The sequence below is a fragment of the Populus nigra genome, chromosome 11 (genome assembly GCF_951802175.1).
Source record: "Populus nigra chromosome 11, ddPopNigr1.1, whole genome shotgun sequence".
Lineage (NCBI taxonomy): Eukaryota > Viridiplantae > Streptophyta > Magnoliopsida > Malpighiales > Salicaceae > Populus > Populus nigra.
In genome coordinates this window covers 11,528,688-11,600,776 of record NC_084862.1, presented here as the reverse complement: position 1 = coordinate 11,600,776, position 72,089 = coordinate 11,528,688, and the positions used below count along the sequence as shown (strand labels likewise).

At 31.6% G+C, this 72,089-nt stretch overlaps 4 protein-coding genes and 1 pseudogene across 5 annotated transcripts; 3 read left to right on the top strand and 2 right to left on the bottom strand.

Moving 5' to 3' along the window:
• Positions 1-1,436: 1,436 nt before the first annotated feature.
• On the top strand, positions 1,437-14,925 carry LOC133668064 (uncharacterized). 2 transcript variants are annotated; one of them, XM_062087808.1, is made up of 17 exons: positions 1,437-1,703; positions 1,943-2,074; positions 2,307-2,444; positions 4,506-4,556; positions 5,033-5,122; positions 5,206-5,352; positions 5,538-5,648; positions 5,885-5,950; positions 6,735-7,475; positions 8,988-9,155; positions 10,973-11,132; positions 11,227-11,372; positions 12,335-12,613; positions 12,708-12,842; positions 12,921-13,099; positions 13,806-13,913; positions 14,639-14,925. In XM_062087808.1, exons 1-16 carry the CDS (start codon positions 1,611-1,613, stop codon positions 13,870-13,872), a joined length of 2,703 nt encoding a protein of 900 aa, XP_061943792.1. In that variant the 5' UTR covers positions 1,437-1,610; the 3' UTR covers positions 13,873-13,913; positions 14,639-14,925. The 2 variants fall into 2 exon arrangements, with proteins under 2 accessions (XP_061943792.1, XP_061943791.1); XM_062087807.1 differs by having other exon boundaries at positions 12,329-12,613.
• Positions 14,926-19,100: 4,175 nt separating this feature from the next.
• Positions 19,101-23,669, top strand: LOC133668098 (uncharacterized). The gene is made up of 7 exons (XM_062087844.1): positions 19,101-20,220; positions 20,372-20,439; positions 20,626-20,856; positions 20,975-21,026; positions 22,172-22,440; positions 22,568-23,101; positions 23,196-23,669. Exons 1-7 carry the CDS (start codon positions 19,101-19,103, stop codon positions 23,667-23,669), a joined length of 2,748 nt encoding a protein of 915 aa, XP_061943828.1.
• Positions 23,670-30,514: 6,845 nt separating this feature from the next.
• LOC133668782 (glucan endo-1,3-beta-glucosidase 8-like) lies at positions 30,515-34,736 on the top strand. The gene is made up of 2 exons (XM_062088780.1): positions 30,515-31,713; positions 33,521-34,736. Exons 1-2 carry the CDS (start codon positions 31,385-31,387, stop codon positions 34,632-34,634), a joined length of 1,443 nt encoding a protein of 480 aa, XP_061944764.1. The 5' UTR covers positions 30,515-31,384; the 3' UTR covers positions 34,635-34,736.
• Positions 34,737-45,408: 10,672 nt separating this feature from the next.
• Positions 45,409-47,512, bottom strand: LOC133668060 (GATA transcription factor 5-like). The gene is made up of 2 exons (XM_062087803.1): positions 46,714-47,512; positions 45,409-46,346 (listed from the first exon to the last, which is right to left on the bottom strand). The coding sequence occupies exons 1-2, from the start codon at positions 46,861-46,863 to the stop codon at positions 45,609-45,611; spliced, it is 888 nt and encodes a 295-aa protein (XP_061943787.1). The 5' UTR covers positions 46,864-47,512; the 3' UTR covers positions 45,409-45,608.
• Positions 47,513-60,047: 12,535 nt separating this feature from the next.
• On the bottom strand, positions 60,048-69,533 carry LOC133668367 (uncharacterized; annotated as a pseudogene).
• Between the last annotated feature and the right edge of the window lie 2,556 nt (positions 69,534-72,089).

The window sequence follows — 72,089 nt, the reverse complement described above, 5'->3', positions numbered from 1 at the left end:
AGAGGGATGGATTTCACGTGAGATATTGTCACAAACCAATTTGATTATATAATTTCTAAAGTTTCAAATTAGATTTCTAAGGTTTAGGATAAAGATATCATGGATTTTAGGAGATATATATCGGGATTGGAGAAAGAGAGAGAGTGTTGAATGTGGGTGATGTGTCTCTTCTTATATATTATATATGAGGGTAATATCATCTTTTGATTATTTTTGAAATTTTTGTTTGAACTTGAATGTAAAGTGTAATTTTTCAAAGTACAACGAGAAAGTGAAATCGCAATCAAACAATAAGAGATTTTTTTTTGTAATTATCCCTTCTGACTAAAAAGCATTTTTATTATACAATAATGTGAAAAAAATTTAAAAAATGATAGGTTGGGCCTTTAAAGGACCAAATTTGCACACCTAGCCTTAAAAAACAGAAGCCAACGCTCATTGGCCTAACATACCGAAACACCATATTTTTTATAAATTAGGCAAGCAACGTATCATTTGCTTGCTTTTTTAAAATGATAGATTTTGTCATTTGGTTTAGGTTCTCATCCACCGTACTTGTCTCCAACAACAACAAAAAATAAAGTCCATTTTGAACCCTAAAAAATAAAATTTAACCATTTTTCACCAAAAATATGGAAAAAAAAATCTTATAAACATCTAAATCCTCGTATCTAACAACAAAAAACCATTTTAATTCATCTAAAAACTCAAAATAAAAGCAAAACTAAAAACTTTTTCACATGACTAATATACTTTTAATGGCATTATTAAATATGTAAACTACCTTTATCGAGTTTTTCATTTAAAGTTAAATTTATAAACACTGAAATCAAAGTTATTGATAACTGAAATCCAATTATTCAAGAACTTTCTCTCCCTTAAACTTTTTCTCGTGACTTTCTTTTTCCTTTCTAAACTTCCAGGGATTAGAACGCGACAATAATGAAGTTTATGACTAAAAAGTAATAATCTAAAATAACAAGGATGAAAAAAAATGTAAAACTTTAGGGGTCAAATATAACATTATTTTTTTTGTCAATTTTTGTCCTCAATCTCTTAATTTATTTTCATAAAAAAACTAAAATTGTATTCTATAAAACTAGATGACAACACAATATTTAAATACAAATTAAGGAAGAGAAATAAATTCGAGCTTATAAAACAACAAACACAATATTAAAGGATGCAGATGAAAAACAATAAAGTGAAGTGATCAAGTTGAAAAACCTCCAAACTTTAGAGACCAAACTGTGAAAAAGGAAAAAATGCATGTTTTTTTTTATTTTTTGGTTAATGTTAATAGTTATAAATGGAATTGTAATTATGATGTAATGTAATATGTAATGATACCGGCTACAACAATCCAAGAAAGCCCAGCCCAAGAAATAGGAAATCGCAGCCCATGGCTAAAATCCATCTTCCTCGTAGCTCTCCATTTTCCAGTCCCCTCCATATTTCAACCCAGCACAGCAGAAGGGAAAAAGAAAAAAAAAACCCTAAAAATCAAGCACGCGAACAGATACTATATTTCTCAATTTCGAAATAAAATTGAATGATAGTAAAAGCAAAGACAGCAGCAACTGACCCGAAAGTGATCAGATTGCAGTAGAATGGGAGCAAGTCGCAAGCTACAAGGCGAGATCGATCGCGTTCTCAAGAAAGTTCAAGAAGGCGTTGACGTTTTTGACAGTATCTGGAACAAGGTCACTAGCTAACTACCCTCCTCTTCCGTCCTTTGTATCTATTTTTACAATTTTTTTATTTTTTATTTTTTTTTGTTTTTTACCTTCTTAGTGTTTTAGTTGCCGAGAAGTGGAAATCAATTTGAGAATTAATTTTTCAGTTTGTTTTGTTTTTTTCCGGGTGTGTTTGTTTGCTGAGAAAAGGAAGGAAAGTGATTGTTGGCGGAATTTCATTTTCTTTTCTTTTCATTTGTTTCCAGGTTTATGATACAGATAATGCGAATCAAAAGGAGAAGTTTGAGGCAGACTTGAAGAAGGAAATCAAGAAACTGCAGAGATATAGGGACCAAATCAAGACATGGATTCAATCCAGTGAGATCAAGGATAAGAAGGTCATTCCTCTTCATTCTTTATTTCTGGTTATTGTGTTTGAATCATTTAGGCTTTGTGTTGCAATCTTATCTATAGTTTTGAGGATATTAAGCCAGCGATGCAGTTATTTTCCATGATAAAATGGTTATTTGTTTCTGTGACATGTGATGGCATCTTCTTCCTTATGATGTATGATTGACAGTGTTGTTGAAGCTGAGGTTGATCTTGCTTTCCTTTTGACTCGTTTTGTAGGTTAGTGCATCGTACGAGCAGGCTCTGGTGGATGCTCGTAAGACTATTGAGAAAGAAATGGAAAGATTTAAGATATGCGAGAAGGAAACAAAGACAAAAGCATTTTCCAAAGAAGGTTTGGGCCAACAACCCAAAACTGTAAGCATTGCATACTTATATTACCTTATTTTATGCTTAATCCTGAATCAAATCAGTCAAATGAGTGGTAAATTTGAGGCTGAATAAACCATAAGATTGATTCCTTGGGAGCAGTTGATGTGATTACATGGAACCACATTACTCCGTGAGGTAATCCCTATGCATGATGATGATGTCATGTGCCTTGACTGCTAGTACCTTTTCAATCCGGTGAAGCCTGTTAGAGGGTTCCTTATTCACCTCTCTTGCCTGGCTTACAAATTTGGTGCTTTTTATTGTATGTTATATGCTTAAATATGTCTTTTTTCCCACTTCAGTTTCTTACACTTACAGACTTGCAGAAGTAGCACAATTTAAAAGTTGTTGAGCTATCAATGGGCATCATTGACAGCATGGTTTTTTCTTTTCTCATTTTTTGCTCTCTGAATTTTTTGGATGAATGCTAATTAGTTGTCACTAGTGTTAAAACCTGTGCTATGCTGTGTTTAGAATTCCAAGTTAATTTTTTACATAATAGAAGAATGTGTTAATGTTACATGTGTTTTATTATATCATGAATTTTTTTTAATTAAAAAACGCAAAGATGCTATTTACGCTTAATGGAATAAATTAAAAAATATATGTGAATCGATAAATTGTGAAAGAGTTGTTAATCTAATTAAATACTTAAATGGAAAGCTAATATTTCCCCTAAAAGCAAAAGAAAGGTGAGTATGCAAATATTTATCTCCAATTTTTTTTTAATTTGTGCGCTTATTTTTTCTTAGTGGTTATTTTTTCTTACCTATGATGTTTATTTTTATAAATACATCATGCAAAAAAAAATTATTTACATCAAATATAAAGGAAAAAAATTAAAGATAAATTATAATAATCTCTTTAAAACCTTTAAAAAATAAAATAATTTTTTTTAAAAAAATAATATTTAAAAAAGATGAATTAAAAAATTTGAAAATTCAGAGAAAGGGTATTAATTGAAATTTAAATAAACAGTTAATGCAAAGTAAAAAATAGGCAGGGTATTAATTAAGTATTTTTTCAAAAAATAATCAAAGTAAAAAGAAGGCTAGGCGCTAAGCCTTAAGAAAAAAGCCCTAGCACGTCTAGGCATGGAAGCTTTGGCCCACATGTGTTGTTTTTTTCTCAGGAGTTGTTTGCTCCTTTTTTATTTTATTTTCTTTTCCTTTTTTTAAGCTGGGCGAGAGGTCACTTGCAGTTGTAGGGCATTTGGTGATTGAAAAAACAGGGTCTAAGTTTTTGGACCTCATAAACCCATTTTCAAGTCGTTTTTAGTTGAAAACACCTTAAAAATACCATGAAAACCTCAATTGAACACTTACCAACCTCAAAGCACCCCAAAATCACTAGAAAAACAAAAATCAACCAAATAAAAAAATATATAAACAGATCGCAGTCTACTTTTTCAGGCATGTTTATAGGAAAAAAAAACCACCACTATTGTACTCCTCTAGTCAAATAGAACTTATTGACACCATGATCGATTATTTTTGTTTGTGTAATATGGCTAACCAACAACTCTTTATCCTCTGGTATTTTCTAACGACTTTACCACTTTTCTCTCAAACCTAGGAATTGAAAAATGAACTTTTAAACCAACATGAAAATTCTTAAAACTTTGATATTGTCCACTTGTGATCCTCAATCTTTTAATTTTGTCTTTCTACTATAATTTAAAACTCTATCTCATTGAATTAGGTCACAAAAGATTAAATGAAAAAACAGTACGAGGATGGAATGAAAAAAAGGACAAAAATGAAAAAAAAGATGGGGAGCTATGAATAGTGAAGCAGCTGGGGAAAATCTCAGTTCTTAGCATGTTTGTTGTTTTGGTTTTAAGGCTTTGTTGTTGTTGTTGTTGTTGTTGTTGTTGTTGTTGTGTGTTTCATTTCTTAAAATTGTCTTTTGGGGTTTTGTTTGTATTCCATATTTTTAATGTTTATAACTTCAAAAAACTGCTTTAAAAATGTAAAATATTTCTTCTTTCCACGATTGCTTAACTTTTTCGATCAGAATTGCTTAGTATGCTGATCTTTTTTGTAGGATCCAAAGGAGAAAGCTAAATCAGAAACAAGGGATTGGTTGAATAATGTGGTATGTGAGTAAGCTGTTTGATTTGCTTTCTTATTATCTACAATGACGTAGAGTGTATGTAAAATAATACAGTCCTGACCTTTCAAATTTCGTTTCGTAGTGCTGGTATTGTAAAATCTTTCACTGTGACTTTTTATTGACCTGTCCTCTTTGGTCCTACTGCATGGGCATTTGCAACTGGTTGGTTTTGTGTGCTAATTAATATCCAAAGCCTTATACTTATCCCAGAAAAAAAATTTCAATGATTTGGAAGAACTATCTAAGTTATAAATGCTTGATGGCTTATAGATTGATCTAATAGCATTTAAAATAGTAAAACTGAAAAAATCAGTTGTTTTCCTTTCAAGACATTCCTAATTTAGTCCTAAAACATTTTTTTGCCAACTGTGTTTGAAAATTGCTGTATTATGTCAGTTTGCTCCTTTATGAATTCTCATTTCATCAGTGTTGTTTTAACTAGCTTTTTCCTTGAGTAGGTTGGGGAACTGGAATCTCAGATTGATGCCTTTGAAGCTGAGATTGAGGGGCTCACTGTCAAGAAAGGAAAGACAAGGCCACCCAGACTGGTAGGACAGAAAAGGAAATGCGGTTTTTAGAATCAATATATCCTTCCTTTTATAATTTTTATTTTATCCCTTTTGTCTGGCAGACACATTTAGAGGCATCCATCACACGGCACAAACTTCATATAAAGAAATTAGAGTTGATCTTGAGGCTACTAGACAATGATGAATTGAGTCCTGAGCAGGTTAATGATGTTAAAGACTTCCTGGATGACTATGTGGAACGTAATCAGGTTTGTGTGTATGTGTGTGTTTTTATCACCCTTATTGTAAGAGGCATCATGCGTTGTCTAAGTGGATTTTCCCATGTTAACCTGTATATTTTCATTTCATTCCAGTATTCTTGATGGGATAGTGTGTTCATATGCTTTGTTTTATGTCACCTCAATTATCAATTTGCTTGTTGTCTTCTTTATAGGAGGATTTTGATGATTTTAGTGATGTTGATGAGCTGTACAACTCGTTACCATTAGACAACTTGGAGTCTCTTGAAGACCTGGTTATAATTGGTCCTCCTGGTCTTGTGAAGGTAAAATTTATTGGCTGCAGACTTTACTACTAATTATTTTGCCATTTAGAGATGGGAATGCAGTCGTCTTTTGTATCTGTGGGTGTGCTTGTTCTCTTCTTTCTAAAATGAGATGGAAAAATAATATCAGCCTTTTAAAGAAAAATGTTTAGTTAATACATATTTTGTCTTTTTTTTTGTGGTGGTGTTTCTTTTGGTCAGTTTTATTGTAAATTTATCGTTTTTTTTCTCTTCAGGGTGCTCCTGTTCAAGTCTTAAAGACTTCTTTGGCAATAACGGCTCCTCAGGCTCCTCAAACACCTGTACGTTTACACACTATCTGGGACTGTTATTCTGATTTAGCTTTTAAAGTCATGACGGATCTTATATATATTAGTGGTGTCATTTAAGCATTCCTTGAGAGCTCTTTTTTTTTTAGAGAGGTTGTGTTCTCCTGTTTGTTGTAGCAAGCTGCAAGACTTGGTTCAGTTGTACCTTGCTGATTCAGTGACCTGCACGGGACATTGTTGATGCATTTTGACTTTGATTAGTTGCCAAGGGAGTTTTTTGCTATATCTTGCTTTAAGATTTAGTAGGACCTATGATGCTAGGGCTTCCTCAAATGACATGTTTGATTTCGATTTTATTTTGAAGTGATGAAAGATATGTGAAAGTTGCACGTAATGTACATTACTTTTCCTTTTGGCTCTTCTAACTCTTTTATTTGACATAATATAGTTAGATGTTTATATTTCTGTTTGGTTTAATAAGTTTTTATATTAGTTTGCTTGGTCAAAGTTGTTATTTACCAAGGGTTATTGCTAAATAGTTATTTTTCTTTCAACATAACTTGTGATTGTTTTTGTCTTCGTATTTTTTTTAATAATTTCTTTTTGGGGTGGGGTTTATATATACCATGTATCTTCAAGAGCTAACAACAAACCTTTTCTCATGTTGTGGACCACTTTTATTGTATTTGCATTCATAAAAAGACCAGGAATTTACCATTTCTAATATCTGCACTTATTAATTCCTTAAATGCTTTTCAGCTATGTGCTTTGTCCTAACATTGTTGCTACACCTACGGAATGATAATTTTCTTTCCAGGCAACTGTTTCTTCTCCACCTCATCAGAGTGTTGTTGGTCAAGAGCAAGCCGATGATACTGCTTCACAAGATAGTAATTCTGATATTGTTGCTAGAACTCCTGCCAAAAGTGGTATGGTTGGTTCTTCAGCTGCATCAACACCAACTGGGAACCATGCACCTATTTCTGTGAATGTTCAGGTTCAGACATTGCCTAGTCTGTTAGCAGTTTCTCCAACTCTTTCTGGTTCATCTTCTGTTCGAGGTGTCTTGGAAAATGCTGCTCCTGCTAATCCTTCTCATGTAACCCTGACCAATGCTGCCAATTCTGCAAAGGATGAAGAAATTGCAGGCTTCCCTAGCCATAGATCATCATCACCTTCTCTTGTTGATACTGGACTAGCAAGGGGCATTGGTAGAGGTGGCCTCTCTACCCAGCCCTCATCTAGTATCTCCCCCAGTCCTGGTGTAATTCCTAGCAATGGAGCTCTTGGTTCAGTACCTTCAGCTTCTGACATTGCAAAGAGAAATGTTTTGGGAACTGACGATAGACTTGGGAGTGGTGGAATGGTGCAGCCCTTGGCTTCTCCACTAAGTAACAGAATGATCTTGCCTCATGCTAGCAAGGCAAGTGATGGAACTGGTGCAGTTGATTCTAGTAATGTTGGTGATGCTGCTACTCTGAGTGGCAGAGTTTTCTCTCCTTTGGTCACTGGCATGCAATGGAGACCTGGAAGTTCCTTTCAAAGTCAGAATGAACCGGTATGCCCCTTGTTTTAACATTTTGTTTGTCTTCCTTGTTGATTTTTGTAACAACATAGGGATGCAAGTGTGTGTTTGTGTGTTCTTTATTTTAGAGGATATCTTGGTTTTTGAAATTTTTTACCGTATAAAGCCCCATTTGTCAATGAGAAGCCCAGACATGAACTACCCATCCACCTTCCCCCCTTTCACCATAACCAAACATCAAGAAACTTTATTTTGTGGAGCATTTGCTCTAATGTCAATGGCTTTTACCTGGGATGGTCATCATCCTCCTAGTCGAATTGTGGCTCAAGTTGTAATTAAACTGTGTTTATTGGGTGGGCCAAAAAATGAGACTTTTGGAAACATGATTGAAAATATTCAACTTCAATTTTTTAGCATACATGGATTGGCATACTAGATCCATTTATTATATCACCTTAGTATGTGACTACAATTAAACTATTAGCGAAAATGCTAAATGGTGTTATCTGGTCTTGATTCTGGTTGCCTCCTTGTTGCAATGAGTGGTCGCCACCCTCCAAGGGTAATGGAGGCTCAAGGTGTTTATTAAGACGTGTTTCACTAATGGGCCCAAAAAAAGGATATTGGAAATGCTATTGAAAATTCAAAATTTCAATTTGCAAAGCATATTTGATACAAGTTTTGGTTTAGCAAGTGATGGAAATGTTTTGTCCACCCATCCTCTTTGGAAGATGAATGTCTTTTTACATTATCACTGGATTATATATCTATCATAGTCTAAATTCATGTTAAATTGAACATCTATGTTAATAACCACCAACATTAATAGTATTGTAATGGGTGATTTTTTATTCATGCAAGCTACAACTAATATAATATGTGGCTAGTCAACTAAAAGAATATGCGCGTGATAAGATAACGATCCAATGGAAAATGCTATAAGATTCACTTCACCTGAAATTCTTCGTACAATGTGGCTTTTTAGTCCTTTCTAGTGAGGGTATTGGTGATGGACCAGTATATAATAGTTGTATATATAAGATGCTTAATCATATGAAGAAAATAAATGCAATAAAACCCCCCTCTTATATAATTTTGTTTCAGTGGTGACTGCACTTTTATGCATTTTGTATATGCTTTATTTTGCTAAACAGCCAAGAGATGAGTTTTTCTTTTTAGAAAAGAAGAGGGTGAAAAGAAACCTCATACCATGCTAACTGGTGGTGGTAAAGGTAAAGAACTGGAAATAAGAGAAAAATTAGAGGGGAAGAGTGAGGGAAGCTGGACGAGTAAACCTTCAATGAGAAATATTTCGATAACTCGCTTACATTTTTTAATATTTGCTGCATGTGGTTTTACTTGATAGGCAATTGACAACAATTGCGTACATCAAATGTTTTAGAATTAGCTTCTTGACGTGAATTGTCCATGTCAGAACATGTTGATTTAATTGTTCCTTAAGTTCACTTAATGGGTTTTTTTATTAAGAAATATTGCCAAAACTTGTTGGCATTTTGTTTTAAAGTAACAATATTTCTTCTGTAGGGCCAATTTCGTGCAAGAACTGAAATAGCTCCTGATCAGAGAGAGAAATTCTTACAGCGTCTTCAGCAAGTCCAGCAACAAGGTCACAGTAACATTCTTGGCATGCCACCTCTTGCCGGTGGGAATCATAAGCAGTTTCCCACCCAACAAAACCCACTTTTGCAGCAGGTGCTTTTACTTCTTTAAGATTCTTCATTCCCTATCCTTTCCTTTGTTTTTTGAACAAGTCAGCTTGGAAAAAAACAAAAGTAAAAGATCTTTTAGGTAATGTTTGGTTGTTGTTCTAAAGCAAAAGAGACATGGATATGAGGGACAAAAACATGTTTACTGATGGCGGAGACAAAATTAGGTTTTTGTCTGTCCCAGGGACAATTTTTAGTTAATTTTTTGTTCCTAAAAAGAGGGACAGTGGCAATGACATGAACCAAGATAAAAAAGTTTCTAGAAATGTCCATTAAAATATTCAGATTTGGACCATTGATTTTAATTAACTTAATTTTCACCATTAGATCTGAAAACTAGAAAATAGAAAAGCAAAAATCGTAATAAATATGAGAAATATAAACAAGAGAGAGAGAGGGAGCAAATTATTTTATACAATCTAATAATATTTAACAATTAAAAAATGAATGAATTAGAGTAAATTACTTTTTTATGTATAATTGAGTAAAATCAATTAACCAAATAGTGATTTATATTAAAAAGTATAAGAAGAATTTTTATCTAATGAATTTCTTAGTATTATGATGAATATCATTATTATAAATTTAATATAATAATTAAAACATACATAATGTAGAGAAATGAAAATCGATTATAATCGATTGTGTTCTCAAAGAAATTAGATTTAATGATGAAGAGGTGGGAGTTGAATAATAACAAAAAATGTGCATTTGTGATGAAATTATTATCTTGCATTTCCAACTATGTTAGATTTTAAATTTGTGTCGGTGCCAATATTTTAATTGACATATAATTTGTTTAATGATTTATTTTATTATTAAAATACTTGATAAAATGATTTAATGAAACTATCATAATTTAATTATATTATCTTTTGAACAAAGAATTATCTTTTTTATGATTATTACAATTTTTTTATAACATGATTTTGATGGATGGAGAAATTTTCATTTTTAGTTAGAAACTAAAGTGAAAATGATAATGTCTATTTATTATTTCAAACATTGCAAGTTTGATGGCAATGCATATCAAATGTAAAACAGACTTTTCAACATTTTGTTTTGTCTCATCTCTCATCAACCAAACAGAATACATAGATATTTATTATGTCTTGTACACCACTACCAAACACAACTTTATCTCTTTGTCTCCTGTTGTGTCTTGTCCCTTTTGTCCTAGCTATCTCCGTCTCTTCTATCCAGAGACTATAATTAAATGCCACTTAAGGTGGTTTCATTATTTTAATATCATGTTTGAAGTAAAGTTAGCTTAGTTGTGAATTGGAAGTCTTGCTATTTTGTGGACTTGCATGCTGATTTCATTCATGCTAAGTGTCTTATAGAATTGTTGGAAGAAAGTTATTAGCAATCGTATTTAACTAATACCAACCTTTTTTTATAGCAGCTGATACCATTTCCACACATTTGTTGCTTGAATACTTGGCATGTCCATTGACCTTCACAGGAGAAATATCCATTTTGCTTGTAGTATCACTCTTTTCTTTCTCTATCTGGTTACTTGATAACAAGGTTTTATGTGTGTCTTTTGGCTTTGAATTTATTTAGATTCTTTAATTTCAATATAACTAGAGGTGTAGTATAAGCTATACATTTGCTTGAAATATTGTTTTGATCATGGCTGTAATCACCATAGTTAATTGCTTATTTTTTCTTCACAGAAGTTTTTTATTGTTTTGCATTCTGTTCATGATCCTATTTCTTCTGCATTTCCAGCTTCCATGAATAAAGACTTAGTTTGACACCTTGTTACTTTTTGGGCATGCCATCTGATTACATTTGCAGTTTAATTCTCAAAGTTCATCCATCTCTCAAGGTAATTTGGGAATTGGAGTTCAGGCAGCAGGTTTCAATACTGTTACATCTGCTGCCTTACAGCAGCCTAATTCCATCCATCAGCAGGCTAGTCAGCAAGTTGTGATGTCTAGCGGTGCGAAAGATGCAGGTATTCTTCATTCTCCAATTAACTTGTCATGATTGGAATTTGCAAATGCTTTCATAAAACTGGCTTACATTAATGACACGAGTAAATGGTGCAGAGGTTGGCCATCCGTCAGTTGAGGAGCAGCAGCTAAAGCAGAATTTACCTGAGGATTCAACCACTGAATCTGCCCCTACATCTGGGCTTGGCAAAAGTCTTGTGAATGAGGACGAACTCACAGCTTCATATGCAATGGATACTTCTGTATGTAGAATAATTCCTCATCTTGCCTGCTGTGTGTGTGTGTGTGTTTTAAGTATTCCACATGCATCGAACCATCCTGCTCTATCAAGGATAGATTTTAAATTTCCTTGGTTGGAAGTGTTGGAATGAATTTTTAACCTAGATATAATTTCAAGTTTGGGGCTGTTGCAGCACCACCTTCCCCACAGGACCCTTCCTGATGTTATCTATTATTATGGTTGGTTATATTTGAATTTGATATCTAGCATTTACAAAGCACAAAGAAAAAACAGTGGCATCATTGTTATCAGCACAGTGAAAGAATGATTCAGCCTGTGAAGCTTTGAAAGCCCCTGTATTTTGATAGTGTATCCTCAGCATGTCGTCGCCAAACTTTATTTTAGAGTGGGGACAGGGATGGGAGGGATTCTCTGTGAAACAATGATTGGGCAGGCTCCCCAATAAATAGGCTTGGTTGCAATTAGCAAGCTGTTATCATAATTTCTTAACTAGCACACCTTTTATTTTTTATTTGTGTGATTCACTAACATGGGAAATGATTTTAGTGACAAGTTTATTTTATCTTGCAAACTGAGATTCTCTTTCTCACGCACATGCATGCACACATACACACAGAAGGCTTATTTGTAACTTTTAATTTTGCTGGCTGTGTTTATTCCATTCAAAGTTTTGCTCTTTCTATACCTTTTTCCAGTAAAGGGGCTCATATGTTGAGATGACTTGTCCCAGATTCAGCTTTTGTGAATTAACGTGTGGATTCTACGTTTATCGTGGATCTGCCTCACTAAAGTCACAATGTGCTGGGCCAGGTCTCTTTCATGAGGCCATTGCATTTTCCTTTTGAAATTCTCTTCCATTAATTTCCTTGTAAGCACTTTATTGTGGTTGACAGTTCGGTAGTTTGTGCAACTTGATGTTGAAGTTAGTGTGATTAAAGTTGGTTTTAAATGTCTTAGCTGCAGGCTGGAGCATCTGGTTCCTTGACAGAGTCTGTACAAGTGCCAAGAGATATAGATCTCTCTCCAGGGCAACCCCTACAATCCAGTCAACCATCTAGCAGCCTAGGTGTTATTGGCCGGAGAAGCGTCTCCGACCTTGGTGCCATTGGTGATAATATCAATGGTTCTGCTATAAATGCTGGGGCAATGCATAATCAGTCGTACAATTTTGAGATGCTTGATGCTGCCTATCACAAGCTTCCTCAACCGAAAGACTCAGAACGAGCTAGGAGCTATATTCCGGTATGGATGTGCAATCATATTCATATTATTGCACCTTTCAAATTATGGGCAAATCTTGTTTATGGAGTAATTTGTCTCTTGTTTGTCTGGACAGAGGCACCCTGCAGCAACACCCCCTAGCTATCCTCAAGTTCAGGCACCAATGGCAAGTAATCCTGCATTCTGGGAACGGTTAAGCATGGATAGTGTTGGCACTGACACCTTGTTCTTTGCTTTTTACTATCAACAGGTGATGTGACATCCTCTGTTGTTGCATTATTATGTAGTTTTGGTTTCTGTCATATGTTAAGCCAATCATTGTGTGCAGAATACATATCAGCAATATCTGGCTGCAAAAGAACTGAAGAAGCAATCTTGGAGATACCACAGAAAATACAACACCTGGTTTCAACGGCATGAGGAGCCAAAAGTTACTACTGATGAGTATGAACAGGGGACGTATGTGTATTTTGATTTCCATGTTGGCAATGAGGACAAACAAGGATGGTATGCTGATTTTGTTTTTAACTATCCGCGTAGTTGCCCTTATTGTGGAACTTTGTGGGAAAACTCTTTACAAACAGAAAATCATACATAAAAATCTTATTAACTGATGTGATGAGTGACATGATATTGTATAAGTGATTTACTGCCATGTAAGTTACTTATAAAATCATTACATTGAATGTTTTGTGTTAGAAAGATTTTTCGGTACAATTTCTCTGTATAGCCTTACTCTTGTACTGTATGTGTGGTCAAATTATATTGTTTGTGTGTAAGTATGAGTTGTTTCATTGTCAAGAGGTGAGGATGAGACAGAAGCATTTCATTATATAAGAGGATGAAAAAGAATTTGCTTCTTCATATAAGATTTTTAGAGTAGGGGTTCATTGGGTTGTGGGCAACATGGGTGAAATGTTGCCCAAACGTGCTTCTACCTTGGCATATAAACTTTTTCTATATTATTTGCCCTTATATATTACAGTGATTTTAATACTTGCATACAAATTTATGTGAAATTATTTCATGTTCTTTTCTAAATCCTCAATAGGGCAATGTAGCTAAGAATTTGTTATCCATTTGATTTTCAATCTAGTCCGATCTGTCATATCCCTTCTATACATGCATCTCATCTTCATCAAAAATTGGGTTCATGTCAACCTAATTTGACTGTTCTTGTGGTTTTTATGATCTCCGTTTTTTGTATGTGCAGGTGCCAAAGAATCAAGACAGAGTTCACTTTTCAGTATAACTATCTTGAAGATGAACTCATTGTCTAGAAAATGAGCAGTACTAGAAAAATATTGCCATTTAACTCCCGGTTTGTGCTACACTGATTTTACTCGTTATGAACACTGTTGTATGTAATGTGGTTTTTTAGTCTTTTAAGAGTTCAAGACTATTGGAATATTGTTGTGTGTGTGTGTGTGTGTGTGTGCAGGTGAGGACAGATACTTAAAGCTTGTGTTCGTTCCCCTTCCGTTATAATTTATGTGGATGAAGTTATAGTTTATGTGGATGAAGTTATAGTTTATTTGGATTTTCATCCATATAAAACCATGTTGATACCGAATCCTGCAGAGGGTTCCCCAGATTCGCGGATCAGTAGCGATTTTCCATACTGATCAAAATTCAATGTGGTTATTGAATTTATTTCAGCTGAATATTGTAATTGGTAAAACCAAATAATCGAACTGTTTCATTTCTATGCCAACAATCAGTCTCCATGTTTAAAATTTCTCCTTAGATGTAGACCTCTTGCAGTTCTGGCATTTGGGCTCCTTTAAGAGCCATATGTAGCAAATGTGTTGTGTCACCTTCGAGAGTAAATTTATGGCACTACATGGTTGCTCTTTTTTGGCTGATCGATCCAGCCTAGTAAATAGCAAAGCATTTCCCTCATGCTGTGTTTCTCGTGTAAAATATAGCAGTTGCACCTGTTTTATGCTCTCTTACACTTACTTTGTATACCTTCTATGAAATTGCTACTTTTGTTAGCTTTTGACATTGTTGAGTTTGTAAAATGTTTGGCCTTTCTCCTTGCAGATGATCGCTGGTAGCTACTAGTTAATACAATTGAGTTTGGCTTCAACAAGAACTCCGACTTCGGGTTGTGCTCCGTTTTCTGAGGTACACTGGTTATTGGTTTCCATGTTTTTCATTTTTCAGGAATTTGTAATTGAAGTTCAAGGAGGCATGATCTTTGCTTCTGAAGCATATTAAACCAAAACCTAGCCTCCCTTCTTTTTCAATTTTTTTTTTTTATCTTTTCAATGTATATTATAAGAATGTATTTGGAGAAATTTATGAAATTGAGCCTATCATTATTGGTATTTTCTTTTTTCTATTCATTTCTTATTAGCTCATACTCAGATTGCACAAATCCTCGCTGCTCATAATATTGTATAGAAAAATATTTTTTATAGGAAGAAGATGTCACTTCATGTTGCTATCAGAATTTTAGTTGACTATTTTTAATCCATTTGCTTCTTGATTCTGCTTTGTCTTCAAAATCTTCTTCCTCATCAATTCCTTTATTTATTTATTTATTTACATTGACTAGAAGACTTGATAGGGGAAAAAAAGTTATTACGTAGACATGTATCATCTTTCAAGTACTAAATTGTTTTGGAACTAATAACCGCAACAAATTAAGAAACTTGATCAAAGATATATTTACTAATTATTCTTGTTAATTTCAAATTAATGGAATCTATTTTTATTAATTTATCTTTAGATTTAAATTAAAATCATATATATCAAATTAATATATATATATACACACACCCACAATACAAAACCCCGGAATAGAAGATCAAAATATATATATATATATAATAATTTTAAATTTTTGCATTGTTAAAAAATTCTTGTCTATAAAAGAATTAAAAAATATACTTTGTCTTCTCAAACTCAGTATAAATTTACAACATTAAAAAACTAGTTTTTTTAGTTTTCTAAATAAAGAAATATTGCATTTGAATGTATTCAATAACAGAAAATTATTTTCTTTTTTCCTTTCCTTTTTTTTATTTTTTCTTTTCCGATAAAAAATTAGAAAACATATTCATTTGTTGAAAACAAAAAAAAAAAAGAATTTTTCCATGAAACAAAAAAAAAATTACATCAAGATTATAATTATGTTGCATAAAAAATCAATATAAATTTAGAAAAACTAGTTTTCTAGTTTTTTGGATAGAGAAATATTGCATTTAAACAGAAATTTCTAGTTTTTCTTTTCCAGAATTTATTTTTTTTCTTAAAAAAGGGTTTTTAAAATTTTAAACAGCCTCATGATCTTTGACTTGGAAAAGGACACTATACATGATCATAGATAAAAAGTCCTACACAAGAACGTGGAAGACTTTAGTTCTACTTCGATGGAGGATATATGCCTATGATCAAGGCTTCATTTGCCCGACATCTAAAGGTGCTTTGATAAGGTGTCCATTGATGCATTAAAAAAAAAACAAAACAAAAAAGAAGAAGAACCCATTGTGTAACAAAAGAGAAAAAAAAAAAAAGTAAAAATTGGAACTCACTATCTAAGAAAATAATTTTACAATCCAAACATTCTCTTGCCATTCATTTTTTTTTAAAGAATAAATTTCATAAATCAAGGAAAAAAGAAGTAGGATTCAATCCTTACCACAGAGCAAAATTAAAGGAAAATCGAGGTAGACTAAAAGTAAGTTTTTTTATATAGAAAAAATTAGTTGCGCTTTTAAAAAAATAGATTTTTTAATAAAAAAATATATATATTTGGTGAAAATTATAGTAAGAATAATTGTTTTTTCATGCAAAATAAATAAAAAACAGGTCTCCATGAATGAAAAATAAGTTATTTTAGCTTCTATAAAATCAAGGTTTGAAATACAATTATATATGAGGTTCAATGCAACAAACAGAAGTTATTTAACTAATTAAATAATCTTTTCTTTAAAATTAGATAAAAAGCAAAAGCTATCACAATATTAAACACGGTTTGTAATTAATAAGTGCAAAATATACATATATTTTTATTCTTTTTATACTATGTTTTTTAATATATTTTGAGCTTATTAAAAGTTATTTTTATGAGTTTAACATGCCTAAAAGACTTTATGAATTAATTATTAACAGATAAGAATTTATGTATTTTATGTTATGAACCTTGCTTCTTATGATAGATTTTTCATTAAATTATAATTTCAAAAAATCAACGTGGACTGAATAAAAATTAAAGTATATATACCAAGCTTTTCAATAAAGTATTATGGATAGAAATCCAAGTTCATTTGTACCTATAATTAGACATATAAAATGGAGTTGAAACCTACTTCGTACACATATCAAGCTTTCCAATAAGTTATAATTTCAGGTTTTTTTTTCTTTTTTGAAGATGCTGCTCACTGCAATCAAACTCCAGGTCCCAGTCATCAACCTGTCAAATGATGTTGCCCTTCTGCAAGATATATAGCTTGCCAAGCTGTTTCAGTAAATCGACATTGTAAAACAATTGATTGCAAACTGTTTTAATTTTGTAAGCATTTTGAGCTTACTTGATTGCTACTGATCGTATTTGCCATCTCTGTCTGCACAGGTTCATGTAAATGTTATTAGATCCGATGTTTGTCGTCTGAGTCTGCTTTTTAGAACAAGGATATGACAACGATCAGTTTCAAGAACCGATCAAAAGCTGAGCCATTGGGTGTATAGTGAGGAGAGTTACATGAATTTGCAAATCACCAAAATGATACAGACAGTGTGCTGATGAAGAAGAAGAAGGTAGGGTTAAATCAGCATCCCCAGCATCGTCTTTCTGATGGAAGCCTGTCCTCCTTGGAGCTAGCGATGTGCTAAATCGGTAGCCTGTAAGATTTCAATTTTGGTGCATTTTTCCAAGGATTCAATTTCTTTTTGGTTCTTTGGTGCACTGCTAAATGGACTTCACTTTTTTGTGTTTTAAAGATTTTTTTTTTTAAAAAAAATTAAATTATTTTTTAGTATTTTCATATTAAAAATAATTTTAAAAAATAAAAAAAATATTATTTTAATATATTTTTAAATAAAAAATATTAATGAATAACGCTATCAAAATAAAAATAAAGGTGCTTTAAAAGCTATCTTGTATGGCAACAATCCTCGCGTATTCTTGGCTACACTGATTATAAGGAATCAAAACAACCTTATATTGCTTCCAAATCTCTTCCTCCATCCAGCCCATCACTGTAGAGCAGTGTTGTTAAATTCAGCCCAGTTTTGCATGTTAATCCAATAATTCCCTAACCCGGCTTGTGGTTCAGGTCAGTTTTTAAGTTAAGTCGGGTGAAAATCAACCCGGTATGATTTGACATATCAACTTTTTATTTGATTGATCTGGTTAAAACCTGATATAATTTATCTAATTTTTTAAAGATAAACTACCCAACTCATAATTCAAGTTTCAAGCTTCGGACTTTGTTATGAACCGAAAAGAGTTTAATAACTTTATAAAGAGTTTAATAACTTTGCTATAGATTACCTAAACAGGCATGATGATTTTTTTGTTTTTTTTTTGAAGATTATCATCTTCCACATTTGGGCTGCTGGAACATTAATATACTGTTTGAAATCTTTGAAATTAAATTAAATTTTAAATGTTAAATTAATTTTTTTAATTTGGAATTCTTTAAAAATATTGATTTGAATCTCATCTGAAATCCAATCGCTAAAAAATGATGAAAAGCAAATCAAAGGAACACCCTCTAATTTACTACCGTAATTCCCTTAGAATTGGTATTAAAAACAATATTATGAAAATACCATTAACAACACAAACCCTATTTTTAACAAAACCTCCACTGCCTCTTTCCTTCTCTTTTTCTAACCCCCACCTTCTCTTCTAACACCTTATTGCATATTATCTTGAAGTGTAGAAGTGCGATTACGGTTGTTTTTTAATCAGAAATGTATCAAAATAATATTTTTTTTATTTTTTAAAAATTATTTTTTACATCAGTGTATCAAAATGATCTAAAACCACCAAAAAAAATATTAATTTGAAACAAAAAAAAATAAAAAAAATTAATTTTTTTAAAAACACTTTTAAAACGCAAAAACAAACAAGGAGATTGCGGTGCCTATCACATAAGCTTACTATTACGGGACATAAATATTCCTACCAATGGAGACACGACGACTAGTCATCCAGCTCTCCCATCACAAGCACAAGATGATAGATAACACGTTTTATTGTATTCTCCTTTTCTGTTACTAGCATTTTTTGGCTTTTAGCATGAGCTGGATAACACTCTCTTTTTCCTTTTCTTTTCATAGTCAGTTATACGATACTAACAGAACATAATATACAATATATATATCACTCCCTTCTGTAAAAGTAACGCAAGTAGTGTGGGAGAAACAAATTCAATACAGGTAGAAAATTTATTCATCTCTTCTATGAGTCGGTTGTTCTTCTTTTCCAGGTTTTGATAATTCTTACATGGTATCAGAGCACGGTTAATTATTTTCTTTCTCCAATCAAACCATGGAAGAACAATTCCCAATTTCACAATCTGCAAACACCCAAAGTCCCAAACCAGTTTCTCCCTATTTCAACTTCACAGATCCAAATAATCCATATCGTATGGAAAATGGGGACCACACAGCTTTGATTCTTGTCACTAAACTGCTCACCACTGAAAATTATGTCACCTGGTCACGAGCAATGTGTCGAGCACTTAGGGCGAAGAACAAGTTTGGCTTCATTTCTGGAATCATTGCTAGGCCGGCAAGTGAGGAGGATCCTCTGTTTGAAATGTGGGAAAGGTGCAATGACATGGTGGTTTCTTGGATACAAAATGCAGTCAGTATTGATATCAAACATACTCTGGCTTTCGTGGATGATGCTCAAATGGTGTGGACAGAGCTTAAGGATCGTTTCACCCAACAAAATGGTCCTCGCATCTTCCAACTTAGAAGAGATTTGGTTGTTCTTCAACAGGACAGGGACTCTGTGAGTACTTATTTTGGTAATCTTAAAACTCTTTGGGATGAAATGATTATTTATAATCCAATGCCATTATGCACATGCGGCCAGTTGAAAATGTTGAATGAGAGGTATCAGAGAGATTATGCTATACAGTTTCTTATGGGTTTGAACGATCAATATACTAATGCTAGAGATCAAATCATGCTAATAGAGCCCCTTCCCAGCATTAACAAGGTGTTCTCAATGATCCAACAACAAGAGCAGCACCACCAACTCGCTAACAACACTCCTTCTTGTGAGTCTATGGCATTGGCCAGTAAGTTTTTCCATGCCCCTTTTAACACAACTAAGAGAAATTTCACAAACCAGAGGAAAAAAAGGCTTTACTGTCCACATTGTCACACACAAGGTCATACACTCGAAAATTGCTATAAGGCTGGAAATGCTGAGCCTCCAGTATGTTCTCACTGCAATATGAGTGGTCACATGGTTGAGAAATGTTACAAGCTTCATGGGTATCCCCCGGGTCACAAGCTTTACAAAGGAAAAGTTACAGGTTCTTTTGCTAATCAAGTTGTTTTGTTGACAAGTCCTTATCAGGAGAAGGTGAGTGAGGAGAAAATGGTTTTCACCAAAGAGCAATATCTTTATCTCATGAGCCTTATTCAGCCCAAAGGTCCTTTAACTACAGCTCCCAGCAAGTCAAACTCCACCCAATTCAAAAACCAGTATCACACCTTCAAAGATGTCTGGTAAAATTATGCTTTGTAATGATATTCCTGCTGATTTTGTAAAGTCAAATAATATTTCCTGGATTATTGATTCAGGGGCTACAGACCATATGATGTGTAGCCCTTCCTTTTTCACTTCTAATATTGCAGAGGTATCCTATAGGGTAAGTTTGCCTAATAAAACTTTTGTATCAGCAACACATCTAGGCAGCATTCAACTTACTGATAAGATTGCCCTTGATGATGTTTTATGCACTCCTTCCTTTTCTTTTAATTTGATCTCTGTTAAAAGACTTATTGAAAATCTGAATTGTGGTATGGTTTTTATAAATAATACATGTTTTATACAGGACCTTTCCACCTGGACCACGATTGGAATTGCTGAAGTGAGAAGTGGCTTGTATCACCTTCTTCCTAGAGTAGTTTCTCTTTCATCATTGGCCGACCTTCTATCATGTTTGTCTCCAAATTTCCCTTCAGTTGCTATTTCTGTTCAAAGTAGTATAAATGTGATTGATCTTTGGTATTGTCGCCTTGGTCATATTTCTGATTCACGAATGAAATTGATAGATGATCCTGCTGTAAGAAACTACTTGCTCATAAATAAAACTTCTCCTTGTTGCATTTGTCCCCTTGCCAAACAACATAGACTCCCTTTTCCTATTAGTACACATAAATCTTCCACTATTTTTGAATTAGTACACTGTGATATTTGGGGGCCATGTTCCACTAATGCTTATGATGGTTCAAGGTATTTTTTTACCTTAGTAGATGATTTGTCTAGAACAACTTGGGTCTATTTACTTCAAACCAAATCTGAAACAAGAAAATGCATTAAATCCTTCTACCACCTTGTAGAAACACAGTTCAACTGTAAAATCAAGAACATACGTAGTGATAATGGTGTTGAGTTCAAGATGACTGACTTTTACAATGAAAAGGAGATTATTCACCAACGAACTTGTGTTGAGACACCCCAACAAAATGGGATAGTTGAGAGAAAACACCAACACTTATTAAATGTAGCTCATGCACTGTTTTTCCAATCTAACCTTCCCCTCTCATTTTGGAATAATTGTATCTTGACTGCGGTCTACCTTATAAATAGAACACCTACCCCTATACTTGCCAATCGAACCCTCTATGAAGTTCTTTTTAATAATAAACCAAATTATTCTCATTTGAAAATTTTTGGGTGTCTTTGTTTTGCCACAACCATTTCACATGGGAGAAAAAAATTTGATCCCAGAGGTAGAAAGTGTATTTTTCTGGGTTACCCCTTTGGATTCAAGGGATATAAGCTGATGGATTTAAATAGTAGGACCATTTTTCTTTCTAGGGATGTCCTTTTTCATGAAACTATTTTTCCTTTCAAGTCACCCTCTGACAGCACTGCAGACCATTCCACTTCCAACTCCACACTAGGACTGCAGAACATTCCTTGTTCAGATCACTCATCTGACTCTCATTGTTTTCCACAAGATGAAGACATCACCCCTACTTCACCAAACACTCTATCTTTTTATAGTAATCCTGCTTCCATACCTAAGGATTTTGAGCTTGAAAACTCCCATGTCTCTTCTAGTCCTATTGCACATGATACTCCCTCATCTTCCCCTCATATTGCACTTCGAAAATCCACTAGAAACAGGACTGCCCCTAAATACTAGCAGGATTTTCACTGTCAACAAGCTGCACTCACTTCAGATTTTCAATCCACGGCACATGTATCATTCCCTCCTATAAACTGTTCTTTTCCTTTATCCAATTACCTTTCATATGATTGTTTTTCACCCAAGTTTCAAGCTTTTTCTTCTCAACTTTCTATCATGGTCGAGCCAACCTCCTATTCTGCAACAGTTAAGGATCTAGGTTGGTGTAAGGCAATGGATGCAGAATTGCAAGCTTTGGAAGAGAATCAGACTTGGATTCTCACTGATCTACCTCCTGGGAAAGACACCGTGGACTGTAAATATGTCTACAAAATAAAGAGGAATTCAGATGGCAGTATAGAGAGATTGAAGGCCAGATTGGTTGCTAAGGGGTGTACTCAACAAGAAGGCATCGATTATCATGAGACTTTCTCTCCCGTAGCCAAGACGGTGACTGTGCGATGTCTTTTATCAGTTGCTGCTGTTCGTGGTTGGCATTTGCATCAATTCGATGTAAAATAATGCTTTCCTACATAGTGACTTAGAAGAAGATATTTACATGAGAAAACCACCTGGGTACAGTAAGGGAACAGCTGGACAGGTGTGCAAGCTCCTCAAAAGCTTATATGGTTTGAAGCAGGCTAGTAGACAATGGAATGCAAAACTCACCTCGTGCTTGTTGGATTTTGGTTTCTCTCAGTCAAAGGCTGATTACAGCCTATTCACCATGTCCACTAGCACTTCTTTCACTGCCCTTCTTGTTTATGTCGATGACATAATCCTTGCCAGTAGCTCCATGGACAACATCACTATAGTCAAGGATTGTTTGCATGATAGGTTTAAGATCAAGGACTTAGGTGCTTTGAGATTTTTTCTTGGAATCGAAGTGGCAAGATCACCTACAGGAATACACATCTGCCAACAAAAGTATGCTCTTGATATTCTAGCTGATTCAGGGATCTTGGGTTGTAAGCCAGTCAAGATTTCTATGGAACAAAATTCCAGGCTATGCAAAGATGAAGGTGACTATTTGGATGATCCCTCTATATATAGAAGACTCATTGGCAGATTGCTTTATCTCACCATCACCAGGCCTGACATTAGTTACCCAATCCAAATTCTGAGTCAGTTTATGGATAAACCTTCCAAAACTCACTTGACAACTACTCACAAAGTTCTGAGGTACATCAAATCTGCACCTGGACAAGGCTTATTGTTGTCCGCTTCTTCGAACTTAGAGTTAAATTGCTTATTGTGATTCTGATTAGGCTTCATGCCCTGATACTCGTCGGTCAGTAACAGGATATTGTGTTCTACTTGGCCAGTCTCTCATTTCCTGGAAATCAAAGAAACAGAGCATAGTATCTCGGTCTTCTGCAGAGGCAGAATACCGTACCATGGCTGCCACAGTCTCTGAGCTCACTTGGCTTTGTTTTCTACTTTCTGATCTGCATATCGAACACTCTCAGGCAGCCACTCTTTACTGTGATAATCAAGCTGCAATCCACATTGTCTCAAACCCAGTTTTCCATGAACGTACGAAGCACATTAAGCTGGATTGTCATCTCAACAGAGACAAAATTTTGGAAGGATCCATTGTCACAATGCATGTCCCTACTCACCTTCAACGAGCTGACCTTCTTACAAAGGCACTTCCCTCTTCCCTTCTGCGCTCTCACTTACTCAAGCTGGGAATTGTCAACCTATATTCTCCATCTTGTGGGGGGTATTACGGGACATAAATATTCCTACCAATGGAGACACGACGACTAGTCATCCAGCTCTCCCATCACAAGCACAAGATGATAGATAACACGCTTTATTGTATTCTCCTTTTCTGTTACTAGTATTTTTTGGCTTTTAGCATGAGCTGGATAACACTCTCTTTTTTCTTTTCTTTTCATAGTCAGTTATACGATATTAACAGAATAGAATATACAATATATATCACTCCCTTTTGTAAAAGTAACGCAAGTAGTGTGAGAGAAACAAATTCAATACAGGTAGAAAATTTATTCATCTCTTCCATGAGTCGGTTGTTCTTTTTTTCCAGGTTTTGATAATTCTTACACTTACGGAGAATTCCGGTAAGAACAAACCTTTTCCTATAAATTACTGCTTTTCTTTTGTACAATATTTTTACCCTTTTTTGGGTTTATTATTTGAATTTTATTTTAGTGATTTGTTCTTGTATCTTGCTTTTTTTCTTTTTCTGGGTATTTTAATTTTCTAGGATGGTTTGACAAGAACTTGAATCAACCTTTTTTCATCCCTTGTTGTAGATGTGTACTGGAATCTAATCCATGGGCTCCTTTCGTTTTGTAGTCATGCTAGATATTAAATTTATTTTTGAATTAAGGTTAAAATAATTAATATTACTAATTCAATTTATTTTTACACATATTCTAAACAATATAATTAAATTCAATTATGTAATTTAATATTTTACTTCAAATATAAAAATTATAATAAATTATTAATTGAATTTAGTTTCATGTGACATGTGATGTAATTCGATTCTAAACGAGGACAAACTAAGCTATGATAAATTTGTTTAGAACACATAAATGAGAAATCTTAAAAACGGAAAGAAAGGAAGGAAGAAGGCAAGCATTTGGGTGGTTTTCTTAACATGCAAAAGATATCACCGCTTGCTTTTGATCGAAACCACCACCCCACCCACCGCCCGATCTCAAGACATTGTTTGTTTTTTTGTATTCTAAAAGTATTATTTTAAAAAAAATTGTTATTTTTATTTTTTTTACTTGAAATTTATTTTTGTGTTTTGATTTAATGTAATGATATCAAAATTGATTTTTTTAAAATAAAAAAAATATTTTGATGTATTTCTGAGTGAAAAGCAACCGCTACCATATTTCTAAATACCCCCACTTGATTTAAGGAGTGTTTCTGTTTTTTCTTTTAGATATTTTTTAAAAGTGCTTTTGACTTGAAAATATCATCATATTGATATTGTTTTTAGTATTATTATTATTATTATTTTGATCTGTTGATGTTAAAAATAAAAAATATCTTTTTAAATATTGATATTATTATTTTGATCTGCTGATGTCAAAAAGTACACTACTTATTTGACATTATAGTCCAACCGTACTTTTAAAATTTTTTGAATTTCTTTTTTAGCTACAAATTATTTTTTTAATGTTATTGGATCGTTTAATTTAATGTGTTAATATCAAAATAAATTTTAAAAAATATATTATTTTAATATATTTTCAAAAAAAAACTTTAAAAATCAACATTTATGGCACTCTTAGACATGCACTACCCCATAATCTCAAATACACATTTATACTTAACACAAGATCAAAACCATATTAATTTTACATAGTTAAAAGCTGAAGGTAGAAAATGAAGGTGTTCAAGAAGAAGAAGAGCTTAAAGTTGTTTACATAATATTAAACTCATAATATATATATATATATATATATATATATATATATAGCTGCATGCAGACAGAGACAAGACGGTTGATTCACTCACAAAATCTGTGATTTTGAATTATTTAAATGCTTTTCTTCCATTATAGAAAGCAACCCTTCACTCGATTTTGAGAGTTTCATGTCTCCAGGCAGCAGCATGGTCGGTGAGGTCAAGACCTAGGCTGACCCAGTGAGTCTGCTCGAGTTAGCCCCCCCTGGCTGGGTCCCCTTCGACAGAAGAAGAGGTGGGTTCCCCTCTCCGGGAGTTAGGCCGACCCAAATATATATATATATATATCGGAATACATTAATATGTAAATCCATCCTCCTGTAAAAGCATGATAAATATTAAATTTTAATTCTGTTTTAATCATTTAGAGAGAGATAGAAATATGTTAAATAGATAAAAATAAGGTGTTAACTCTTCGTGAATTGCAATCCATTTTATAATATAGTTTGCTGGTTAAATCATTCTTGATTTCAATTCAAAGTCTAATTGAGTATAAAATAGATAAAAATAAGGTTTTTATGCTAAAACAAGGGCTAGTAGTAAATTTAAATATAGTCGTAAAACCCGAATCAATTTAAAATAAAATTTGAGTTACAGATTCGATTTGGATTAGTAGGATTATTCCTATATTTATTAAAAATAATAAAAATAATATTATTTTGATTAAAAAATCAAAAAAATCAACAATTTAATAATTAGATTTTAAGTATATTAGGCTTGAATTGACCTAATCAATCTAAGATTTTAATGGAGTAACTTATATTATTTTTTTTGTAATTATTTTTATAATTCACATTAGTCAGTTAGTAGTAGATCGTTCTAGATTTTATATCTATGAATTTTTTATTTTTTTTATTAATATGAGTATTCAGATCAGTTTGTATATATTTCAATTAATTTTATAAATTTTAAAATTATAATAATATAAATTCCCACTAAATCTAAAACTTATAAAATTTAAACTAATCATCTCTGAAAAAAAATACAAATTTAAAAGATGAATATTTCAGCTACCAAAGCAATTTTAGTAAAGCGAGACATCGTAAGATTCATAATTACTGTTCATTAAAAAAATAATATTTTCTTTCTCCAAGCTTCTGAAAAGGAGGAAAAGGGAAATCCGAAAAGGCAACAATCCACCTGTCCTCATCTCATATATTCTGTCGGTGACCGACCTCTTCAAAAGCATGGAAAGTGGGGAAACGTCACCGTTAAACCATATGTGGTGCCACTGACAAGGGAAAAAAAAAATATAGAGTTTGATAATTAAGGAGAGAAAAAAATAAATAAATAAATAATTGAATAAAAAAACAAAAAACAATTTATGACAATTAGCCTGTGGCTGATAACCTTGGCTCCCGTGCTTATTTGCTATTTTCACCTCCGACCAATCACCTTTTTTCTTGAAGCCAACGTGCGTTGTCAGACTCTAATTGACCGAGTGGGAGTCACGTCATTGCCACGTGATAAATCACTTTATACAAGGATTTTTTTTATTAAACTGGGGTAGGCCAGACTGCTTGACCGTAATTTATAAAATCGCTCGGATCTGATTTTATTTTAAATTATTTGAGATATTAAATTTAAATAACGCAGTCAATTGATACGTGAATTAATTAATCTGATGATATTTATCGAACCCAGCTTAATTTATCGAGTTAATTTAAAATTTGAATGATTTAAAATCTTGGTTGGGTTTGAAATTGGTAAAATTTATGCTTATAATTGATTTAGAGTATGTTTGGCAGTATGGTAGAGATTACTTTTTAAATAATTTTTTGTGTCGAAATGTATGTTAATGAATTTTTTTAAAAAATAAATTATTTTTGACATCAAGATATCAAAACGATCCAAAACATACAAATCATATTAAATTTTAGTAAAAAAAAATTAAATTTTTTACAATTATACTCAATTTGATTCTAAAAACAAAAAAAAAAGATATCTTAAGCAATTTCAATAATTAGGTTCATTAATATTCTTGATATACTAGACACTATGATACATACAATTATAATCAAATTGTTTGATATTAAAGGGGATTCTTTACAATTTCACACATGAGAGGTTATTTCTTGATTTTTTTCACTATTGACTAAGTTTTGAAATAATCTCTTTTAGCTTAGTGTAAGGTAATCTATGCCTTACTTAAGATAATTTTCTTTGTAAACATAAATATTCATATAAATAGACAAAAAAAATCCATACATATAAATAGAAAAAAAAGAGTCTATGAGATGGAAGAATAGTAAAAATGATTATGATATTAGGGAGTTGTAAAAAAGGAAAGATTTTTTAGATATTTTTCCTCAAATTTAAAATTTGCTCATTTCTATCTTCTTGTAATGAATATTCATTTTATATTGTCTTGATTGTTTTGTTCATTCAATTCTAATCTTAGAAGTCATAATTTGAATAAAAATTATTCATTTGCTTACTAAAATACTAAAAAATATTAGGTTTTATAGAGCAATTCCCATTTTAATCGATTTTATTCATTTCAAAAATTAACCAAAAATAAATATTAATAAAGAATAAATTGCATGAATTTAGATCAATTAAAAACTCATATTTCTATGCACTGATTTAGACTAAAGAATTCTCCAATTTAGGTTGATTATTTCCATGACAGATAATGCTAAATTAAATAAAAGAAAGATAAGGGTCTACAAGCTATATGAATAGGAGCTATAAAATAAATATCAAAATAGTTTTGATAATTCAATAATAATGTTACTTAAATTGGAAGCTATTAGCTGCATTGTTTTCGTCAGAGCGATTATTTTTTGTTCGATTTTATTTTTATAAAAAAAAATAATTAGATCGAATATTTTTTAAACTCGTTCAGTTTAGTTTTTAGAATAAAAACCAGTTCAAATCGGTTTTGCTCAGTTTTTTCCAGTTTGGCTTGTTTTTTCTGGGGTTTTTTTCGGTTTAGGTTCGGTTCGGTTCGTTTTTTTTGTTTTAGATTTATAAAACCGAACCGGTTGGTTTTTTCAAAATTTTAATCGGTTTTTTTCACGGTTCGGTTTTTTCAGTTATTTTTTTTTCTGGTTTTCTCGGTTTAATCGGTTTTTTGGTTTTTGTTTAATCGGTTTTTTGGTTTTTTTGCTCATCCCTAACTTCAGCTTAATTAAAATATTATAGATGGAATAATTAGGTCACAATTTATGTTATATCATTATTTTTTTTTTTGTTAGGAACTTATCATAAATCCATCATTTATGTCATTTTTATTATTGTTGTTGGGCTTGCTTCATTGGAACTAGGGTTGGTGAAGGAATTACTGCGAGCCAAGTTGTAGAGCTAGGGCAAAATGTGAGGTAATTTATTGCTTAATCAACTTCTATGAAAGCTATAACAATTTATGAGATAGTTGTAGCATTAATACTTTTATTTGAGAATTTTTTGTTTAATCCTATATTCAATTTTTTTATATATAATCCTATAAAAAATACATTTTTATTTTATTTTCTTGTAATTGGTGCTTGTTTTTTTTTTAATTTTATCAAGATTTTACTCATATAATTATTTATTTAATTTTATTTTTATTAGGATAATAACTCAACATAAAGGATTGATTGGGGAATGAGGAGTTAGTATAATAGTAGATTTGAGGTGGTAAATAAAGTTTGAAGGATCAATAAAAAAAAATGAAAAAAATTGAGATGAACTCGTTATTGTTAGAGAATAAATTTAAGATTTGACCAATTAAACTAATTTTTATTTATATAAGTAGTAGTGTTTACACCCCTAAGTATTTTATTTATGTAAAATATAAGAGTATCCTCAATGAAAAAAGTCATTTAAAAGAGATGTAATTTTTTAAATAATATAAATATAATTTTTTTGTTATGTTCACTCCACTGCTCCAGTAAAAAACAAAAGTTTGTATTTTAATATATTCAATATTAATAATTTAGCTTCTTTTGAAAAAAAATTTAATCAATGAAAGAATAAATCTTTAAATATTTTATTTTAATGTTGTTGTTATTTTAATAAATATGTAAAAATAACTTTTTTTTGATAAACAAAATAATTTTAGCTCGTCTTTTGGCTTTTTCATTGGAGTCTTAAATAAAAAGAAAAAAAATAAAAAATAATTTATTTTTAGCTTTATTTTTTTTAGCTTTTTCATTGGAGGTGCTCCAATATAATAATTTTTTAATCTTAATAATTAGTACTAATACCATAATTATGCGTTCATTTCTTTCATTTTCATAGCAGGACCCCAGCTAGCTACCACTGTTCTTAGAAATCTTTACAAAAACAGCTAAAATTGAAACTTTCTAGCCGTTAGGAGCCATTGTGGTATAATACCAGGTCGAGACAAAACCCCTCAGGGAAAGCTGGTCTTTTCACAGATTCCCTTGGTGGCTCCCCCCTCCGGATAAATTATGCCATCTGCATGTAAAATATGCAAATAAATACTGAAAAGATAAATTTTAAGCAAGAAGTTTTGGGAAGTTAGGATATCTTTAGCTATGATAATTTTTTAATTGATATTTATTTAAATTTAAGATTAATTAGTCAATTAGTTTGTTAAACAAATCGGTCGTTCATAAAAAGAAATCATGATGCTATCAAAACTGTTAAAATCAAGATCTTAAAATGAGATTTTTAAAATATAAAGATTCGACAACGATTCCATGACTACTTTTAAAAAAATAATTTTTAAAAATTCTGTAAAGATTTAAACGCGACCCAATGATCGAATAAAAAATTATGATTTTTTTTAAATTACCATTATAATATAATACGATTAAACTCTCTTTTAGATCTGAATCTGTTTTATTGGTCTATAAATATATCTATTAGATCATCCATGTTATTTTAAGATTTTAATTGAAATCTGTGTATTTTTACTCATAAAATATATTTATAAAAAATCATAAAATTATAATTTTTGTAGCAAATAATGACAAATTATATAGCTATATCTAATCATCAAACCTATCGAAAGTTATCACGCTTTAAATACCTAGCATAACATATTAATTATTATTATTTTAAGTATAACAAGATAGAAATATACTGTTTTATTTAAAATTTTCAAATTGTTTACTCATATAAAATTTTTAATTTAATATGATAGTTTTTTTAAAAAAACCCCTTCCCCCCTCTTTGAGTCTTTCACATTTTCGTTGTCAAAAGCCGTCTGTCTCTCTGTTATCTCTTTTGTTCCCCCTCTTCGACCTTTTCATTGTCAAAAACCATCTGTATCTCTGTTATCTCTTTTGTATTTTGTTCCGACTCAACTAATAATACAAATCACATTGAAAACACAGAGTTGCGGTATTTCTTGTGTGCTTCCTTTTTCTAATTGTACACTCCTATCTATTCCTATATTTCCCCCCCTAAAGGGATAACATATAAAAATCCCCTGTTTTCAAATCTAATGATTTTGATCTTTCCACACTAATAAGTTTTGGTTTTACTTGTTTCCTTCAAAACCCATCTTCTAAAACCCATCAATTCTTCCTCTTTGGCAGTTAATTCTTTTTAATCGTAATAAAGTATCCATCTTTCTGTTCATCTCCACTTGCTCTGTTTTTTTGCTCTGTTTCTTTAATTTCTCAAGAAAAAGGTGGATTCTTGGTTATTGATTCTCTCTTTATTCACCACCGAAAAGGGTATAAAAAAGTTTGTTTCTTTTACACTTTGGGTTTTGATTCATATTTATATTCTTTTTTTTCTCTCTCTTTTCTTTGTTGTATTTTTTTTCAGTTTTGAAATATACATGGGATTCTTGCATGTTTCTCTCCTACTATCATAAAAATCACGATCTCAGAATCGTGTCCCGTAAATCGCTAGTTTTTCGTTGATTTAGTGCATCCACTTGTCAAAAAACGTTGCCTTCCCTCTCTTTCTCATTAATAAAAAAAGGAAAGAAACTGAGTTTTCAGTTACAGCAATAAACAAAAACCCTTCGACTTTACTTGCGTTGTCTTGTCTTCTCTTCTGTTTGAGTTCTTTTTTTTTTACTTAGAAACCAAAACGAAAAATGGGCACCTGTTGGTTTCTCAAATTAGTTTTGGTTTTAGGCCTTTTAAGGAATTGTGTTTATGGTCTTGGTGTTAATTGGGGAACTATGGCTATACGTAAATTGCCACCAGAAACAGTTGTTCAAATGTTGAAGGATAATGGGATCCAAAAAGTGAAGCTTTTTGATGCAGACCAAAATACAATGACTTCACTTGCTGGTACCGGCATTGAAGTTATGGTTGCTATTCCTAATGACCAGCTTGCTGTGATGGGTGATTATAATCGTGCTAAAGATTGGGTAAAGAGGAATGTAACTCGTTATGATTTTAACGGAGGAGTTACCATCAAGTAAGTTCAGAGTTTTCTCTCTCTGTATTTTTTTTTTGATTGATTGGTTCTGAATTTGAGTTTCTATCATCAAGATAAGCAATGGAGTTTAAATCGATGGAAGTAATCCATATCCAAGTTAGGATTGCAATATGGTGGCATGATTATCTTGGTTGGTATTGAACTTCATAATTTCCTGGAAGCTGATCTAGCTGTTCCATCTTGTGTGTAGGAAAATTGTCAATTTCAATTATTTGGCTCGAGAAGCTATTGTCCTGGAGTAGTTTCCGTCTAGGAAGTTAATCTCTTTTGTCCAAGTAAAATCTTTCTGTTAATTAGGAGTTTGTCGTTTTTGTTGTAGGTAAAATTTGTTTGCCTTTTCTTAATAAACTGGTAATCATGACCTCCCAAGGCATCATTAACGCAGTTGAGAAGTTGGTGTTCTCTAGGAGTTGACTTTAAATTGATCTCTCATGTTCAAGTTTGTGCTCAAGAAATTTAAAAATGTGGGGTTGTAGTAGGGTTGTGATTATTGTTTTGGATATCTTTTGATAATTCTATTGATTTTGGATGAAGTTATGGCCTTATTGTTATACTTTATTACGCGTTTGTACGAGAGTTTCAGCTTCTCTTATCCCCATCCAATGTTAGGAAAAGAGAAGCTTGCGTAATATTCTTGATGTATCGAGATTCAACTATTAAATATATAATATGGCCTCACAGTTGGACTTTGGCTTGGTTCTTGAATCTTCCATAAGATGGCAGTTGGGATTTTTTAATTGGAGAAGCTAACAGCCTGGTAGGAATTAATGCGATGCGTTTGAGTTTTACTTCTTACGAAAAAAGGTAGGCATTCCATTTTTTTTTATACTCAGAGCTATACCTGCGTATCTATTCTGTAGAATATGATAGCATATGCTTAGAGTTTCTAGGAAAATAAAATGGGAGATTGGGCTTTGGATTCTTAGCAAGCACTCCTCCGACTTTTATCTGTATGAACTTTTGGTTTCCTTTTCGTACGCGTTCAAAAACCTATTGGAGAATCATATTCTCGGTGGCATAATTTTTTGAGAGAACTTTGTATTGGAAAGGAGAAAAAGATGGCAACCTTGCCCACTCCAAAAGCCAATTGGAATGGGATACAAGTAGCACAAAAGAATTAAATGTTCTGAAAGACTTGTTTGCACAATTTCTCCATATCCAATGCTTGATGAGACGTGGGAATTAAATTGAAAGGAGTCCGTAGTAGAGTTCCTCAACTTAATGCCCTGTTGGCCACTTAAGTTCATTGTAGTTCTTATTTAAAATTCTACCTTACATTTTCTATTCTTGTGATTAATTTTGAGAAGCAGAAAATAGAAAATCCATTTTTTTCCTTCAGGAAATTCCTTTTCTGAATGATTTGCTCTTTTGACATTCATAATTTGTGCTCTATTTTCTGTGAGAATGCATCTGGAGTTGCGTATTAGAGCTCCAGAACATCGTGCTTTGTTTCTTAATTCCATGTCGAAACCTGGTTGAAAAATTCAACTTTACATTTCTATCTTCTTAAAACTACAAGAGATGGAACAGTACTTGTTCCTTGTGTGTGGTGTGTGTGTTGTGTTTGAATTCTATATCTACATTCAATGGATTGTCTGTTGAATGGAGGAATTTATGCAAATTCAGCAACCCATTATCTCATTTCATAGCATATAAATTGGGAAGGTTTTACATTCATCATATGGTTTTAAATCCATTCTATGTTGCTGTTGTCCGGTGTTGTTGAGAATGAAAACTCACAATTAACTTCTGCATTCCTTTATATATTATTGCTGTCTCTTCACAGGTATGTAGCAGTTGGTAATGAGCCTTTTCTCAAATCCTACAATGGTTCATTCTTAAACACCACCTTCCCAGCACTTCGGAACATACAAAATGCCCTCAATGATGCTGGGGTTGGAGACTCCATAAAGGCCACTGTACCCTTTAATGCTGACGTCTATAACTCCCCAGATGACCAAGCCTATCCATCTTCTGGAAGATTCCGCAGTGATATTAATGACATTATGACCGAGATGGTTCAGTTTTTGGGTCAGAACAACGCACCTTTCACTGTGAACATCTATCCTTTCTTGAGTCTCTATGGGAATGACGATTTCCCATTTGATTATGCTTTCTTTGACGGGGCTCCTCAACCTGTTGTAGATAGAGGTACTGGGATTCAGTACACCAATGTTTTTGATGCTAACTTCGACACCTTGGTCTCGGCCTTGAAAGCAGCGGGCCATGGGGATATGCCCATTATAGTAGGTGAGGTAGGTTGGCCAACAGATGGGGACAAGAATGCCAACATAGGTAATGCTATTAGATTTTACAATGGACTTTTACCACGACTTGCAGGCAACAGAGGCACCCCACTTCGGCCTGGCTACATAGAAGTTTACTTGTTTGGTCTTCTTGATGAGGATGCCAAGAGCATCGCTCCTGGGAATTTTGAGCGCCATTGGGGAATCTTTCGATATGATGGCCAGCCTAAGTTTCCAATGGATCTTTCTGGTCAGGTTGCAAACAAGTGGCTAGTGGGTGCGCAGAATGTTCAATATCTACCGTCAAAATGGTGCATGTTTAATCCAAACGCCAAGGATCTAAGCAAGCTTGCAGATAACATAAATTATGCTTGCTCCCGTTCAGATTGCACGGCACTTGGATATGGCTCTTCCTGTAATGGCCTGGACACCAATGGGAATGCTTCATATGCATTCAATATGTACTACCAAGTGCAAAACCAGGATGAATTCGCCTGTAATTTCGAGGGCCTGGCCATGGTTACCGAACAGAATATTTCTCAAGGGAACTGCAATTTCACCATCCAGATAGTAGCTTCATCTTCCTCCTCTCCCACCCTGTCATTGATGGGTTATGTATTTGTAACAGCCTTGTTAACATCCCTTTTTCTATAGATTGATTTTTGTAGATACCTTGGACATCTATTGCTCTTGGCTTTTTTGACATTGGTTACTCTGCCAATTCATTTAATAAATCTCCACTGTTGCTTTGATTAACTGTTCAGAACTTGTTGCCTGATCATCATTCATTCATTCATATGGTTTTGCAGAATGGTCCTGCTGACTGGGAAACCTGGATAACAGATACTTGCAAAATCATTATAGCCATCACCCTCTTGAAGGAAAATCCAAGTTTCTTCACGCCATGTTGAAAGCCCTGCTTGCTTTAATCAATTATCCTGAGAAGATGTCATCCCTACCTCATTCCTTACAGCAATTTGGACGTTGGCACCATCGAGACAATTACCAACTACTACTTCCTAACACACAAAAAAAAAAAAAAAAAAAAACTATCATATAGAAATAAGAACAAGTTAGATTAGACAGGAATAATAATGTCAACAACAAATAGTAATTCATGTGATTTTCTCTCAATTATTGGGGTGGTCCCCTCAAAAAAAAAAAAAAAGAAGCAAGCAACCGGAATTCAAAAAAGCCTCTCAACTGCGGACCCTTTAATCTCCTACCAGCACAACACACCCACTTGTGCCTCCTCTCTTGGATGTGATATGTCCCAGCTAGCCAGCCCAGCCGCACTCTCTCTTATTCCCTTATATGGAAAGCTTATAATGTCATCATAAATATGATATTTGACTAATAAAACACCTTAATTCAAGTTCAAATCCCAGTTAGTGGCAATTAAAAACTTCTCATTCATGTGGGTATTTGAGAATATAGTATTGATTATAATTTAAAATGTTTTTTATTTTGAAATATATTATAATATTTTTTTATTTTTTTAAAATTATTTTTGATATCAGTCCATCTAAATGATTTAAAAATATAAAAAAAATTAAAAAAAAATTTAGTTTTTTAAATAACATAGTTACCAAACATGATATGGTTTAAAATTTTGATGGTTGGAATCTTTAATCCATTGCTGTCACTTTTTATATTTTTCTTTTGTTTTTTTAATTAAATTATTTGGTTACCGAAAGCTAGATGTGTGCATGCCATCCTTTTTAATAATATTTGTTCAAGAATGAAATCAAAGCCTTTGTTTTAAGAATATTACAATTACATTAAAAAGCATGCATTAAACACTGTAGTAGCCTTTTTTTTTTCATTTTTGTTATTAATCTTTTTTTCTTCAATCATAACTTTCTATGCCTAAATTGATGATCAATTTATTAAAAATTATTAAGAAAATAAACAATTCAACTAAAAAAGACTAAAGTATAAGACAATAAAAAATATCATGGTCAATTTCAGATTTGTTAGAAAAAGCATGTTTAGTTTACCTTCTTTTTTTTTTCTTACTCTACAGTCTCTTTAGTTTTTGCAATTTTAATTTTGGTTTAAGAGTTTATATTCTTAACATTTTAGTCTTTAAATTAGAAAGAAAAGAGTCATCTGAAAACAGCGAAGAAGAAAGAAAGTTGATAAATAACCACTTTTTTTACAACAAAACTCATCATTCTTGGTGTCCACAGGTTTCATTTGATAAGAGAGAGTTCAATGGTGATGTTTTTCTTATAAACATGCCTAAAAAAAGTAGAATGGATTATGTTTAGATTTTCTTATCCAATTGATCTTTTTTTGAGTGATTTTGGGATGTTTTGGGGCTGGTAAATGGTTTCGAAAGGGTTTTATAGTGTTTTCAAATAAAAAAAATAAATTTTGAATTTTAGGTTTAGTAACCTAGACCCAAATTTTTTGATCATCGGAGGTAACTAAAAAATATAACAGTAAACGACAAGTTTTCTAGTGCCACTAAAAATGACTTGTCACCTATTTTTTTTTTAAAAAAAATAGGCAACGCTTCAATCTCAGACAAGCCTTGGTTTTTTTGCTTAAGAACATGCATTTGGGTTTGACCCATCAACGTCTAAACTTTTTTTTTTCTTATCCATTTCTATTAATTGTTTCAATTGAATTAGCTTTGTTTTAATATAGTGATTGATTGTTTTTTTTTTTACATTTTTTTAGTTGTATGATATTTTGAAGAGATTAGTTTGATTTGTCTTGAATTTCTTGCATCTTATGTTTTATATGAATTAGTTGTATTTGTATAATTGTTTTATAAAAATAAAAATCATTTGTTATTAGCAACAATGATTAATTGTTAAAATAAAATGAATGAAAATATTTAAAATAAAAATTTTAGTCGATGTATGTGAATCTATATTTTATTTCAACTTTAAAAATTAACTTTCTACTTTTATATTTAATTAGTGTTAACAATTCGTTTGGATTTATTAGTTTATATATTTTTAAATTTATTTAATAAAGCATAAATATCATCCTTTTGTTTTTCAATTAAGAAAAATATGTTAACAATTGAGTTTCATAGTTTGTTATGGTTTGATTTCTATAATTGCTAAGATAAAATGAATGCAAATATTTAAAATAAAAAGGTCATTCGATGTAAAACATTTTTATTTTCATCTATTTTTTATTTCAACTATAAAGATTAACTTCCTACTTTTATATTTAATTAGTGTTAACAATTCGTTTGGATTTATTAGTTTATATATTTTTAAATTTATTTAATAAAGCATAAATATCATCCTTTTGTTTTTCAATTAAGAAAAATATGTTAACAATGGAGTTTCATAGTTTGTTATGGTTTGATTTCTATAATTGCTACGATAAAATGAATGCAAATATTTAAAATAAAAAGGTCATTCGATGTAAAACATTTTTATTTTCATCTATTTTTTATTTCAACTATAAAGATTAACTTCCTACTTTTATATTTAATTAGTGTTAACAATTCGTTTGGATTTATTAGTTTATATATTTTTAAATTTATTTAATAAAGCATAAATATCATCCTTTTGTTTTTCAATTAAGAAAAATATGTTAACAATTGAGTTTCATAGTTTGTTATGGTTTGATTTCTATAATTGCTAAGATAAAATGAATGCAAATATTTAAAATAAAAAGGTCATTCGATGTAAAACATTTTTATTTTCATCTATTTTTTATTTCAACTATAAAGATTAACTTTCTACTTTTATATTTAATTAGTGTTAACAATTCGTTTGGATTTATTAGTTTATATATTTTTAAATTTATTTAATAAAGCATAAATATCATCCTTTTGTTTTTCAATTAAGAAAAATATGTTAACAATTGAGTTTCATAGTTTGTTATGGTTTGATTTCTATAATTGCTAAGATAAAATGAATGCAAATATTTAAAATAAAAAGGTCATTCGATGTAAAACATTTTTATTTTCATCTATTTTTTATTTCAACTATAAAGATTAACTTCCTACTTTTATATTTAATTAGTGTTAACAATTCGTTTGGATTTATTAGTTTATATATTTTTAAATTTATTTAATAAAGCATAAATATCATCCTTTTGTTTTTCAATTAAGAAAAATATGTTAACAATGGAGTTTCATAGTTTGTTATGGTTTGATTTCTATAATTGCTACGATAAAATGAATGCAAATATTTAAAATAAAAAGGTCATTCGATGTAAAACATTTTTATTTTCACCTATTTTTTATTTCAACTATAAAGATTAACTTCCTACTTTTATATTTAATTAGTGTTAACAATTCGTTTGGATTTATTAGTTTATATATTTTTAAATTTATTTAATAAAGCATAAATATCATCCTTTTGTTTTTCAATTAAGAAAAATATGTTAACAATTGAGTTTCATAGTTTGTTATGGTTTGATTTCTATAATTGCTAAGATAAAATGAATGCAAATATTTAAAATAAAAAGGTCATTCGATGTAAAACATTTTTATTTTCATCTATTTTTTATTTCAACTATAAAGATTAACTTTCTACTTTTATATTTAATTAGTGTTAACAATTCGTTTGGATTTATTAGTTTATATATTTTTAAATTTATTTAATAAAGCATAAATATCATCCTTTTGTTTTTCAATTAAGAAAAATATGTTAACAATTGAGTTTCATAGTTTGTTATGGTTTGATTTCTATAATTGCTACGATAAAATGAATGCAAATATTTAAAATAAAAAGGTCATTCGATGTAAAACATTTTTATTTTCATCTATTTTTTATTTCAACTATAAAGATTAACTTTCTACTTTTATATTTAATTAGTGTTAACAATTCGTTTGGATTTATTAGTTTATATATTTTTAAATTTATTTAATAAAGCATAAATATCATCCTTTTGTTTTTCAATTAAGAAAAATATGTTAACAATTGAGTTTCATAGTTTGTTATGGTTTGATTTCTATAATTGCTACGATAAAATGAATGCAAATATTTAAAATAAAAAGGTCATTCGATGTAAAACATTTTTATTTTCATCTATTTTTTATTTCAACTATAAAGATTAACTTCCTACTTTTATATTTAATTAGTGTTAACAATTCGTTTGGATTTATTAGTTTATATATTTTTAAATTTATTTAATAAAGCATAAATATCATCCTTTTGTTTTTCAATTAAGAAAAATATGTTAACAATTGGGTTTCATAGTTTGTTATGGTTTGTTTTCTATAATTGCTAAGATAAAATGAATGCAAATATTTAAAATAAAAAGGTCATTCGATGTAAAACATTTTTATTTTCATCTATTTTTTATTTCAACTATAAAAATTAACTTTCTACTTTTATATTTAATTAGTGTTAACAATTCGTTTGGATTTATTAGTTTATATATTTTTAAATTTATTTAATAAAGCATAAATATCATCCTTTTGTTTTTCAATTAAGAAAAATATGTTAACAATTGGGTTTCATAGTTTGTTATGGTTTGATTTCTATAATTGCTAAGATAAAATGAATGCAAATATTTAAAATAAAAAGGTCATTCAATGTAAAACATTTTTATTTTCATCTATTTTTTATTTCAACTATAAAGATTAACTTTCCACTTTTATATTTAATCTGTGTAACAATTTTTTTTATTTATCAGTTTATATATTTCTTAATTTATTTAACAAAGCATAAATAGCATTCTTTTGTTTTTCAATTAAGAAAAATTTGTTAAGAATTAGATTTTATAGTTTGTTATGATTTGTTTTCTAGAAAGTTATCGCAATCTCAAACAAGTATTTCGGTATTGGTTTATTGCTTGAGTTTTTGAGATATTATTTTTTTATCATATAATTACATAAAAATAGTTTAACAAAATAAAAGAAAGTTATTAAACCCAGTGAAGTTCATAACTCGAGTCGTGATTTGGCAAGTTAACCTGGGTTGGTTCGGATCAATCCAATATGTCATCGCCTCAATGTTCTTTTAAAAAACATCATCTTGATTTTTTTAAAGTCAAATCACGTTTTTACTTGTCATCCATTCGAGTAACAATGTATAGATTAGAGTATGATATATATAACAATGTTTATTAATATTTTTTTATCGGGGTTTGCATTTTGCTCCTCGATTTACCATTCCACCCTTATTTAAATGTTACACATGTTTAGTTTTTTTATCAAGTCTTTAACTGTGCATATTTTTTATATACCAATTGATTATTATTTTTTGTTAGGATTTACAACACTTATTTATCATGGCTTTAAATTTTAGGTCGAGGTTTACACTAAGAATCATGATCACCTGCAAAATAAGTCTCATGTTGGGCTTACAAGACCCTATGACACTAAGTTAGCATTGATGTGAGAGGAATAAATTCTTAAATGTTGTTTAATATATATACATTTGTAGGAAATATAATGAGAAAATTGATAAACATATGCACTGATATATCTAGAAATTAAAACTTATGAAATCAAAACATGTTTTACTTGGTGACTCATGTCCATTTATACAACCATAAACTATGTCAACTTGTATGAAGATAAAGGTAAAATGAAAAAAATATTGTGATATCTAATTTAATGATAATCATTTAAGGTAACAACTCCTAATGGTTAGTAGTTCAATTTTCAATGAAATAATGTTGTCATGTTGGTCATCCTCTAGATATAGACACCTCTAACATAGTTTTATTGGTCTAGTTATGATGGGAGGATGCAAGGATATTTAATGTTAAGTACCATAAAGATAGTAGGTGGAGTAATTTGTAGATGGGCCTCACGTATATAGTCTTGTGCCTTCAAGTATTTTAATTATGTATAATCAATAAAAATTGATTTGATTTTTTCAAATCAAGCATTGATTTAATGTTAGAATCTTTTTTCGACACTATAAGAAACCCTTATAAAGTTAACCAAAACAAATTATGTAATCCAATTCTAAATTAACTAAATATAGATGGATCAATTTGAGAAAAAAATATGTGGCTAAAAAATTAAAAAAAAAAGGAGAGAAAACATTATGTGAATCCACAATGAATTCTCTCAAAAGACAAAATGTTTCTCTAAGCCCCTTCAATTTTTTTTTATAGTACAAGCCAAAGCCTAGATAATGGTCTAACTATTGTTATTTCTATCTTTTCAAATTCAATTAGGTAGCTTTCTATTCTACTTCATATACATATAAAGTCTTTAGTGTTATTTTTTTATGGATGATTAAGTTAAATAAAGAAACTAATTTTCCAAACCTCTACTTAATCAAAGTTAGAGTGATGTGGACTTTGAATTGTAAAGTTGTAAAAATTATAATTTTTTGTTCTTAACTATTTAATTCAATCCAAAACAATTTACTAACTATTTTAACAGTAAATAAACTAACAACATAGAACTAAGACTCTAAAGTTTAATTTATCAAACACAAAACAACATGTAAAATAAAACTCAAACCTATATTAATGGCATTATAATTATATATATAAATTGAAATCTTTTTAGACATTATTTACAATATGGATCGTCTTAAATAGTCCAACAAAGCATGAAGAGGAACCAAATAGAATAACAAAGCAACTTTATAGCTTACTAATTGCTTATATGTTCCATTTTACTGCCTATTTTCTATAGCTTAATTACAAGCATACAACCTACAAATTATAGCCTATGATCTATAACTTAAAATTCCAAGATGTCTAAACCTTAAAAGAGATGCATAAAATGAAGTTGTAATTTGCAACTGAGTTGTTGATTTTTTAAAGGATGTTTGGGAGTGTGGCGTGGTGACTTTTTTTTTATGTACAATTCATTTAATACACAAAAAACCACCAACAAAAGCAAGTTTTACATGCTTTTTCTACTTTTTTTATGGTCCCATAAAAAAGAGCAAACCACACTCCACAACACTTTTATCTCAAACACACCTTTATTGTTGTGTGTTGCTTGCAATTTTCTTATAACTTTTATGTCTTTTATCTTTTAATTTTCCTTCTAATAATCATAATTATAAGACTCGACATATGACTCAACCTAAGGTTTAGGTCGTTGGTTGGGTGAGTCAACTCACGGATTGAAGGGTTGATCTGTGACCCAGCTCTATTAGTTTTTTTTTTAGTAAAATGACATCATTTCAAACAAAAAAAAAAGAAATCAATGATTAAGTCCCACTCAAGTTTTGAACAAGTCTTACTTGTATTTTGACCAAATCACCCGAGTCACAAGTTGACATATCAGGTCACCCAAGTTTGATTGGGTCAACTCTCTAAGTAGTTTAAAAGCAAAATTAACCTGGGCAAGGTCTCGAGTCACCAAGTCACTAGGTAGGCCTATGGAAACAAGTTTGATAATTATGCCAATAATATCTCTTATCGTTTACCTATATGCATATTTCATCCTCAATTGTACTTGTTCTCTCCTAATCATGCGCTTCCCAAACTATATGGGTGCTTTATAATGAGTTTAAGGGTTCTCTCATTGTTTGCAGTTGTGATGTAATTTTTAAAAAGTTAAGTGACTCTTTAAATTTTTTAAAAGCCTTTTGAAATTCAAGTGTTCATAATAATTTATTCTGTTGTTTTTAAACTTTAAAGAATGGTAGAAATCTTTCTCCTAGATTATATATGAATTTGTTTAGGAAAATTATCTTTCTAAAAGGCATTCAACATCTTTCACTATGGTTAGGTTAAACATATTTGCAATCCCTTACAATATTTTTAGGTTGGGCTCTATGCCTTTTTAAGACATAAGGTAACCCAAAAACTATACTTACCAAATGCCCATTTGGTTATGTACTAAAAAGTTCTAATACAAACCCAAATAATTCAAGGCCTTTCCAAAGATGATAAATGTCGTAGGGGTGTTACATTTAGAGGACCCTTTGATACTAGAACTAGAACAAATATGAGAGGAATAGAGCCTTAAAAGTTGTTTGGTGTATATGTTTGCAAAGAATATAATGAAAAATATGATAGAAGTATGCACTGATAAACTTGAAAATTAGAACTTATGGAATCAGAACATATCTTACCTGGTGGTTCATGGATGTTTATATACTCATAAACCACATCAACTTTCATAGAGATAAAGGCAAACGAGAAAAATAGTATGATACCTGATTCAGTGACAATCATTTATAGTAATAACTCTTAATGGTTGTTAATTCACTATTGAGTGAAAATAATATTGTTGTGTGGTTTATCCTTTAAATATAGGCATCTCTAACGTTGGGTTGCCGGTCTAGTTATGACATGAGAATGTAAGAGTATTTAATGTAAAGTACCGACTATAACGAAAGTAGATAGAGTAATTTATGGTTAGACTTTTCTTATATGTTTTTGTTTGTCAGACTCACACTATCTTGATCTTGATGGATAACTAAGTCCAAATTCTTTTAAATCTAATATGTTTTAAACTCACGTTGTCTTAAATAGAATAAATATGTTTACATCCAAGCTTATGCCTTTGGGGAAGTTTGTCCCTTTGTCAGGGTGCTTTCCCTTATTATTAGGCTGTGTGGAGATCTCAGATCTATTTTAAAGACTAGTGAATTATGAGTAAGTTGGGTCAATTGTGCTTATTGGAAGTTATGTCACCTGTCTTAGATCTAGTGAAGCATTGAACTAAATGATGTGCCCGAGCTCAAAAAAACATGGAGTCTGTACTTGAGCTTCGGACCCCGAGAATATTTCATGGATGAAATATTATGAGAGTGGCATTGTGCCATTACATTCTTTGAACAAGTTTTGCTTTTCTTTTCTTTTATCTTTCTTTTCCTTCCTTTTTTCAACAAGCTTCGTGCCATTTATTGGCGTGTGGGATTACAAAAGACAATCATCATCTAAAAGCAATCATAACCAGATAACATGCCTGGTTCGACTTTTTTTTTTTCCAAAAAAGAGGAGGGTTGAAAGCACTGATAGTTTGGAATATTTTCATGGCAGAGAATTGGGAATTAGGAATTTTTCCCATGATGGAAATGAATGAAAGATCAGATTTCCCTATATTCAAATGTCTTCCATTGTCATCAAATGCGATGTGATGTTATGTTCTTGGAGAGGATAGAAAAGAGATTTACCTTTTTTTCATTTTTTGTCAAAAGAAAAATAAAAGTTTATTCTTTTACTTATTTTGCAATTTCATTAAATAAAACCACAACGCAATTGAAAACAAAATATATATTCTTCCAACATTTTTAACCGATTTAGTATGGAGATTAAGTTGTCATTCCATCAGAAAGAGATGTGATGAATCTTGAATGAAGACTCTAAACTACTAGCTAATCCTCCATACATGCTAAAGCCAATTTCGCTTCTTCAAAGTAAATGGAAAATTAGATCTTGGTGCGTGAGTTTAAGAGCAAATTACAGTGGAATAACATTCAACCTCGTATTCGAGGGAGATTCTAAAGGAGAAGACTACTCAAGTTGTCATTTCTTGAATTTTTTAATTATTTTTTTTATGGGACAATATTTTTATTGACGATAGACAAAAGGGAAAAAAAATTACAAAGTTATAAGCCTTGTTGGCTATCCAACTATACCAATTCTTGAAGTTTAGAGAACAATAAATTGCCTTCAAATGCAATTTTCCCATTCTAGTGGGGACTTGTGGTATGGTGTGTGCTTGGAAGGATGTTCATTTAACTATCATGGAATAGTCATAACTATTTCCCAAAGTTTCTCAACATCTCTACCCAATGGCGTCAGGTTACTCTCCGTTTAAGAAAAGATAAAAAAACCTTGTTTGATACAATTTATTGGCACAAGTGTTCAATTTTCTTGCCCAAATACGAAGTCTATTGCTTGTTCTTGCACGAAATATCATGCTTGACTACAGCATTTACTTAACTTGAATGTTTTGGGTCCCTGGCTAATTAAGATTTGAGTGTGGGCATTTGGGGTCGAGGAGGGGAACCTACAGGCTACAGGATTTCACATGGAGGAAGTCCAAGGACTCGGAAGGATAAAATGGGCTGACTGGAGCAGAAAGGGGAAAAGAATCTCCTCAAAACATTTCCCATTTTCATGATAACCGAAGCAGCCAAATCAAACTTCAAAGGGATAATGAAAGGTCACGTGCATGCTGAAATCAACCATCTTATCTCCTTTGAGATAGTGCCAAGGTTTACAACTTTACATGATACAAAATAATAATGTTAGATTCCTTTTCTAAACCTTGAATAGATTATAGACACTTGGATTATGCTGTCTTGACCATCATGATTTTTTGTCTAATAAAGAATTGCATTCTCTATACAATGCTAGTTGTGGTATGGCATTCAGCGAGGGGAGGGAATCTATAGCATTTGAGAAAAAGATAGCCAAATAGTCTACCTACTCCATTAAGAGCCCTCTAGTTTTGCAGATAAATCCAATGTCATGAAATTGTAATCGAAGAGAAAAGAGAGAATTTAAAATTAGCATTTTGAAGATCTAGTAAGGTGCCGATTCCAAGTTTTCGAAAGAGAGAGAAGGGTTATGGAAAGCACTTTGTGCCAATTAGCAAGGGAATCCCATATCACATCAAGTACTCCTTTCTGTGTAGAAACTAATTCTCAACAAATAATTCGGAATTCACTGCATTACCAGCTAAGAACTTGATCCAGCTTCTAATGGGACTACAAGTTTTTAGTATACATTGGAAAGGGGGATTTGGAAGTTAATTACTGTTGCTGACTAGGTATTGAAGACAGCAGAGTTGGCCATTCTCATCTCCATTACCTTCTTATGAGAGTTGGAGTGCAAATAGCTCACAAAAGTAGGGCTCTTTGCTGGCCTATACTCTGGCAGTAACCTGCCTGACTTGTATCTTACTCCACATGCATTGCAGAGTGTTTTTGGACCCGATGGTCCTGCCCTCCATTGTGGGGTCCTTTGTGCAAGGCAATGGGTGCACCTCCTTGGTTGTTGCTGCCCATTGTCGCTCTCCAAACTCCCTGTACTGTCCTTACTACTGCTACTCCCTACTTCTAATACCTTTCCTAGGTCCTCCTCAACATCACCTTCCGCTCCTGATTTTTCTTGTACCTCACCATCTGTGCCTCTGTTGTCGCTACCATCTTTTATGGGCGTAATGAGTTCACTATCAGCTAACCAATGTGTTTGCTGGAGCAAAGGAGGGTCTGAGCATGCCATATTAAAGGCTTGGTTGGTATAACACCAGCTAGTTAATTGGTTTCTGCTTCTGTCACCAGTAGTCCTTCTTCTCTTGCTTCTTGCCTTTCCTGGGACTGCAAGTTTCTTCAAGGAAGATGGGTTTTCTTGGTCTTGGGGTTTCTGTTGCAAGGGTTTTGGGGGGTTTTCTTCTGTGTTTGTCTTTTGAGCATCATTTGTTGGTGCTGGGAGGCAGTTTCCTGTGCTGGATAAGCAGTCTTCTACAAATACTGACAGCCATTCCATGCTAAAATCAACTTCCTGTACCAAGGAAAAAAAAAGATGGCCTTAATGAACTGGGTTTCTGAAGAACAAAATAGAATCTTTAAAACCATAAATAGCACAGACAGAAACTGATAAAACCCGGCAAAGATTGTCACTTTCCAAGTTCGTTTGAACACATAAAGTAGTTCAAAGTAAATATGCAGACAAAATCTAGCAAAAGAAGCAGAAACCAGAGGCATAAGAAGCAAGAACTAGAAGAAAGAACTGAACACAAAAGGTACAAAAAAAAAAAAACACTATTTTGCAGCACTAACTTTGCTAAACCCTTAAGAGCTGAGGATAACTCAAAAAGGTTGAAAAACTGTGCATAAAAAAGACATGAAAGAAACTGAAGAAGACCCACCGTGTTTTGAGCAGAGAAGAGGTCATCAAGAGGACTATTACTGGCGGCGGCGGCGGCGGCAAGCTTAGAGCAAGGAGGAGGGGAAGCAAGGACATGCTCTTGCTGGTGATGATACTCACCGGAAACCGTCACATTCTGGCAGAAATCCATGGCCAAGAAAGGGAAATTAATGTTTGAAACGAACAAGAAGCACAAGGAGAAAGTGAGGGAAAAGGAAAGAAAGGAAAAGGGAAATGGCGCAGTGTCTCAACGAGAGTAGCCCTTTTATGGCCTGAGTTTTCTGTCGGCATATAAAGCTAAAGAAACAATCAAAGTTACAAACTAGCAGTAGTTTTTTTTTTAAATTAACACAGTAAACTTAAAATTTTAAAAGAATAACACTGCTTGAAATTTTTTTTTTATGAAATAGTATACTTTATCCGCATTATTTCAAAAAACACGATATTCTATAAATACTACATCTCTGAAATGCGACAACTTAAAAGCTTGGTGTTGAAATGGGAGGTGTATGACAAAATGAAAAGGAAGTATGGTCTCTACTCTCTACTCTACCCCAGCACTAGACATAAGCAAATTCCTGACATTTGCTACAGCAACAAGAAGATGAGGAGATGCCCTGAGCTAATATAGGACGTTCTTGGGCAAGTTCCAAATAACATTATTCTTCATGCTAGTCTTGGTGCGCATGGCCTCAGCTGATCGATTCACTTGCTTCATGACTTTCATCGTTACATTTGCTTTCTTGACTGCACAGTTGCCAGCCCTATGCTCCGGTATCTAAAAATTGGATAAGAAATTAGACAAAATACAACTGCTTCTCAATTTATCTGATTCCTAGAATTACTTGGGTAAAAGGGTAAATGAGGAGTTGCTGGCCTTGAGTTGAAAGGAAGAGCTTGATGTTGAAATGAGAGGCTATGGGTTTGTACGAGATTTATTTGATGTTGAAATGAGAGCTTAGCAAAAGACAAGATGAAAAGAAAGTATGGTCTCCGGTGATTATGGAGGAGGATGGAAAATAGATGATTCTTTTTGTTGAAAAGTTGTTAATTAATTTCTTCAAAAAATCATTATTTCATGGTTTTTAATTGTGATATTTAGTTAAATATGGCATTTTTAAAATGTAATTTTAATTAAATGTTATGGTTTTAAATCATAATATTTTAAAAGTATGCTATTTATTTTTATTCTGTAAATTTTATATTTATTGTGTTAATTGCTCAATTTATCCTTGTAAACCACATACTTATTTTTCTTTTCCTTTATTTATTTTTATTTTAAAATACTTATTACTAGTAGCTTGTTCAAAAATTAAATATTAAAGAATTTAAATGTGGTACTGAAATTGCTAGTTTGAGCTTCTAAAATAAATTTTATCTTAAGCATTATAATATTTTTTATTTTTTATTTTCAATTTAAGTCCTATAATTCCATAACAAGGTTATATTGGGAAAAATATGAATGACAATTTTTTTTTTTTTGGAGGGTGTGTGAATTTTTTTAATCTTAAAGATGGTGAAGAAGTGTAGCTAGGGAGATGTTATCCTGAAGTAAATGCATGTCTGCTAATATCCTGAAGTCTCTCTTTTTTTTTCTTTCTTTTTTCTCTATAAAAAAAATAATAGATTTGGAGTCTCTAACAAACAACACTCTAAAAAAATTTAAAAAGATTAGCAAGCATAGCTGAAAAATCTAATAGATTTACCTAAAAAATCTGAGAATTAAAACCTAACTCGAGTCGGATTTTTAATTGAACCAGATAAAATATTAACATAGTAAAATTTAATTGATTTGACCAGGTTTTTAGTGACCTTTGATCAAATTGCAAACTAAATTGGGTCAATATTAAGGAAATTTACAAGTGACCTAGTAGCTTAATTAGCAATAGTCAAGTGATAAGGAGTCAACTACAAAAAGAAAACATCTATAATTTGAATCCTACCACTTGCATTTCACAACCCATATGTACGTGTATGATCGACTAAGACTTCGAGTTGGTAGGCTCTCCCTCGTGATTTGGTTTTTGAGAGTGGCCACCTACTCATGGGTTGAGTCCAGAAATGCATCCATGATATCAAAAAAATTAAGAAAATTTAATAAAACGATATAGTTTTAATAAAAAATAATTAACTCAATAACTCGTGGATTGACCAATAACCTAGTAACTCAAGCTATTTTATAAGTAATATTCTGGCAAGTTCTACTAGTATTAACCAAAGCTAATTATCATTTGAAAAACACTATAGATATTGACTCATTTGTGTTGTTCACTGGAATAATATAATGGTTTCTTTTCTTATTCTAACAAAAAGCGCAAAGGCCTTGGCTTTTAAGATATTTAAGTATTTTTGCAAGGCTTGTTAGTCATTAAAGGATTGATCGGGGGTATATGTTTTTTTTAATTTTTTAAGCATAGTAAAATAACCTAATTTCCTTTCAAATTGAGGTTCATCAAACTAGCAAGTAAGGGTAGTGATGTCTTTTTATTTTTTAAAAATACAATAAAATGACAAGTTTACACTTGGAATCGAAAAAATTAAATCATTTGTCTAGGGGTATTTTGGACCTTTTGCTTTGGTTTTTTTTTATTATCAAGTTCATTAAGGGTATTTTGGTCTTTTATCAAGCTTTAATTATTAATTAGATTGAAAAAAATGTTGGTGCCCGTGCACTTTGGACAGTGTGTGCAGTGCCTTCAAGTGGCAAAAAATATCTTTTTTGTCATGTCATCGAAAGCGTTAACATGTCCTCTTCCTTATGGTGTGGTGCGTGTCAGTGGTAGTGGAGTGGTTTGTCGCCAATGAGCTTTTTTTTTCTATTCTTTTCTCTCTCCTCCTCTGAAAATTACAAGTTGGTCATCTTTGTTGTTGATGTTTCAACTTCAATTCTTATTTTTTTATTTTTTTTTGTTCTTAGCCCTTTTATCAAAGTTTTATTTGTTTTTAATTTTATCAATCAATTTCAATTTAACATATATTAGTTTTTTCAAGATAGTTCTTATTCTTTTTATTTCTAATTTTCTTTTCTTAGCCCTTTTGACAAAGTTATATTGATTTTCAATTTCATCATTCAATTCAAATTTATGGTATTATATTTTTCAATTTTATCCTCATTGTTTTGATTTCTAATTTTTTATTGACCCTTTTTATAAAAGTTTTATTTGATTCCAATTTCTTCCTTTAATCCAAATTTATGGTATATTATTTTTATCAATTTGGTCCTCATTCTTTCTATTTTTTTCTTCTGTTAAAGTTATTTTTCTTTTAAATTTCACCTTTTAATCAAAATCTTTTTTTATTTTTTATATCAATTTTTATCCTCATTCTTTTGGTTTTTTTGGTTTTTTTGCTAATTTGATTTTTCTTTTCAATTTCAATACTTATTCTTTTAATTGTTATTTTTTAATCTTTTTGTATAATTGAAACTATTTTTTTTCTTCCTTTAACATTTAAATAATTAAGAAATGGACTTCATGTTTTTTTGTTAAGATAGGGTGTTTCATGTCTAATAACCTGAGTCATATGTTTAAAAAGTTAACATGGTTTAATATATTTTTTTAAAATGAGCTTTATAATTCTCTATATTTTTTTATCAGATTATTCTGATCTTATGGTTTGGGCCACGAATTTGGCGGGATTTTCCTGGTTATCTCGACCCTGATTAACAAAGTTACAAGTTTGTCATGCTAACTTAGGTTGACCAAGGTCAATTATTTTAGGTCCTTTTTTTACCTCATTTCATCTTTCTATATTTAATGAGTTGTGAATCAAGCTACACCATCTGTTTCCTTTTAAAAAAATATTTTCCCAGGTAAAAAAAAAACATTTCCATTTATTGTTGTGGCCTATTTTTTTCTGTCTAATTAAAATAAAACCAACTTATTCGATCCAGTCGGGTTTATGACCCAAGCTGTAGATTTTTTTCTCCTTTTATAAAACGCACTTTGGCATATGAACATCATTTTCTTGAGTATTTTTTGTTTTAAGCACAATGAAAGAAAATTTTGTAAAGTAACACAATAGATAAAATATTTGGGGAAATAACACAATTTCACAAGTTGCAGATGGAAACTACGACATGTGAGTTGTAGATATCATCTACGGCTTTTATTTTATAATTTCAATCTATGACATGCGAGTCGCAGATAGCATTTGCGCCTTTATTCAAAATTAATACCTAGAGCCCTCTTTTCGCCTTATTCCCCCTCTCTCCCTATAGTCATTCGCTCCTCTCATTTCCCTACCATCAGCGACCTCTCTCTCTCTCTCTCTCTCTCTCTCTCTTCCCCCACTGCGAAACACACTTAAAATACAACAAGATCACCTATCTCTCTCTAGTTTAAAATCGTCACATCCTTTCTCTCACCACTGTAGATCAACTGTTTTCTAGCCAAAACAACCACCACCAGTCACCATCACCACCTACATTCTACCCTTAGAAGTATATTGAACACTTCCCCTCTATCAATTTAATGTAATTTATGATAATGTATGTTAATTTGATTTCATACAATGTTAGGGTTTTAAACCAAGACTTTTTTAAAAAAAAATTTAGAGTTTTTTTGTAATTAGGTAAATTGTGTATAATTTATGTTGATAATTAGGTTATTTTGTAAAATAATCAATAATTTGTTGTTGTTGTTGATTGTGAGTTAACAAAATTATTTTGTTAGATTTTATGTTGATTTAGGTTAAATTATGGATTATACCGAATTATGTATAAAATAAGATAATTGACTATGAAATACATGATTTTGTTTGATAATTTTGTTATAGTACTGAAATTTGATGAACGTAGGTGTTCGCCAATTAATTTGATGAATTTAGGTTTTAGTCGATTATGTTACCATTATGGTTTTGTTAATAAATTATGCACTTTGATTAATCTCAAGATAGTAATAAATTAGAATTATGTTTTGTTGTGTTGTTTGACAGAATATATGGTAATTTAGGAATATTATGCTTCCATGATCGTATCATTGTCAATACCGACAATGGTATCACTTATAATGAAGGAAGCCATGAGTTTTTAACTGCTATATTAGACATATCTCTTAATGAGTTATCTAGAATGTTGTGTGAACAACTTGGCTGGAATATGTTTGATATAGAAGTTGAAATTACTTGGAGGATGTTGCAAATCGAGGTAAGTTAATCTCGTGATGTTGGTGTACCAATTTGTAGTGATGAAAGTGTGAATTCAATATCTGAGTTTACGAGGATTAATGAGATTAATATGCAAGAGCTCCACTTGAATAATAGACCTAGACGAGGAAACTCTTCTAATATGAGGTTGACCCGAGTTCCAAGTAGCTCTTAAAGAACAACACATGCATCACGAGTAGTTAGTCCATCTAGGTTGGGTCGTAATGCAAGTAGATAAACATCAGTACATGAAATTATTAATATTGAACCTTAGTTGGGTATGACATCTAATTCATATTGCTATAAAGAATCCAAACCAAATGACGGCAAAGATGACCATCACATTGATAAAGTTGAGATTGAGGAGGGAGATGAAAAGGATAACGAAGAAGAGGATATTGAGTTAGTTAAGCCTATTAATCAATACATGGCTTCGCCTACTCTTGAATTTAAGGTTGCGAGTAGGAATGACCAACACCTATGCAATGACTAGGTTAATATTCATAGGGATTCAGGCTTATCAGTTGATGAATTGGAGGTTGGAAAAAAAAAATTAGAGACAAATTTAAATATATTACTGCATTAAAACAGTGGCATATAAAACATTCATTGTAGTACAAGGTCCATTATTCAACTAAAACTTATGTTTCATTGCAATGTGTTCAAGAACTAGTTTATAAAAGGTATTTGTATGGGAGACATCACTAAAAATCTAATTCATGAGAAATCTCAAAATTAAAAAGGTCACACATATATCAGAACCTTTTTATTTTGTAACGCTATTGTCAAATTGACTCAGATCTCATTAATAAGGTGATGTTGATAATTATAAAGAAAGATTTAAGTATAAGTGTTTTAATGATTCAAGGTATTGTGGAGAGGGATTATGGAAAATTATGTAAACTTCAATTATTGTTTTTTATTCAACTATATGGATGTTTAATTGTATTATAAAGGCTAATAATTAGTTGATACAAGACCTTAATGGAGGCATGGTTTGGACTAGAGGAGGTTATATTGCTTCTAAGAGTGCTGACAAACAGGACCACTTGGTTGTTGAGGCAGGTCCTGATGATATGTTGATTCTATATATGCAGGATCAACATCATTCAGATGATATTTGAAAGGGAAATGTCAGGTCTTTAGATTAATATCATTTTTAAATAATTATTGTAATTAAGCATTATAAATTATTAAATTTTAACTACTTTAATTGTTTAAATAACTAAATTGCTTGATTTTTATGGCAGTGATCCTGTAACACTTGGTTTTTGAGGCAGGTCCTGATGATATGTTGATTTTATATATGCAGGATCAACATCATTCAGATGATATTTGAAAGGGAAATGTCAGGTCTTTAGATTAATATCATTTTTAAATAATTATTGTAATTAAGCATTATAAATTATTAAATTTTAACTACTTTAATTGTTTAAATAACTAAATTGCTTGATTTTTATGGCAGTGATCCTGTAACACCTTAACATCATACATTGCTAGAGTTACTTGAGCGTGTTCGCTCATTTGTTATTGAAGCTAGTTTTTTTAGATCAATTGGCTACATAATATACATCTTGACCACGCATTAATTACAGCTTTAACATAGCAATAGAGGAACAAGACATAGCAATAGAGGAACAAGACATACACATTTCCATCTAAATATTGGTAAGATGACACTTATACTATAAAAAGTTGCTATGTTGACTAATCTTTGATGGGTGAAGCCTTTGTAACAAGACATGAATGGTCGATTGACAAAGATGTTTTATGTGATCATTTATTAAAAACGATGTGTCCAGTCGGTGTTTATAGAGGCAGTTGCATCAAATTGATATGGTTGGACATAAGCTATAAAACCCCCCAGCATATACGATAGAGGACTAGTTGATTATGTATGCTCGGATATACACATTACATATATTTAGAGGTTTTATTTTCACAAGTACTACTGATAATGCGGTACCATTGTTCTTTCTGGCACTAACTTTGTGGCTTGTTGTGTGATATGGTACAAGGCTAACATATCACGGTAAATCTCACTCATGTCCACAAGTTTTACGGATGAATTGGACAATCAACATCCACATCAGGTATGAGTTGTAAATGTATTGAATTTTCTTTTGTTATTTGTGAATTATTTAGTTTTGATTTGTTATCTAATATAAGTCTTTCATATGTTCTAATAGGTTGTATGGATGTCATATATAAAAGACTCGATACTTTCAGCTTTGCTTATATGCCGCAAGGGCTCTGATATTTGGTTAGCACAATTCTCGTTGTATTACTTTGACATTGTTGAGATGCATTACCCAGATCAGGTAATGCAACAGTTTAAACTATCTCAACATATATCAAATTATATTGATATTGATGATGAGCTGCATAGTATTAATGTTAGGGTAAGCGTGAGGGGAATTAGTGGGTGATTCATGCATCTTAACTAAATATTTAGGATGCTAAGAGAGATCATGTTTTTTAGGAGCAATATATGAAGATTGATGTAAATACCTATATGAGATGATATATGTACATTACGCATCATTTTATTACACTTACTTGGTCATGTTTCTTGAGGTATTTACGCAATCCAATGCATTATGCGCCCCGATATCCAAGACCAAATTAATTTGTATACAAAATTATTTTACATACAATATTTATTAAATATTGTTAATGTTATTGTGGATGATGACTACTAATTAGTTTTTAATATATGTAAATAGATTCATTACTTGGTATGAGAGGCTTGGAAAGCAGCAACGACTATTCATAAAGGTGTTGATGAGATATGATATATTGTGGCCAACATTATGCTCAATTTATGTTATAGCGGACTTCAATAGATTAGAGAGATCGAGCGTCTTCAAGTGGCATTAGCGAAAGATGAGATTTCTTATCGTGGAAGTGTTGGGGATGTTAGTTCATCTATGAGCATCTCAGGTCCATCCACGAGCTGGGGTGATATTGGTGTAGGTCTAATTTTGCTACTTCTGATTGAAGATGTTATGTGTTGTTTACGTTAATTATATTTTGATGCTAGAAAACTAGTTATTTGAATTGTGTGAATTGTAGTTTTTTTGATAGGGAGAGTTAATGGCAGAAGAAATTGTTACAGAATGTGTCTCTTAGTTAAGTCGCAGATAACATTTACGACTTGGGTATCACAATTGAAATTTTTGACTCTCGAGCCACAAATAATGAATACGACTCTCGTGTCGTAGATATTATCCGCGACTCTTGTGTTATAGATGCTATTTGCGATTCAATCAAGTTTACTAGTTTCCTAAATATTTTTTTGCATATGTTATTTTACCACAAGTTTTTTTTACTGTGCTAAGTTACCAAAAAATAAATTCCTCAAATTTTCTTATCCACACCGACCAGGTGAATCAAAAGTTTCATTGCAAGCTTGTCATGAACTGGAACACACACACACACACACATGACCAGCTTCTTCTTATTTTTTTTACCATTAATGGGTTATGACCAACTTGATCAAGAGATTCTACAAATGCTTAAAAATCCATGCATGCTATTAGTTAACTTATGCTGATCTTTCCGTGCTAGGTATGGAAATTGAATTGAGTTCCTACCTGAATATATTGACAAGCAAGCCAGGGTAACCTAATTCTCTTCACCATCAAACACTTTGAGCCAGTTCTGTGGGTGTGCAAATAGATAAATACTTGTGAGATGATTGTTTATTTCTAGTTTTCAAATTGGTTTGAATTTGATCCTCTGAGTAGGAGCCAAGCCAATCAATGCTTGGTATATTACCTAATAAATACTTCTAAAGCTGTTCTCCTAGCTACTGCTACAGTTCCAGTGAGAACATAATGATTTTTTAAAATTATTTTTTATTTAAAAATACATTAGTAAAAGTCAAGCTAATACCTGGTATATTACATAATAAATACTTCAAAAGCTTCTCTCAGCTGCTGCTAAAGTTTTAGTGAAAATTTTAAAGGTATTTAAAGATATAACTAAGGTTGTTTTTTTAAGTATTTTTTATTTAAAAATATATTAAAATAATATTTTTTTTATTTTTTAAAATCAGTACATTAAAATATTTCAAAACATAAAAAAATAATTTAAAATTAAAAAAATAATTTTTTTAGGGTTAAAATACAGCTTTTGTGAAGCTAGCATCGATCAGAACCTCACACAAAATATGACCCCACCTGGTTAATATTCTTTGCAATGGCTTGGACTTGGAGCAGGTCGCCATCAAGTCTTAGCTCAGCCGTAGCGATCCACAGTGAAATTCAGCTCACCCAACGCACTGACCATTTTCATGAGCTGTGATGCAGGATTTTTTGTATATAGTTTTTGTTTATTTTTTTAAGTAAAAAACAATTTAAAAAAACATATAAAAACAAAGATGAAAACTGTATCAAACACCCCCAAAGTCTTTGAAATCAGATGCCTGCTCTGCTGAATTTCTTCTCATCTCCTTCCTTTTTCCTTGCCATGATCTTGACTTGGCCATATTTTTTTTTGTTCTATATTTGTTTCCCTACTGGGCAACTGTATAGCTGCTTAATTTCCGCACTGTTATTTAAAAATATATTAAAATAATTATTTTTATTTTTAATATCGTTACATTAAACTTATTGAAAAATATTAAAATAATTCAATTTGATGTTTTTTTAAAAGCAAATCCCAAACAGAACCTAAAAGACTTTCTTGCAAACATTTGAAAGAAGTTACTTGCTAATATGATATTGTGGTTGTTTCTATTTTAAAAAACAATTTTGGAAAAAATAAAATTAATGTCTTTATAGGGTTTTTTATGGTTTTGATATGCTAATATTAAAAATTAATATATATATATATATATAATATTTTAAAAAAATATTATATGCTAAAATAATTTTTTTATTTTTAATATCATTACAACAAATTTATTAAAAAATATTAAAAAAATTCAATTTAATGTTTTTTTAAAAGCAAATCCCAAACAAAACCTAAAAGATTTTCTTGCAAACATTTGAAAGGAGTTCCTTGCTAATTTAATAATGTGGTTGCTTCTGTTTTAAAATTATTTTTTTTGAAAAAAATAAAATTAATGTCTTTATAGGGTTTTTTTTATGGTTTTGATATGCTAATATATATATAATATTGTGCATCATATTCCTAAAAACACATTTGATTGTGGTTACAATATGGATTCCATTTGAATTTTGAACCATAAATCCCATGTCCTGTGAAGAAAGCAATGGCAATATCAGTATGTTTTTGTTTTTTTAAAATATTTTTGAAAGAAATTAATTTTTTATGTATTTATGTCATATGTTAATATTGAAATTAATTTTTAAAAATTTTAAAAAATATTATTTTAATATATTATGTTCTCACTGCAAAACAACCCTAAAACTTTGGGTGCTTTTTCCTGGTTTTGACAGTGACTTCGCAAAGGGCAGCGTCACTGTGAGAGTAATGGCAGTAGGGACCAACTACACTGAGGTAGAGGGCAGGATCATGGAGGTGGGACAAGTAAAGACTGGATGCATGGTGCTAGATCGATTTATGTTTGTTTTGATGTAAAATATATAAATGTTCTTCTTCCTCTTTGTTTAATTATAGAAAAAAAAATACAAAAACAAATGTATAAAAAATGTATAATTTGCCTTTACACGTACTCTTGTGAATCCTATACTTAGTATTTGACGATTTTTATTTTTTTATTTTTACTATATTATATCCTAGGTGAATTAAAAAAATATATTTCATATGTTTTTAAATAATATTGATTATGAAATATTTGATCAAGATAGAATGAATTTCAAAGAATTTTATAATTAATATCATTTAAAAATAAAAAAATATTTTTTCTAATTCAATATTGCAAATGAATTAGAAAAAATGTTTTATATATTTTTAAATAATATTGATTGTGAAATATTTAACCAGCGTGAAAAAGATTAGAAAAAAATTTAAAATTTTATTTAAATAACTGATGATTATAATATCGAGAACTAAAATAACTTAACACAAATCTAAAATCATCAATAAACTAAAATAATAACACAAGATTTAAATTTGAACTCTTTACATCTAAATATTCAAATTATAATATATTTATATTTTAAAAAATGAAATAGTTTAATTCTAGTATCTATAAATTCTTCATATCGTGAGTTTTTTTCTTCATTTTCTCTCTTTTTTTTTTGTCTTCTTATTTATAGTTTTTAAATTAGAAAATCTTTAAATATTTCTTGTTTAAGAAAATATAATGGTAAAAAATATTCATACAAAATCAATGGTAAAGATTGTTTAATAAAAAAATTAATTTGGGATTTCATAAAGTTTTGGATGACAAAGTTGGAATTTTATTTTGTTAAATTCAGTGTCTCTGTCCCGTTTGCCCTCTCAAGAACAAGGTACAAGAATTTATTTTTTATTTTTTATTTTTTATTTTTTATTTTTTATTTTTGTCTCCGAAAAGGACAATTTTGAGTTTTATTCCCTTTAAACATAATGTTTTTCTATCTCGTGGCTAGTTTTCCATCTTATACCTTGAACCCAGCGCTACCTCATTCTAGGAGTTCAAGCAATTATAGGAAGAGCCAAGAGGCTGTAAGTGTATGAATATTACTCACCGACAGTATATATATATATATATATATATATATATATATATGGTGTTTGGAAATAAAATGTAAATTATATTTTTTAAAAATAATTATTTATTTAAAATAATTTTTTTTATGTTTTTTTATCGTTATAATATTCTAATATTAAAAATAAATTTTACAAAATAAAAAAAATTATTTTAATAAATTTCTAAATAAAAAATACTTTAAATCATTACTACTATTACAATCTAAAACACATCCTAATTCAAGTGACTCAGGCCTTGAGGCATCATCCTGTCTATGCATGTGCTGAAAACTCCACAAACGTAGTAATTATGTTATTATTGCGGTAGTTTCTGTTTTTTTTATATTAAAAAATATTAAATTATTATTTTTTACAATATTTTTATATAATTTTAAATATTAATTTTAAAAATATGAATATTTTTTAAAGATACTGACACCAAACTCAATACATGAAAAGTTAAAAGTATAGGAATATTTACAGCTTTAAATTCCCTTCGCACACATGCTTGACTTTACTAATATGGGTTCAAGAACATTAAGTAAAGATGAAAATCAGCATATGATCATTGAATACATTGAATAATTCAGAGAACAAAATCCAGGAAATTGTTTTAAGCCATGGGAGAGGACTCGCTTCATCCTCACACTACCAAGAATGTGGAAGATGCATGAAAACAAGCACGCATCTTCATATTCAGAGCTTCATTCACATCTAAGCATCTAGCTCTGGCAAATTTGCCAGGAAGAATCATCACAGAGGAGGATTATCAGAAAACTAGCCGAAACCCTTTTTTATATATCAACTTCTAATCAAACTTTTATATATGAACGCAAGTTTAAGCACTTAAAATTTGAAATAACAAACAAGAGCCTACTGCAATACAAAAGATGCTATGTTGATAAATGCCTCCTTTACATGAGTTTCTCCAGTACATGGAGGCAAAAAGGAAAAGAAGAGAAAAACAAAGCAAATTACATTGCATCAGATTACATCTTTAAGACCTGGGCAGTAAGTGCTGGAAATTAAAATCATATGTGCCGAGCACAAGAATGTACAGCTTTCACCTAGAATGTATGTCATGGCTCTGAGGATGGCCTCGCTAGATATTGTTGCCACTCCTCAGGCATTCCCTTTCTTATCCTCAGCATCCTTCTTGCTGCACTTGTTAGGGGTATGGCAAGAATGTCATAATCTTTAGGGGCCTGCAAGAAAAAAGAGTAAAAGCTCTTCATGAAATATTTCTTATGTTTGGCTAAGTTTTACGTTGATAATCATTGACAAAGGTCATCTGGTTTTGGTTCATAATGAGAAAGGTAACACCTTTACATGCTATTCACAGCCACAACATGTGATATCCCAGCTTTCCATGGACGAATACTTGAGTTTCAACCATTTATTATTTACCAGAACTAAATGATACCTTGGGGACCTTACTCAACTTCATGTTTGCTTCCTCTGGAGTTTTTTTACCCTTCTTTGAGTTGCATTTGGCACAAGCAGTAACCTGTTACAGGAGGAAGCAAGCCACAGAAACTGTGAAGAACTTCCTCAACGCCAAAATGTAAATCTTCATCAAAGTGTTTATTCTTCTATTCATCTTCCATGTTCTCCATACATTATACGGCCATCTCTGTAGCTTATAATATATGTGTTCCAATTGTAATTAACCCAAAGAGGAAAGGGTAAAGCACCAGTTTGAAAATTAACCAACTCTTCAAACATATCATAAATGCTATCAGTACAGATACTGGATCATGCATACAGAAAGATCTGGCAATTAGTTGGAAGATCGATCATCGCAGCAACAACTACTTACAAAGTAATCCCAATAAGTTCAAAAGAATAGATTAAAAGAAAAAAGAAAGTCCAGGACAATCAAGCAGCTGTTAGATTGTATTCTATTTTCATCAGTGTATAGCTCCGTTTTCAAATAGCCATAGTTCGCATCAAAATAAAAGTTTTCCTAGACTTACAATGAGTATCTTACCAAATTTTCCCATTGCCATTCGCCTCCTTGCACGGTTGGCAGAACATGGTCAATGGTCAAATTCTCATGGGAAGAACAGTACCTACTCGCAATTTAGGGAAGCATTAAATTAGACACTAAGAAATAACGCATTGACATCGTGCATGCCACTAGTATATTTCTTCAGGAAGTAACAAGAAACTGTGGAAACAAAATAAAAATCTGAAAGAAGTACTTCCACGTGATGTGGATCACAATATACTCGTAAATCCATCAAAATGCCAAATACTATTTTTTTTTCCCTCTTTTGGTTATAAAGTGAAGAAGAAAATAATCTGTGATGACAATGAAAATTCTGATATGCCTTTGAACCCTTTTGTGTCCCCACCTGACAAGATAGATGTGATCTTTATCGACAAGAACTTGTTGATCAATATCCACATTTTACACACCAAAAGGATCAGATGGCTAGTAAATGGTGAAGAAAGAAATAGAAGCTCCATCTTTATAACTCTGGATGTAAAATTGAGATTTTCTGTCATTAACTGACAATTTAAACCTTGAGCGTGTTTTCTTCACTTCCTAAATCATGGACTTCGGATTTGGGAGGTGATAACACTCAAACAAATTAGAAGTCCTATGGTATATATTGATGTCGAGTAACCTGTTCTTACAGAGATCAAATCATCATCTAACTAACCAGATATACATGCAAGGCGGTTTTCAAATAAGCCAGGGACGAGGGCAAAATCTACTTCTAGGAAATGAGCTTCCAGAAGCTATTTGGATGTAGTTTCTTGTTCAAGAATATATGTAAATTCCATCACACACAGCAATTCAGTGTCTGTGTCGCAATAGACTAAACTTGAACTAATATGTTGCAGGTTACTTACTGACAAGTATAGTTGTCCCGATGAAGTATATTCTTGCGACTAAGTTTGCTTCTGAATATTCTTCTTCTCTTAACGACCTGCAATAGATGTGGAACCTGAAAGCAGAAGCTTAAGATAAGCTTGAGTGGAGTGGGATGCAAGTAAAGCAGTAAAAGCTTTTAGTAAGAAAAAGGTTGGAGGTGTTTGAGGTGAAAAGAGAAAATGATGAGAGAACAGAAATCTATCTAGGAACTACAAAAGGATGGCTGGTAAAAGAAAAATTAGATCATATGCAGTCCTCAAATGCCTACCCTTAATACAGCTGGAATGTAAAAGGATCCGCTTGGGGAATTTACTGCCTGATCATAATATTCTAGTACATCAGCCTGGAAACAGAATGGTAAAGAATTTAGAAACCGAACGGCTTATATGCAGTTGTGAGAAAGCGCGTGAGTTGAGCAATGTGGTGGGCATTGTTCATCTAAGAAATAAAATGTTTTGAGTGACAATAGGTTTACAGGTATGGGGGGAAGTGGTATTGCTTGAGAAACAAGTTAGTCAAAGCAATCATATCATGAACCAGAATGCTTCTCATGCATCGCTGCATCCTACATGATCATTCTTTGATATACTAAAATACTAATTTGCGTTGTCATGTTCACTAGGTTTCCTTGTGGTTTATACAAAATTTGCATGAGAAAATAATGGCATAAGCTGCAACCATGAACTAGAAACTGTATATGACTGCTGTTAACATGTCTAAGTGTATTAGTTTTACACATCAGGCCAACCTTCTCCATGAATTCCAGACACATGGCACGCTTCCAGCACACAACATTCACTGGCCTGTGCAGGACAAGAACAGTCAGATCCATATACAAATATCTATCCAAGTCTTTCTCAATTGGTAGAAAGAAAAACTAAAGGAAAAGAAAAGTGGTAATTGTATCAAGCACTTCCGGAAATGAACTTGCAGCTTCCTATCCTTCTTTCCTGTTCGGTGATGCTGAAACGAAGTTCGGAAAGGAAGGAGGATACGGAAGTTATTTGGAAACTCCCAAATTCCCAATCAACAAAGAGAAATGGGGTCAATAGGACAACGAGCCACTAAGATATCTGCAGAAGGCTATTAATCATGCACGAGCGAGGTTTCAAGAAACATGTGTTGAATTCAGCTTTCACCAAAAAGTTGTTTTTGCTGCATAATTCAAGCTGTGACCATTCGAATCTAATTTTCTTCGATGAAGACTACACTTCTGATTACAGGTCCACAAACACTACTACTCATTCCCATTCCATCTTGGGATTCTACCGCAAAGGCAACGCTTTAATGCAAGATATTCATACAGATCACATTTAATTGATTGATGAACCTAGTCAACAAACCAAATAAAAAAAAAAAGAATACTAACCAAAAAACAGAAAGAAATAATCATATTAGAATGATGAACCTGGTCAAACAAACAATTAATAAATCGATACACACACAAGTGAAAATTAAGAGGTGCAAGAATCATGTAAATAGAGAGAAATAAGGTACCTGTAAGAGATATCCAAGACAAGGCCTCTAAAGCAAGCCAATTCATCCCTCTCACTATCATAATCTTCATCACTAGCCTCGCTAACACTTTGACTTGCCACTGTATAAAAATGCTTGGATTTCTTGCTCAAAGAAGCAGCAGCATATAACTTTGTACAATTAGCACCAAGAGACCTGATCTTTCTCTTCTGGGTCTGAGATGATCTCAACCCACCAAGAAAATCATTCCCAAGAAGCTTACAGTGAGTCCCATCATTGTTAAACAGCAACTTCAAGCGACCTTGTACTGTAAATTGAGCCATCAACTACTACTCTACAGTCTATATATACTTCAAGAAACAAAAAATACTGCTTTGTTGTCTGTAATTTTCAAATGCTAATGTGGGAACTCAGAGGTTACTACTATTCTTGATTGCGTGGGAACTTTCAAGGTTTTAGTTTCTTGAAGTAGGAAACTTTAAAACAAGAAAAGAAAAATCTTTCTAGAAAAAAAAAAAAAAGGTTGCTAATTTACTGGAAAAAACCGCTGCCACATGTTATCACACGTGCCTATTCGTTCTTTTCTCCATACCTCAAATATCTTCATCTTCGAATCTGGTTAAATTTACAAACTCGCAATCCTTTTTGCTTCTTGATTTTGTTCAGTGCAATAGAATTTCTCTCTTCAGATTTTAGACTGTATTTGTCAACTAGAAAGTGATTTCTTAGTTTATAGTTAGATAATCGTCCCTTCTACATCTTATGTCGAAAAAAACAATTATCATAAAAAAATATTTTAATATTATTAATATTTTAAAAAAACAATTAAATTAAAATTAACTTTATATAATCATCTGACTTGACTTGGTAGATTTAAAAATAAATAAACAATAAAAATATAATTTATTTTAAAATAAATATTATATATATATTGTAAGGATAACATATTAAATTAATTTTAATTAATCTACCAATTTACATAAAAAAACAATTATCATAAAAAAAATATTTAAATATTATTAATGTTTTTTTTAAATAATAAAGTTAAAATTAACTCTATATAATCTGCCTTGGTAGATTTAAAAATAAGCAAGACTACCAGTAAAAATATAATTTATTTTAAAATAAATATTAAAATTTTTGATATACATATAAATATTGTAAGGATAAAATATTAAATTAATTTTAATTAATCTACCAATATACATATCGAATAATAAAACTATGATATTTAAAAAAATCAAAATAAATTATAAAATTTAATTTTTAATAAATTAATTCAAAATTAAATAATAAAATTAGAAAAAAAAAATCATTGCAGCCACAGTAACATTTCTATTACAGGCTCTCTTGGACTTGATATTGAAAAAGAATCAAGCAACAAACATCTGTGATGCCCTTAAACACCTCTCCAAACCAATAGCAACTGCCGTACATTTAAGTTTCAAAGGCATCCTAGCTAAGAAACACGAGTAGTGGTGGTAATAAAGAAAGAGGGAGAAGACAGAAACACAGTTTGTGTCAAAATTGGAACCAAGTTTTTAGCATTAAAATCATCAGTGTAGTCCGACAGGCTAAAACTCAAAAACATGTTATTCAGTCCCCCGTCCTCCCTCCCTTGCAGCTCTTAATTACACCTCACGCAAGCACTTTCCCCCAATCACACCCACTTTCTTTTGGTGGGCAAGTGACTAAACAAATTAGAAGACGGCAACAGAACCAGAGCCAAGAGGGCTGTGCCCTGGCTTCCAGGCTTCACATATGCACACTTGAATCCACCCCATCTGATACCATCCACAACACCACCAAAGCCCCATTTCAAATATAAATCTGCAACCCATCAAAAAGATACACAGATTAGGCCTGATAGAATTAAATGATCCGAAATTAAGAGATTCGAATAATCAGATATGGAAGAGAGGTCAAGAGATGGCAAGGTTTACCATTGCTGGACTTTCCTAAACTCTGTAAGGACAGGGTATATGTTTTCAAAGGCTTTGTATGTCTCATCTCTTACCTAAGATGTTCAACAAAAAGAACTATCAGCTACCAAACTCTATCAGCATGCAGGTCAGAGATAGTGAACATGAGATTTTGGATTTACCTTGGCTCCGGTGATCACAATTTTTCCTGAGACAAAAATAAGAAGCACAATCTTTGGTTGTTTCATTCGATATATTAAGCCCGGAAAGATTTCAGGTTCATACTGCACAAGTCAAGCACGAGATGTCAGGTTCATATTGCATGGCACATCCTTTGGGGTTCATACTTGCACAAGTACAACATAAGAGTTCTAAAGTTCATGCTAAAAGCATACAATTCAGGTGGAAGTGTGTCTGTATTTGAGATTGTGGTGAAAAGTGTTTTTCAAAATAACTTTTCACTTAAAAATATATTAAAATGAATTTTTTTCCAGATTCTTTTTCTATTTTCAACATCAATCAGAAAATACTAAGAAAATCATCAATTCGATGCTTTTTCAAGCTAAAAAAACCTTTAAAAAGCATCCAAAAACATAAGAAGAAGAAGCACTCCCAAACACACCCTAAAGCTCTGTTTGGAAAAAACAGCTGCTGAAAGTGTTTAGTAAAAAGAGATTCTGGCTGCATGCCTCAAACTCCTTTGAGCAAAAAGACCCATACACGTAAAGGTTTTTAAAGCAACCGTCTTCCTGCTAGGGCACTAAGTTCAACAGATTATGGTTTTTACTTACACTTGAGAAAGCACCATGGGAGTATGCAAGCCCTTCAAGTCTGATGGGGAACTTGACATCACACGAGCCAACAATATTCTGAATTTTGAAGTCCTGGCAGTTGCAATGAGGAAACGTAAACACAAGGGGAACTTCAAAAGACAACAGCACAAAACTAACCAGAAGAAATTCAAGAACATGCATGCATATGTGTTGTATCTGTGTGTGTGAAATAGAGAGAGAGAGAGAGAGAGAGAGAGAGAGAGAGACCTTAAATTTGGCAGCAAAGCCAAGCTTTTGGATAATTCGTGCATACTGTAAAACAAAATATTCATTTTTGAATAAGAACCATTTCAAAGTAAAAGCATTTCAGGGAGAAACATGCAAGTCCTCTTTTACTTATCAAACACATCTCCATTACACTTCAGATGCAAGTCCTGTTTTACTTATCAAACAATTCTCTATTACACTTCAGACTATAGTATTGCTCATCTATGAAAACCAGCAGAATGCATTTGTTTGTTGGAGAATACTACAAGAAAATGTTCCACACGTGATGGATACAAAAAGGTTGCCAGAAGTTTTTCCAAATGATGGGTACTCATGTGACAACAGAAATTTTTAAATCAATATCTAGTTGTGATATATTGTTTATCAAATGAAAGACAGAAATCTAGATTAGTGTTACAAGGAAATTTTTAGAGACCATCCTGAAAAAAAAATATTGAAAAATTAGGATTCAAGTTTTCTATTCGGAAAGAAATAGTTCAAATTAACATTAAATCTACTTTCCTTCTTTGTGAAAAGATTTTTTTTTTCAAACAACATTATTAATTTTCCTCAAATAAGAAAGCCATACCTTTCTAGCAGCAAGTTTTGACTGTTGTTCGCTCTTGGCACCTGTGCACACCTGATACGGCAGGAGAAAAAAAAAACTCTTTCAGACAAGGGGCTGCAAAAGATCACCAGAATAAGCTACTAGGATATGGACTGGAATTATTTTGTTTAAATGCACCCCCCTTTCCACCATTCAGTTTTGATATGGACTAAACATTTTATAATCCATTGTAATGCTGGATCAGTATTTAATCAGCATTTTTAGACTGCCTAAATCCCTCATCACTCCCAATTCTTCATTCCAATCACCATTCCTCATCAATGCATCCACGAGTATATGCTGAAGAAGGTAAAAAATCTCAAATAATCATCCCTTAATTTAACCTCCACAGACGTGAACACCACCTTCTGCAAATACACTTGAATATTATCTAATTCTTTCCTGTGGTGCACACGTAACTTTTAACATCTTCATCCCAGCTATGCCTGTTTATGAATGTGCTACTTCTTCACTTTCCAACACCCATTACCATAGAGCATTGCAGGTCCAGTTATAACTATGTATAATTTATGCTTCAACCTAATAAAGATTTTTCAATCACATAACACTCAAGTCATGCTGTTCCATTTCAAGCAACATTCTTCAAAACTATTGGTAATATAACAAATCTGCATAGCATAAATTTGAAAGTAACAAGCAATATAAAGCGATAAATAAACGTACTTTGCAGAGGCAAATAACTCACCATCTTTCCAGATGCAAAAATCAATGCTGTAGTTTTTGGTTCCCTAATCCGCATGATGACGGCAGCAAAACGCTGGATGAACATGCATAAAAGATGAGGGATCACATAGACCTAAAACGACAGAGCTTGTATCAGGAAGATTATCAAACACAGGCACACCTTGGGGTTGTATTCTGCATTACGGGCTTGCAGGGCAATTTGCTTAAGATCCAGCCTGCAATCTAAGTTCACAGTTGAAACAATGTTCCTAGAAGCATAAGGTTCAAACAAGAACAGTTAAATGTCATAATTTAACATCGACTACCCAGTATTGAAGAATCATTTTGTAGGAAAAGAAGAAGAAGATGGTGAACCAAAAAAGAAATGGTGCACAAAAAAGACAGTGGAGTGTCAGATCTAAATATGGTCAACAAAGTCAACTCTTGACATTTGTCTTCAAATTTAGGGGAACAAAGTCAAAGCCAAAATTGAATGTGAGAAAAGAAGCAGTTTTGTATAATCTCTCCAATGCATAACAACTCAATTCCTTTATCTGAGTGCTATTCCTCCCGATACCATAATAAAATTTTAAACTACAACTTGTAAGAAGCAAGACTGCTTTATTGTTATGCATGATTTAAGTTGTGAGGTGATGTATCAAATTTACACAAGCACCTCTCTCCAACTAACTAAACGAGACAGCACAAGAGACATGATTTTAAAACTTTTTTGGCAGCCAAATGAAAACTAAAAAATGTTGTGAAAGCCCCTCAACTTCCTAGAAAGTTGCCTCTAGCTCTAACAGAAGTAAATATTGCACAGAAACTACAAAGAAACAATGGACAATTATTTGGCAGTTACAGAAAAATTGTATTTGTCTATCTCATATATTTATTTTTTCTAATTGTAACAAGCATATTCTAACAAGTAATATAGGAAACCGTAATGCTGTATCAATCAAAGGTAAACAAAATAGAATCTGGAACTATGGCCTAGCAAAGAAGGATCCATGATTGTGTCAGGCGTGCAATTTTCTAATAGGATCCGTCATATGATTTAAATTCTTTCTTATGCCTCCAAGCTGAGACAAGCATAAACTTGTTTGACTCTACCTGTAAAATTCTCTTTGTATTGTCAAAAGCTTGTTAGTGAACAGCTTCCTATTGCAAGCAAATGCAAGCTTCAACTTTAAACTTCATTCAATATGAAAAATAGACCTCAAAAACACAAAAAAACCTACGAAATGAACAAAAAGAAAAAAGCATGCTGCTTAAGTTTATTATTCAATAAAAGGTTCATTTACAACTGCACATCAGCGAACAAATCCCACTTCTTTAATTTCGCTTCTCATTTACTATAGTTTACAGCCATCAAACAAAAAGTTTCTTTTTTCCTTAGATTACTACATAAGTCAACATACCCAGCTCCACCTCTGAAGCCTTCCCCAATTTAACCCTAAACCTGATCACCGTACATCAAAAACACTGTACAGCCTTCAAAAATCTATTACAAACAACATAATCGCACTTTCTTTCTTCTCCTTCAATATACAAACATCACCTCTAATACAACCTTCTTTTAAGGAACATCAAACAAACACAACTGCAATCAAACCCAAAAACGCAAAGCTTCCACAAATTCTTCATATCACCTAGGTCAAAAGACACATGTAGGCATGCCCAAAAAGACAAAGATAGAGCAAATAGCTTTCATTTATTGAAAGAAAAAAACATGGAAAAGGGAGACTTACTGGAGGATGGGAACAATGCCAGAAGGATGCTTGGAAAGATCCACTGGCTGGCTACCTTCCAAGCCCCCTTGCTCTGCCATTTCTTCCTTTTATTGTTCCTCACTACCCCAATAATCCCTAAAAACACCCACAGAAAATCGATTTGTTTATCTGGGTTCCTCCTTTTCACGCCTAAAAGCTGGATCTTTTATGTGGATTTGTCCTTTCACACCTAAAAATTAGACTTTTATATCTGGGTTCTTGTTTTAACGGGTAAAAATCGAGTCTTTTATATGGGTTTCCGTTATCACAGCCAAAAGAGATGAATCCAACCTTATTAATGAATGAAAAACACAGATCTATCCAAAAAGTTCAATTTTTTTACCTTTTATTCTCAACCCAATAACCCAAAACCCCTCAATCAAGCCAAAATAAGGCAATTCTAAGTTTTATTTCAAGATTAGAACCCACATGTCGAGCTTTAAAAGAAAATCTCTCAAGGAAGATAGTGAGAGAGAGAGAGAGAGAGGGAAGAATTTAAAAGAGGGTTTCTTTTATAGGTTTTGATTTTAAAAGAGAGAAATATATATATATATGTGAGGAATTTGAGGTTCGTGTTGTTTTGGGTTTGGATCTGGTCTGGTCTCAAATCCTCTGATTACGAGAGAGAGAGAGAGAGAGAGAGAGAGAGAGATAAGAGAGAGGCAAGCAGGTGATGTTGCTGGTGGATGAGGAGGGGACTTTTGTACCTTCGCTAGGGTGATTTATAAGGTGACTGGCTCGTGGGAGCCTGATCCGGTCATGGTCTGTGGTTACCGGGTGGTGCCGGTTGGAGGGGTAAGCTTGGGATTTCATAGAGTTTAGGTTGAGTTTACTGTTTTAGCCTCCGTGTGGGGGATGCTTTAAGGGCGATGGGCTGGGGTTTTGTTGGGATTTTGAAGGGGTGATGGATTTCGGACACGTGGATGGTGAGATTGGGTGAGTGATGGATTTGTCGGGATGTGGGTCCCAATTGATGATGATATGAAGCATCAGCATCACGCCGCCCATGGTGAAAGTGAGGCCTCAAAACCGATGCCTATATAAAACCCTCCATCCTACTGTTTTTCTTCGAGAGATCCCATTTCTTAACGTTGGGTCAACTTTTTAAAAGTTTTTTTATTTAAAAATATATTATAATAATATTTTTAAAAAATTATTTTTTATATTAGTATATTAAAATAATATGAAAATATTTTTAAAAAAATTAATTTTTTTTGAAAATACCAAAAAAAACTTTATTATTTGATCAACACTTCTTCAACCTTTAATAAAGCCTACTTGTATAGGTTGTTCCTTTTTTTTTTTTTTTGAAAAACATCATTTTACATTTCTTTTCATTCTAAAGGCAAGAGTAGAGTTTAAGATAGAGTTTTGATTTTGTGGTTGGACTGTATTTTTTAAAAATATATATTTTATATTTTTAAATTATTTTTTTTATTTTTTAATCGTTTTGATATGTTGATATTAAAAATAAATTTTAAAAAAATAAAAAATATATTTTAATACATTTCTAAAAAAATAGTTTTAAAAACAATTTCTGTTATAATCTCAAAAACATTATTAGACAAATAAAGCCTAAGTATCTGTTTGTTCACAATGTATACTATGTAATTCACAGCATAAATAAACGATTCTAAAATTAAAGTTTTGTTTTTTCTTAAAATAAAATTAAAATAATATTAGTTTGATTTCAAATGCATATGAAGCAAAAACAAATTAGTCAATGTAAAAAAGTGTTGGTGTTGTTTATGATTTTTTACCATTAATTTGTTTAAAAATATAAACTAAATAGTTGATATGTATATTCAATAAAATAAATTAAAAATTATATGTGTCGATAAATAATAATAAATACGTTAATTTCAATAAAAAATTGAATTGAAAAGCTAAAATAAAGATACATATTAAAATATATGATCTTATATTACTGAGAGCTCTTAAAAAAATTTATTTAATTATACAATAAACAAATATTAGAAAATAAATAATTTAAATTTCATTGAAAAAACAAATCTAGTATAACCCCTCCCCTCCTTTTCTTATTAATAATTTTTTCAACAAAAAAGAAAAACATATATTTTTTTTTGTCATGGGTTCTTAGTTTAATAAAAAAAATGAAAAGAAATAGAAGAAATATAAATATTTGTTTCTCTTTCAATACTAATGAGAATATTACTATCAAGATTTTGTATATAGTGTTACTAGATAATTAATTACTAAAACGAGTAAGCTTCTTGAAGTTTATAAAATGGTTTGCCACGGCTTTTTTTTAGTGTGTTTACAATTTGGAGAAAACAATGTCAACCTGTAATAACTTTCCAAACTCATAGTCCGGATCATTAGACCGAAAGCATCCCTCTTGAAGAAACCACGAAGTTCAATCCCCAACCAATTAAATATTAAAATATGGAACTAGAAAAGAAATTAAACTATGCAAAAGGATCCAAAACATAAAATGACAATTAAAAGAATGAGGATCAACATTGAAATAAAAAAAATAAATTAAAGGATAATTTAATTTTTATGATTGAAAGGTGAAATTGAACCAATAAATATTGAAAGATGAAATTAGAAAAAGAAAACTATACAAAAAGATTAAAAAAAAGATAACAATTAAAAGAATGATGATCAACATGGAAATATAAAATAAATTAGAGGACAACAAAAAGTTTTGATTGAATAGTGAAATTGAAAAGAAAAATCAATTTAACAAAAGAACCTAAAAAAATTCAAAATAATGAACACTAAATTGAGAAAATAACATATAAAAAATTAGGATTGAAAGATAAAATTAAAAATAAATCAAAATTTTACAAAACAGTTAAGAATAAAAATTAAAAATTAAAAGAATGAGAAACAAAGTTGAAATCTTAGTAAATAAGGGGGTAACTCTAAATTTTTGCATACTGATGTGAATTTTAAGGAAAAGAGAGGGAAAAGAGAGAAAACAAAAGGAAAGAAAGCACCACTGGCATCGAATTGTCATGAGGCCTTAACAAGAAAAGAGTGGAGCAGAGCTTCTAATGACATGGTGAAAGTTGTTGTTTAGCTGCTGGGAGGTGCTGCACACGTTGCCTAATGGGCTCGGATGCCTACTACTCGCCAACTATATTTTTTAGTTATATTTTATATTTATTCAAATACTGAATTCCCCTTCAATTAACCTAATAATAACACGAAAACCAATGTGAAAATACTAAAAAGTCCTTGGATTTCAAGTTTCTAGTTTTTTGTTTTAATA

What these genes read in the sequence shown, in the direction of transcription:
- LOC133668098 (XM_062087844.1), top strand. Translation starts at nt 19,101, where the DNA reads ATGGAAGAACAATTCCCAATTTCACAATCTGCAAACACCCAAAGTCCC. An exon ending in AATTGATAGATGATCCTGCT is followed by an intron (nt 20,857 to 20,974) that starts GTAAGAAACTAC and finishes TTTTTGAATTAG; the next exon opens with TACACTGTGATATTTGGGGG. An exon ending in GGCATTTGCATCAATTCGAT is followed by an intron (nt 22,441 to 22,567) that starts GTAAAATAATGC and finishes GGTTTGAAGCAG; the next exon opens with GCTAGTAGACAATGGAATGC.
- LOC133668064 (XM_062087807.1), top strand. Translation starts at nt 1,611, where the DNA reads ATGGGAGCAAGTCGCAAGCTACAAGGCGAGATCGATCGCGTTCTCAAG. An exon ending in TTCAAAGTCAGAATGAACCG is followed by an intron (nt 7,476 to 8,987) that starts GTATGCCCCTTG and finishes TTTCTTCTGTAG; the next exon opens with GGCCAATTTCGTGCAAGAAC. An exon ending in AAAACCCACTTTTGCAGCAG is followed by an intron (nt 9,156 to 10,972) that starts GTGCTTTTACTT and finishes TTACATTTGCAG; the next exon opens with TTTAATTCTCAAAGTTCATC.
- LOC133668060 (XM_062087803.1), bottom strand. Translation starts at nt 46,863, where the DNA reads ATGGATTTCTGCCAGAATGTGACGGTTTCCGGTGAGTATCATCACCAG. An exon ending in TCTTCTCTGCTCAAAACACG is followed by an intron (nt 46,347 to 46,713) that starts GTGGGTCTTCTT and finishes TCCTTGGTACAG; the next exon opens with GAAGTTGATTTTAGCATGGA.
- LOC133668782 (XM_062088780.1), top strand. Translation starts at nt 31,385, where the DNA reads ATGGGCACCTGTTGGTTTCTCAAATTAGTTTTGGTTTTAGGCCTTTTA. An exon ending in AACGGAGGAGTTACCATCAA is followed by an intron (nt 31,714 to 33,520) that starts GTAAGTTCAGAG and finishes GTCTCTTCACAG; the next exon opens with GTATGTAGCAGTTGGTAATG.